This window comes from Heptranchias perlo, chromosome 10 (assembly GCF_035084215.1).
Source record: "Heptranchias perlo isolate sHepPer1 chromosome 10, sHepPer1.hap1, whole genome shotgun sequence".
Lineage (NCBI taxonomy): Eukaryota > Metazoa > Chordata > Chondrichthyes > Hexanchiformes > Hexanchidae > Heptranchias > Heptranchias perlo.
This window is the reverse complement of record NC_090334.1, coordinates 48690815-48758971: the sequence shown is the minus strand read 5'-3', so window position 1 is coordinate 48758971 and position 68157 is coordinate 48690815. Positions and strand designations below refer to the sequence as shown.

At 44.2% G+C, this 68157-nt stretch overlaps 1 protein-coding gene across 7 annotated transcripts; it reads left to right on the top strand.

Annotated features, from left to right (window-relative positions):
• The first annotated feature begins 8973 nt into the window (after nt 1-8973).
• Nucleotides 8974-66678, top strand: LOC137326512 (uncharacterized). 7 transcript variants are annotated; one of them, XM_067991663.1, is made up of 8 exons: nt 8974-9057; nt 15883-15944; nt 22112-22253; nt 22345-23539; nt 39403-39554; nt 44502-44628; nt 58177-58308; nt 65148-66678. In XM_067991663.1, exons 4-8 carry the CDS (start codon nt 22490-22492, stop codon nt 65283-65285), a joined length of 1599 nt encoding a protein of 532 aa, XP_067847764.1. In that variant the 5' UTR covers nt 8974-9057; nt 15883-15944; nt 22112-22253; nt 22345-22489; the 3' UTR covers nt 65286-66678. The 7 variants fall into 7 exon arrangements, with proteins under 7 accessions (XP_067847764.1, XP_067847761.1, XP_067847766.1 ...); XM_067991660.1 differs by adding an exon at nt 19654-19833 and having other exon boundaries at nt 22112-23539; XM_067991665.1 differs by having other exon boundaries at nt 22112-23539; nt 39439-39554.
• The last annotated feature ends 1479 nt before the right edge of the window (nt 66679-68157 follow it).

Sequence of the window (68157 nt, the reverse complement as noted above, 5' to 3'; positions counted from 1 at the left end):
GTCGCGGAAAGCCTCAAGCGTTCTGGCAGACACTGCGTGCTCCCTCTCCAGGGCCAGCAGGGCGCGGAGAATTCCGTGGAAGAGAGGCAGACAGTCGGAGTGACCGTCCCCACAGGCCACGTCTAACCTGGACCTGTGGCTAGCCACCTTGGACAGGCCCAGGAGCAGGCCTGTGGACATCCACCGACCTGCCCACCCCCCACCTCACCGGGTGGCCAAAGATCAGGAACGTGGGACTGAAGTGCAGCCAGAACTTGAGATGCAGCCCCCTTAAATAGTCGAACAGGGGCTGCAGCCTCCCACACCCTGTGAACAAATGAAACACGGACTCGTCTAGGCCGCAGAAATTACAGGCAGCCTGGGAGTCTGTGAAATGGCGTAACCGCCTGTTGATTGCGACTGCTCTGTGCAACACTCTCCACCCCAGATCCCCAATGGCCTTGATTTTAAAGTTCTCTTCCTTGTTTTCAAATCCCTCCATGACCTCACCTCTCCCTATCTCTATAACCTCCTCCAGCCCTACAACCCTCCGAGACCTTTGAGCTCCTCCAATTCTTGCTTCTTGCTTTAATTGCTCCACGGTTGGTGGCCGTGCCTTCAGCTGCCTAGACCCTAAGCTCTGGAATTCTTTCCCTAAATCTCTCCACCTCTCTCTCCTCCTTTAAGACACTCCTTATAGCCTACCTCTTTGACCAAGCTTTTGGTCACCTGTCCTAATATCTCCTTGTGTGGCTCAGTGTTGAATTTTGCTTGATAATTCTTCTGTGAAGCGCCTTGGGATGTTTTACTATGTTAAAGGCGTTATATAAATGCAAGTTGTTGTTGTTAGTGAAGACAGATGGAAAGTACCCATTTAGTCCCTCAACTATGCCCTCTGCCTCCAAAAGAATTCCTTTTTGGTCCCTAATTAGCCCTACCCTTCCTTTGACTACCCATTTACTATTTACATGTTTATATTTATAACATTCGGCTGTTATCTGGGATAAGCATTTCCGCTGTTATCTGGGATAAGCATTTCTGCTGGAAGTCATGCGGAAACTCCAAGCTACTGTGTATTTCCAGCATTTACAGTTATTTTTAATTTCTACAGACTTGTAGAATGCAGATGCAGAGCCAGGGGCGAGTTGCAGTGACTTCCCAGTCACCTCAGCAGGGCTATCAAGGCCTGGCCAGCCTATGCCTCACAGGATGAGCAGCAAAACAAAGGGGCAGTCAGTAAGCAAGCCGGTGTATCTATCGAAGTGTCTTTTATTCCGACAGATATTGACTCACTTTGGTATCAATATGCAACCCATTTCCGTGGAATTCTCCGCACCCGGGTGGCCCTGGAGATGGAGCATGCGGTGTCTGCCGGAACGCTTGAGGTTTTCTGCGACCGGTGGGCACCGCAGGGGCTGGAGTGCATCCTGGACAAAAATAATAAAATCTTAATTTGACACTGGTTTTTGGTTTTCTTTGGTTATACATAAACACATCATAAACCCCCCCTTCTTATAAAAGGGGGGCCTAAAAACACCAAAAAGAAAAAAAAATATGCAACCCATTCTAACATAACTCACTCAGAAAGTTAAACGTGACACTGTGTGGTTGTGGCGGGTTTGAGCTCGACCTATTTCCCGACATTGCTTGTACCAAACCCCAGTGGAACACTGGGACCTTACCATAGCTCCTGGCTCTAAGAACGTTGGGCTGGATGACGGCACGGTGTCATACGTCAAACTGTAACAAATGAATGTAAGGAATCTTACAACACCAGGTTATAGTCCAACAATTTTAATTTAAAATCACAAGCTTTCGGAGATTATCCCCTTCGTCAGGTGAGCGAGTGAATAAGAGGTTCTCAAATCGCATATCTTATATTAGGCTGGGACACCATCACACCAATCAAAAGGTGTCGTTGGTGTTCAGACAGGTTAGCCACGGAAAACAGTAGGTCCCAGTATACTGAATACACATTGGGCTCGATTTTAGCGTCGGGTTTCCTGCGGGTTTCCAATGGGGGGGGCCCCGAAAATCCCGATATCCAGTCACGTGACTGGATCGCGCCACGATCCCGACCACTTCCGGGTTCCCCGATGACATGCGGGGCTGCGTGCGCGGCCCCCGCTGGTGGGAATCCCGCAGGCAATTAAAGCCAGCGGGGTTCCACTTGAGTGTACTTACCTTGCTTGTTGAGGTCATTAAATGAGGTGAATCAGCTGTCAAAACAGGAAGTGTGGGATTTTACCTTCAACGTAGAGTGTTTCACACACTGGGGGAAACAGTCTCCCTTCAACCGGTCGTGTTCCAGCCAGCAGCCTGTGGCAGCTGCCAAGGTGCACTCCACAGCGGGTGGGAGAGCCCTCACCCACGCAGGAGGCCACCGCGTCACATAGGGCAACCCCTGCCCTCCACCACCCCCCGCCAAGCCAGAGGACAGACCGACGTGAAACCGCAGCCCCAGTGCGAGGAACCACCTACCTACCCTGCACAACCCCTCAGACCAACACCTGCCAGATGGGTGGTGCGTTGACATCCTCGGAGGACGAACAGCATGACCAGCCCCAGCAGCCTCGCAGTCCACGCCGTCCGCCTCAGAGACGTGGAGTCCCCCAACACAGTGCTGTGGCACGCCCACCTGCACAGCCGGAGGGAGGGCAACCACAGAGAGAGATGCGTCGCAGGAGGCACTACCCTCCGCACAGGGTGTACAGACCGAGGCTCAGCTTCATGGACCTCTCCGAGGAGCAGTGCATACGTCGGCTCAGAGTCAATCGCCAGGTAGTCGCCGACATCTGCAGCCTCCTTAACGACGAGCTGCTCCCTGATGGACCAAGCAGCATCTTCTTACCTGTCGCCGTCAAAGTCACCACTGCCCTCAACTTCTTCGCATCCGGATCCTTCCAGGGTGCCACCGGGGTCTGTCAGTCGTCTGCACACAAGTGCATAAGGCAGGTCACCGATGGGTTGTTCCGCAGGGCCTCGCACTACATCAACTTCGCCATGGACGAGCGCAGCCAGATGGAGAGGGCGGTTGGATTCCATGCCGTGGCTGGCTTCCCACGGGTACAGGGTGTAATCGACTGCACCCACATCGCAATACGGGCACCTCCGCATGAGCCAGGGCTGTTCATCAACAGGAAGGGGTATCACTCCATGAACGCCCAGCTCATCTGTGACCAGCGCCAGAGATTCCTACACGTGTGCGCCAGATACCCCGGCAGCTGCCACGATGCCTTCGTCCTCAGGGAGTCCACCGTCCCGCCCGTCCTCCACGCACCCAACGCCGGCAACAGCTGGCTCCTCGGCGACAAGGGGTATCCCCTACACACGTGGCTCATGACGCCTCTGAGGAACCCCATCACCGAGCCGGAGCGTCGGTACAATGACAGCCACACTGCTACCAGGTCTGCAATTGAGCAGACCATAGGGCTGCTCAAGATGCGCTTCAGGTGCCTTGATCGTTCTGGGGGAGCGCTCCAATACACACCATTCAGAGTGGGACGAATCATAGTTGTCTGCTGTGCCCTGCACAACATGGCCCAACAGAGAGGGGTGCCGCTGGAGGAGGCCCCATCCACACCCGCCACCCACATTGAGGACGGCGATGAGGACGAGGAGGAGGAGGTGGAGGAGGAGGAGGGCGCGCCAGAGGATGGTGGACGACCCATGCGCCGAACCACGACTCACCGGGATGCTCGCCGGGCCAGGGAGGCACTCATACGTCAACGGTTCTCCTAGAGTCAGACAGTGCGAGGTGGTCGCATCTCCTCACCTGCACATGCGAGGGGCCATACCAGCCCCCTCCACTGAAGAGTGTCGCCAGTACTCCCGCACCCACAGCAGTGTGCCCAATGGGCTGCAGCAGGTGTTCGCCGTCATGATGGGCTGCACGGAACGCACCTATTGCACAGGCCGCGGAAGAATGGACGAGAGGTGGCAGGAGTGGTGAGAACGATAGTGTTTAATATGTACAAGGTGAAATACTATAAACAAAAAGTGTACAAATTAACAGACACCCTGGTGCATTCCCTTTGTGCTTATAACGCCTTTGGATTTCTTTTCCGGGTACCCCTACGTGGTGCTACCCCTGTGGCTCCAGCAGAGGTAGTGGCAGGTTGCTCCTGTTCTCGCCCTGACCAGGTAGATGCTTTGGGCGGACGGCCCCTGGGTTTCGGTGCCCGTGAGGGCACCTCCACAGACTGCTCCTCCTGCACCTGTGCAGGGGCAGACTCGGCCACCTGGAGAGGAGGCACCATTGCGGGTACTGGTTGAGAGGGGGGCAACGGGTGGGACGTGGGGGCGCCTTGAGAAGCGTCCCCGCTTCCATGTCCCCGGTCACCATCATCCCTCTCATGGCCTCGGCCCACATCACCCCTTCCACCCTGCTGGACGACAGTTTGGATCGCATGTGTGAGGCCTTGCAAGGCCACCCCTAGTGTATCCGTCAGCCTGTTTATGGCGGCGGAATGTTGCTCACCCTGAATCCGTACAGCCGTTGCCAGGGCCTGCATGGACTCGATGTGGAGCTGTGCGTGATGCTCGAGGGAGGCCAGCCTGTCCTCCACCGCAGACGCTCCCGCACCTACCCGCGACACTATGTCGCCGGTACCCTCCTGTGCCTGCGCCACCAATGCCCGCATGCAGGAGTTGGACTCCTCCATCGCCTGTGCAATTGTGGACAATGCACGCGGCACCTCTCCCAGTACCTCAGCAATTAGCTGGTGCCCCTCGACGACTCTCCTTTTCACTGGTGGCCCCCTGGGTTCAGCATCTGGGTCCGGCTGAGCAGAGCCTGGAGATGAATGCTCCCACCGACGCGGACCCTCCGCGGCTGCCCCTGCCACCAGGGTCTGCTCGTGCTCACTCGTGCGCGGTGAATCACCAAGTGCTACCCGAACTAGTTGGCGAGGGGGACCCACCGAGGTGCGTGTCTCTGCGCTGGTGGATGGTTGGCTCAGATGTGACGATGCACCCTCAGAGACCGGCATGTCCTCTGAGGAATCGCCCTCCTCAATCACAGCGCTCGCAGACGGCCCTGCAAGCGAACAGAGGGCACTATGAGGCATGTGCACCAACGTTACGGTGCGCCTGATGGCAGGTGATGATACGGTCACTCGCGATCATGAGTTTTGAGTGTCAGCTTTCCCTTACTGGCCGTTTCTGCAGCGATAGACTGGCCATCTGCGACAGACAGGCAATGTGGCATGCGGGCGAGGTCGAGCGCCTCCACCTCTGCATCTGTCAGGTCGACCACGTGCGGCGGGCCACCTCCCGTGCGGGCCCTTTCCCTGTTGTTCTTGCTTCTCTTCTCCTGTCAAGGCAAAACACAGATGCGAGTGGGTGCGTATTGCATAGTGACACGCATCGAGCATCGGTGTGGGTGGGTTGAGCGTGGGGCAGATGGATGGGAGGATGCGTGTGCCACATGCCCATCCCATTGCATGGGGATTGGGGTGTGTGGTAGTGTTCGGGTGGGGACAGGGACGGTGGGTACTTGCGGGCACGGCGAGGATGGTGAGTGAGTGGCTGTGAGGATTGCTGCGGGAGCGCTGTGGTGGCTCTGCAGGAGGGGTTGTGATCTGTTTGGCGTGATGGTGGGGACGGGTTGTGGGAGGGTGCATTAGTGTACTCACCTTGCCGGACCTAGTGAGGTCATTGAACCGCTTGCGGCACTGCTCCCATGTCCTGGGGGTGTTGGCCCTGCTGCTGACCTCCGCCGCCACCTCTGCCCATGCCTTCCTGGTGGCGGCGGCAGGGCACTTGCGTCCGTCCGCAGGGAACAGCGTGTCCCTCCTCCTCCTCACGCCGTCCAGCATCAGCTGCAGTGCGAGGTCAGAAAAACGTGGCGCAGCCTTTCCCCTGGGTTGAGCCATCATGTCTTGCCTCCTGATGGCAGCAGGAGGGACTTTGGGGGACTGCCCCTTTAAGTGGAGCTCCTACATCGCGTCGACGGTAGTGCACATGCGCAGCCCGCCGGCACGCAGCTGGGGAGCGGAGAACCCGGAAGCAGGGCTTAATCTGTTCAATTATCCCGCGATCGCGCGGGGGGCGCACGCAATTAGCCGTCCGCGTTTTCCACGCTCCCGGAGGAACACCCGCTGGGAACCCGCAGGCCTGCTAAAATCGAGCCCATTGTGTCAAATTACACAGACAGAGAAAGAGACCCAAAAGGCAGAGAGAGAGAGAGAATATTAAAAACAGATAACTTTTTTTTCCTCTTGCTGGTGGGGTTACGTGTAGCGTGACATGAACCCAAGATCCCGGTTGAGGCCGTCCTCATGGGTGCGGAACTTGGCTATCAATTTCTGCTCAACGATTTTGCGTTGTCGTGTGTCTCGAAGGCCGCCTTGGAGAACGCTTACCCGAAGATCGGTGGCTGAATGTCCTTGACTGCTAAAGTGTTCCCCGACTGGGAGGGAACCCTCCTGTCTGGCGATTGTTGCGCAGTGTCCGTTTATCCGTTGTCGCAGTGTCTGCATGGTCTCGCCAATGTACCATGCTCCGGGGCATCCTTTCCTGCAACGTATGAGGTAGACAACGTTGGCCGAGTCACAGGAGTATGAACCATGTACCTGGTGGGTGGTGTCCTCTCGTGTGATGGTGGTATCCGTGTCGATGATCTGGCATGTCTTGCAGAGTTTGCCGTGGCAGGGTTGCGTGGTGTCGTGGACGCTGTTCTCCTGAAAGCTAGGTAATTTGCTGCGAACGATGGTCTGTTTGAGGTTGGGTGGCTGTTTGAAGGCGAGTATGGAGGTGTGGGGATGGCCTTAGCGAGGTGTTCATCGTCATCGATGACATGTTGAAGGCTGCGGAGAACATGGCGTGGTTTCTCCGCTCCAGGGAAGTACTGGACGACGAAGGGTACTCTGTTGGTTGCGTCCCATGTTTGTCTTCTGAGGAGGTCTATGCTATTCTTCGCTGTGGCCCGTCGGAACTATCGATCGACAAGTCGAGCGTCATATCCCGTTCTTACGAGGGCGTCTTTCAGCGTCTGTAGGTGTCCATCGCGTTCCTCCTCGTCTGAGCAGATCCTGTGTATTCGTAGGGCCTGTCCATAGGGGATGGCCTCTTTGACGTGGTTGGGGTGGAAGCTGGAAAAGTGGAGCATCGTGAGGTTGTCTGTGGGCTTGCGGTACAGTGAGGTGCTGAGGTTCCCGTCTTTGATGGAGATTTGTGTGTCCAAGAAAGAAACCGATTCTGAGGAGTAGTCCATGGTGAGTTTGATGGTGGGATGGAACTTGTTGATGTTATCGTGTAGTCTCTTCAGTGATTCTTCGCCGTGGGTCCATAGGAAGAAAATGTCGTCGATGTACCTGGTGTATAGCATTGGTTGGAGGTCCTGTGCAGTGAAGAAGTCGTGCTCGAACTTGTGCATGAAAATGTTGGCGTATTGGGGTGTGAATTTGGTCCCCATGGCTGTTCCGTGTGTTTGGGTAAAGAACTGGTTATCGAAGGTGAAGACATTGGACCCACAGCGATGAATCACTAAAGAGACTACACGATAACATCAACAAGTTCCATCCCACCATCAAACTCACCATGGACTACTCCTCAGAATCGGTTTCTTTCTTGGACACACAAATCTCCATCAAAGACGGGCACCTCAGCACCTCGAAGAATCGCATAGACCTCCTCAGAAGACAAACACGGGACGCAACCAACAGAGTACCCTTCGTCGTCCAGTACTTCCCCGGAGCGGAGAAACTACGCCATGTTCTCCGCAGCCTTCAACATGTCATCGATGACGACGAACACCTCGCTAAGGCCATCCCCACGCCTCCACTACTCACCTTCAAACAGCCACCCAACCTCAAACAGACCATCGTTCGCAGCAAATTACCCAGCTTTCAGGAGAACAGCGTCCACGACACCACACAACCCTGCCACGGCAACCTCTGCAAGACATGCCAGATCATCGACACGGATACCACCATCACACGAGAGGACACCACCCACCAGGTACATGATTCATACTCCTGTGACTCGGCCAACGTTGTCTACCTCATACGTTGCAGGAAAGGATGCCCCGGAGCACGGTACATTGGCGACACCATGCAGACACTGCGACAACGGATGAACGGACACCGCGCAACAATCGCCAGACAGGAGGGTTCCCTCCCAGTCGGGGAACACTTTAGCAGTCAAGGACATTCAGCCACCGATCTTCGGGTAAGCGTTCTCCAAGGCGGCCTTCGAGACACACGACAACGCAAAATCGTCGAGCAGAAATTGATAACCAAGTTCAGCACCCATGAGGACGGCCTCAACCGGGATCTTGGGTCCATGTCACGCTACACGTAACCCCACCAGCAAGAGGAAAAAAAAGTTATCTGTTTTTAATATTCTCTCTCTCTCTCTGCCTTTTGGGTCTCTTTCTCTCTGACTGTATAATTTGACACAATGTGTATTCAGTATACTGGGACCTACTGTTTTCCGTGGCTAACCTGTCTGAACACCAATGACACCTTTGATTGGTGTGATGGTGTCCCAGCCTAATATAAGATATGCGATTTGAGAACCTCTTATTCACTCACTCACCTGACGAAGGAGATAATCTCCAAAAGCTTGCGATTTTAAAATAAAATTGTTGGACTATAACCTGGTGTTGTAAGATTCCTTACATATGTCCACCCCAGTCCATCACCGGCATCTCCACATCGTGTAACAAATAAAGAATTGGAACGCGGGGGCGGGGCCGCGGCTGGTTGCTGCGGGTGACGCTGGGGGCGGGGCCGCGGCTGGTTGCTGCGGGTGACGCTGGGGGCGGGGAGGGGCCGCGGCTGGTTGCTGCGGGTGACGCTGGGGGCGGGGCCGCGGCTGGTTGCTGCGGGTCACGCTGGGGGCGGGGCGGGGCGGGGCCGGGCGGGGCCGCGGCTGGTTGCTGCGGGTGACGCTGGGGGCGGGGCCGCGGCTGGTTGCTGCGGGTGACGCTGGGGGCGGGGCCGCGGCTGGTTGCTGCGGGTGACGCTGGGGGCGGGGCCGCGGCTGGTTGCTGCGGGTGACGCTGGGGGGCCGCAGCTGTTTCCTCAGGAGCTGGGTCGGGGTGCGGCGGAGCTGCTGACAGACTGGCGACAGGTACGGTAGAGCCGGCGGACATCAGGACTCGGGCACGCTCGTTTCTCCGGGGGAGGGGTTTTGGTGACCGATTTTCAGGCTGCTGGATTTGACGGCTCCGCCCGTCCACAGTGCTTTGCTGGAGGGTAACTGGTCCAAGTCCAGGGATTAAAACAAGGGCTGTGCGGGTTAGTGAGCTCTCGCTGTATGTCTTATATTCGTAAATATTTGCACTGGCTTAAAAATGTCAGTGGGAAAGTTTCATTAGCAGAATCGCCAACACCGGGGAAGTGTCGAGGGTGAGTTCAATGATCAAACGAGCTAGATCATAAACCCATTTAAAGATATGGAGCTGCGTTTATTTTCAAGAGTGAGATACGTCCAAATAAGTTACATTTAAACCGAAATAAGTTGAGTTTCGCTCCAAATGAGTGACTTGCCAGGCCTGTTCAATTGGAGAGCACTGACTGGAAACGAAACGATTATACGTTAATAGGTGCTCGTTTTTAATATAGCTCTCGACATAGGTTGCAAAAAGATGCCCAAAGCATTAGAAGAGAGACTAGTCATCACTTTGGGTAATTTCTACTCGAGAGTAGATATATCGTTGACCTTCCATCGTTCCCACACGTCAGTATGAGCATGTTTTCTTCTTTGTAAAATAATCCACTGATCGTGAAATTGCATTGATAAGATGTCACTTCCGGGTGTGAAGTAATTTTAATACCGTGCACAAACATGTTTAGACTGATCAGTGCATTTATTTTTTCCGTGCTACTATAATAACAGTCCTAGACTTTCAAGGTCTGAGTTTTTTTTTAAGTCATCGCCTGGAATTCTATCTATTGTCAGTAGTGAATATCAATACAATGTTATTAGCTGTAAATGTATGATTTTAAGAGTATTATCGTTATAGTAAAATAAGCTGTATTTTTAATTAAGATTTTTGGTCTTTTTTTAAACGACAGGTGCATGTGAAGGGTTGAATGTGGCATTTTGCACATTAAAAATCAGCGCAGTTAAAAGCTCAACAAAAGCCGTTTGCAAATTTACGCACCTACTGGTTATCTAGTTTTGAAATTATCTTTAGGCTGTACAGTTATCGTTTTTAATAGTGTTGTGGAGAGACATGAAAATGGTGAACAAAGCTAAGCACTATTTTATGTGCTTGAAATATACACGCAACTAAATATAGAGAAACTCCCAAATCATGAGTGATAGCAGAAACTAAAAGTCTGTCCAATTTTTTTTTTGGGGGGGGGATAGGATAACTTTAAAATCTGGGAATTTATCTGTGAAGATTTGCTAAGCTGAAAACAAGAAACCTTAAGTATCTGATGAGATACTTTACCGTGTTTTATTTTTTTAAATGTTAGAACTGAGGTTAAAAAGGTAGAAAACTGCGTTGTCAAAGTTTGTATGACCAGATTTACCTGCTGCAGCGCTAACTTTATGCAGTTGGCAACAGGGTGTTGCAGCAGGGTGCTTTGAAAAGAGTCCGTCTAACATGAATATGAAATAACAATCGATATAGACTTTTTTCTTTGATTTTTTAAAATACAATTACATTATAAATGGCTCCTGCAGTCTTATAAGTAAAACGACATAATTGATCACTGTAGATGAGGTTAGTCAGAACAGGTCTTTTTATAATTAAAAAGTATATGCATTATTCCAATGTCAATGCATTAATTTTCAATGCTACTCATTTGGCCCGTTGGAAAATCTTTCTTAAATATACTTAAGTTGTAGGTTGCAAATGGGATGTATGTTTAGAGCTATACTATCTGTAAATATTTACAAAAATAAAGATTGGACAATTTTTTGTGAAGGCAAAATTACCCTCACTTGACGAAAGATGATTAAATCTAAACAATTCAAAAGATATTGTAATATGTTACCATAATAGGTAATGCACTGGAGGAGGCCATTTTGTCCATCGTGCCTGTACTGGCCCTTTGAAAGAGCTATACAATATCCCAAAGCCTTGTAATTTTTTCCTTCAAGTATTTATCCAGTTCCCCTTTGAAAGTTACTATTGAACCTGTTTCCACCCCGGTTTCAAGCAGTGCATTCCAGATCATTACATCTCGCTGCGTAAAAATGTTTCCTCATGTCGCCTCTGGCTCTTTTGCCGATCACCTTAAATCTGCGTCCTCTGGTTACTGACACTTCTGCCACTGGAACACCCCTATCAAATCTCCCCTTAACCATCTCTGTTCCAAGAACAATCCAGCTTCTCCAGTCTCTCCGCAAAATGAAGTCCCTCACCCTGGTACCATTCTAGTAAATCTCTTCTGCACCCTCTCTAAAGCTTTGACATCCTCCCTAAACTGTGGTGCCCAGAATTGAACACAATACTCCAGCTGAGGCCTAACCAGTATTTTATAAAGGTTTAGCATAACTTTCTTGCTTTTGTACTCTATGCCTCTATTAATAAAGCCTAGGATCCCATATGCTTTTTTAACAGCTTTCTTAACTTGTCCTGCCACCTTCAAAGATATGTGTATGTGCACCCCCCAGGTGTTTCTGTTCCTACACCCCCATTAAAATTGTACCATTTTGTTTATATTGCCTTTCTTCATTCTTCCTACCAAAATGTATCACTTCACACTTCTCTGTGTTAAGTTTCATCTGCCATGTGTCTGCCCATTTCACCAGTCTGTTACTATCCTCCACATTGCTTACTATATTTCTGAGTTTCGTGTCATCTGCAAACTGTGAAATTATACCTTCTATACCCAAGTCCAGGTCATTAATATATATCAAAAGGAGCAGAGGTCCGAATACTGACCCCTGGGAAACATCACTGTATACTTCCCTCCAATCTGAAAAACAACTTTTCACCACTACTGTCTGCTTTCTGTCCTTTAGCCAATTTTGTATCCACGCTGCCACTGTCCCTTTAATTCCATGGACTTCAATTTTGCTAACAAGTCCATTATGTGGTACTTTATCAAATGCCTTTTGAAAGTCCATATATACAACATCAACCACACTACCCTCATCAATCCTTTCTGTTACTTCATCAAAGAATTCAATCAAGTTAGTCAAACATGATTTTCCTTTAACAAATCTGTGCTGGCTTTCATTTATTAACCCATTTTTATCCAAGTACCAATTAATTTTGTGCCAGATTATTGTCTCTAAAAGTTTCCCCACCACCAACATTAGACTGAATGGTCTATAATTGGGTTCATCCCTCTCCCCTTTTTTGAACAGGGGTGTAATATTTGCAATCCTCCAGTCCTCTAGCACCGCCCCATTTCTAAGGAGGATTGGAAGATTGTGGCCCGGGCCTATGCAATTTCCCCCTTGCTTCCCTCAGTAACCTAGGATGCATCCCATTTGGACCATGTGACTTTTGTACTTTGATTACTGCTGATCTTTTAAGTACCTCCTCTATCTATTTTTATCCTATCCAATATCACTGCAACCTCCTCCTTTACTGCTACAATGGCAGCATTCTCTTTAGTGAAGACAGATGCGAAGTATTCATTTAGTGCCTCAGCCATGCTCTCTGCCTTCACAAGAAGATCTCCTTTTTTATCCCTAATCAGTCCCACCCTTCCTTTGACTACCCTTTTACTATTTTTATGTTTATAAAAGACTTTTGGGTTCCCTTTTATGTTAGCCGCTAATCTATTCTCACACTCTCTCTTTGCCCCTCTTGTTCCCTTTTTGAGATCTCATCTGTATTTTCTGTATTCAGCCTGGTTTTCTACTGTATTACGAACCTCACATTCATCAAAAGCCTCTTTTTCCTGTTTAATTTTAATCTCTATATAATTAGTCATCCAGGGAGCTCTAGCTTTGGATGCCCTTCCTTTCCCCCTTGTAGGAATGCATCTACTCTGTACCGGAACCAACTCCTTCTTGAAGGCCTCCCATTGTTCAATTACTGTTTTGCCTGGCAATTTTTGATTCCAATCCACCTGGGCAAGATCCCTTTTTAACTCACTAGTAGGAATATATATGTATGGTAGGAATATAAAGCATTTGGGGTTACTGAAGAAGACTTTTAAATTTAATTTCTTAGGAACATAAGAAATAGGAGCAGGAGAAGGCCATATGACTCCTCGAGCCTGCTCCACCATTCAATCAGATCATGGCTGATCTTCAACCTCAACTCCACTTTCCTGCCCAATCCTCATATCCCTTGATTCCCCTAGAGTCCAAAAATCTATCTATCCTCAACCTTGAATATACTTAATGACTGAGCATCCATAGCCCTCTGGGGTAGTGAATTCCAAAGATTCACAGCCCTCTGAGTGAAGAAATTCCTCCTCATCTCAGTCTTAAATGGCAGACCCCTTATCCTGCGACTATGTCCTCTGGTTCTAGACTCTCCAGCCAGGGGAAACAACCTCTCAGCCTCTACCCTGTCAAGCCCCATCAGAATTTTATATGTTTCAATGAGATCACCTCACTCATTCTTCTGAACTCCAGAAAGTATGGGCCCGATATTAGGAGGGAGGCGGGTTGGCAGCGGGGGGGTCGACTGGGCGCGTGGGTAACCCACCGAGTAAAATCGGTGGGTTTGGGACGCAATCATAAGTAAATTGAAGCCACTTACCTTGGCTTCCGGGTTTTGCGCTGGAAAGCTGCGCAGCGGGTGGACTGCACACCTGCATCATAGGCTGTCAGCTGGAGGAGCCCTATTTAAAGGAGCCATCCTCCACTGACTCATGATGCAGAAAATAGGCAAAATTACAGCATGGAGCAGCCTGGGGAAAGGCTGTTCCCAGGTTTAATGATGCCTCACTCCAGGTCTTACTGGATGGGGTGAGGAGGAGGAGGAGGAGGGAGATCTTCCACCCGGCGGATGGGAGGAAGTGGCCTGCCTCTGCCACCACGAAGGCCTGGCTTGAGGTGGCAGAGGAGGTCACCAGCACCACCAACATATCATGCATCTGCATACAGTGCAGGAGGCGCTTCAATGACCTAACCAGGTCAGTCGAAGTGAGTACTCTTGCTCATTCCCCTACACTCCGTCTGCCACATCACCGCCCCCACCCCACATCTCCTTCTGCATTGCCAACACTACTCTATCACATCACTCCTCACACCTACTGAACCCTCATCCTCATCTTACCTGCACTTCCTCACCTCCCCAGTACTCATCCCACCACTACCACTCAACCCAGTTCTCATACAATCTCATGGCTCTGTCTCATACTCACCCTCTCAGGCATCTCTTTCACGGTCAGCCTCACTCAACCTGCCGCTACCTGTGCTGCAGCCACGGGGCGTGCATCACATATGTGTAGTAGGAAGCATAAGGCAAACGTGTCGTGAGCATGAAGGGGATGCACAAGGGTGTTTGAGGGTTTTTACTTTTATTTGATTTCTGATCAACTCACATTACATATATTGTCACCACTACTGCCACGTCTTGGCCATTCTTGACTGGCTTATGCAATAATGCCCTTTCATGAGGTTCTCCATGAACACCCTTGATGCCACCCATTTGGTCACCCTATAGTGGGTGTATGTGTAGTTGCACGACTACTTTGTGCAGGTGCCTGTTGCGCAGCACTGTGCTGTGTAGCTCCACGTGACGGAGATGGACGGCATGCCTGGCGAGGCTGGTGATGTTGCTCGTCCTTCATTGGAGTGATGAATGCAGCGATGGACCCTCCCTCCCCCCCCCCCCCCACCACATCCTGACGGTGTGAGTGTGAGGGGGTCCACAAAGTAGGTAAATGTGTTTGGACAGCAGAGTTTAGGGTATGATGTGATAATTTGGAGTGTGGAGACAACGGTGTGGCAGGCAAAACTTTGTCTGAGATGACAGCCCTGCTGCAAGGAATCCTCTGCGTCTCCCAATGGCTGCTGACTGAAACACGCCTGCAACAACAGGGAGTGTTTCCCAAAGCATGGGAAACACGCTGAGGAGGGTCCAAAATCACATCCCTGCTAAAATCTCTTCCCAATGAGGTCTGTCACGACCTCAAGTACCTCCCTAACTATCTAAACTGTCATCTCGCCGGCTTTAATTGCCGGTGGGGGTCCCGCATGCGGGGTCTGCGCGCGCACCGATTCACGTCATTGGATAACCCGGATGTGGGTGGGTTGGAGCCGGGCTCCGGACCTGCTCCGGAATTCCCCAATTTTAGGAACCCCCCACCATGAACGCACCCGCTCGGCCATCCTAAAATTGATCCCTCTAGGTCCATTCTACTTATCCTCTCCTCATAGGATATCCCTCTCATCTTTTAAAGAAAAATCTTGCACTAAGGTGAACTTTTTAGAAACTTCTAACTGAAAATTACACATCTTCAGAAAATTTACCATAAAATCCAGAGGTGTTTTTGTTTTACTGCATAATGTTTTACTTATTCAACAATTTGGCAAATGTTTAATTGTTTCATTCATCTTGTAAAGTCAACTTAGATGACTGAAACAAATGGACATCTGGTTTATTTTGCCTTTTGTGAAACTGTCCCACAGTGTCAATAAGGTATTTTCACAAACTGGTGTTGCTTCCAAAAATCCCCATATGTTTGAGGTTGCCACAAACTTCAGAATCAGAGACCACAGGCTCAAGTTTAGAAGAAATGAGGTTAACAGACCATTCATATTTAATTATTTTACACAGCGGGGATGAATGTGTGGAATGGAGACAGATAGTTTGAAAATTTTCAGGAGAATTAGATTGATGTTTGGCAGGAGTGGACAATCGAGAGTAGAAAATTTTGGGACCAGCCAGATGAGCTGCAATATTTTCTGACCCTGCATTTTCCTATGTAATGTATCAGATGCGTGGTTATTAAATTAATTATGTGAACTTATTTCATAGGGGGGAAAAATGTCTCAACTTTTTTTACTTTTTCATTTTTTTAGACTTCCTATTGGTCTTCACAGTCATGGGGAGAATCTCTGCCTTGCCTCTTGACATTTTTGGGGTGAGTTTGAGCCAGGATTAAATCATTGCCCTCTTGTCTGACAGCCAAACTATACACAATTGATACAAATCTCCATAAATTACAATGTACTTACCAATTAAAAAGTCTTTGCTTTGGAGTTTGGTGGCCAGTGTATTCCATATTGACAGCATGCATCCCCTGATCGTTGAGGGAGTAATAGCTGGTGGGTTCCCTTAAAATGCGTCTATGGCTGACTATGATGTATTTTAGGCCAAAGTAGTACCCTTGTGTACCACACACTTTACTGTTGCAACTTTGCTGCCATTGACCAGCTGGTCAGGTTCATTCCTTTGCCAACTCTGCAGTGTCATAGGGTCATAGAGTCATAGAGTTATACAGCACGGATAGAGGCCCTTCGGCCCATCGTGTCCGCGCCGGCCATCAAGCCCAGTCTAATCTAATCCCATATTCCAGCATTTGGTCCGTAGCCTTGTATGCTATGGCATTTCAAGTGCTCATCCAAATGCTTCTTGAATGTTGTGAGGGTTCCTGCCTCTACAACCCTCCCAGGCAGTGAGTTCCAGATTCCAACCACCCTCTGGGTGAAAAAGTTCTTTCTCAAATCCCCTCTAAACCTCCCGCCTTTTACCTTGAATCTATGTCCCCTTGTTATAGAACCCTCAACGAAGGGAAAAAGCTCCTTAGTATCCATCCTATCTATGCCCCTCATAATTTTGTACACCTCAATCATGTCCCCCCTCAGCCTCCTCTGCTCCAAGGAAAACAAACCCAATCTTCCCAGTCTCTCTTCATAGCTGAAGCGCTCCAGCCCTGGTAACATCCTGGTGAATCTCCTCTGCACCCTCTCCAAAGCGATCACATCCTTCCTGTAGTGCGGCGACCAGAACTGCACACAGTACTCCAGCTGTAGCCTAACCAGTGTTTTATACAGCTCCATCATAACCTCCTTGCTCTTATATTCTATGCCTCGGCTAATAAAGACAAGTATCCCATATGCCTTCTTTACCACCTTATCTACCTGTTCCGCCGCCTTCAGGGATCTGTGAACTTGCACACCAAGATCCCTCTGACCCTCTGTCTTGCCTAGGGTCTTCCCATTCATTGCGTATTCCCTTGCCTTGTTCGTCCCTCCAAAGTGCATCACCTCGCACTTTTCCGGGTTAAATTCCATTTGCCACTGTTCCGCCCATCTGACCAACCCATCTATATCGTCCTGCAGACTGAGGCTATCCTCCTCGCTATTTACCACCCTACCAAGTGAAGGAAAGGTATCCTTCTTCACCAGGAGCAATTGCTGCTGGCTAGCCTAAATTTGTTTAGTCCACCAGTCAAAGCGGTTTCTAGGCTGTGACTTTTGTCATGCATCAAGATTCTATTTGGCCAAAGGTGACAGTTGAGCATAATGTGGAGACCAATGTTCTGGGCAACTCAAGACACTGTCAGGGTGCAACTGCCTTAAGATCAGATATGCTGCTACTCAAATACCCCAATTAAAAATTGGGTAAATGAATTTTGAGATTTTCCAAGGTCTACCCTACTTAAAATGACTTGTTTTGCCCCTCTTTGAATGCAATCCTATGATGGATGAAATGCAATATTAACATGTTGACCTTAAGATATTGACTTTTTTTTCCAAATTCAAAAATAATTCAGTTAAATATATCAGTTTCACTCACTGGTAGCACTCTTGCCTCTGAGTCAGAAGATCATGGGTTCATGTGCCATTTCATTGGAATGCTGCGTTGTCAGAGGTGGTGCCTTTCAGATGAGATGTTAAACCAAGGCCTTATCTTCCTACATCAGTGGATGTAAAAGATCCCATGACATTATTGTTAAAGAAAAGCATGGAGTTTTCCGAGTGTCCTGGCCAGCATTACTCCCTCAACCAACACAAGTAAAAACAGATTATCTGGTTATTTGTTCATTTGCTAATTGTGCAACCTTGCTTTGCACAAATTGGCTGCCATGTTTGCCTGCATAACAACACTGACTGCACTTCAAAAAGTAATTCATTGGTTGTAAAATGCTTTGGGATGTCCTTTTAAATGTTTTCATAAGACTTCCTACTAAAGGCAGATTATTGGACTTACGCTGTCAGTGTAAGAAGGAAGACAATCGAAAATAACTCCTTTATGCTAAAATAGTAGGGAGGGGAGCATGTTGACCAGGAATGCCATGGGTTCAATCACTGGTAACTCACCTAGGGTAGTGCTGGGGCTATTACAATTGATCTCAGCACCCCAGGGTAGGGAAATCAGTGCTAGTTTGTATTCCTATTTGTTGCACAATGATTCCTGCTGGGACATGTTGTGGGTGGCCACTGAGGATGATTGGGCTTGGTTGTGATATGTCCTATGGTTGAATAGCCCACAGAGACTCGCTATTTTTATTCATACATGGAGGGGCATTTGGTGAGGTAATGAAAGACTGACCAAGCCCATTACTTCTATTTCCCCTTTCTTTCACTTTTTTTCTTCTTTTCTGTTTACCCCTCCTAGGCTCCTCTCTCCTGTCATCATGCTTCCTTTCATTTCTCCCCTCTTGGATGCTATGCCTCCCCCCACCTCAATCCCTATCCCAACCCTTCAGTACTCCTCCACCTTCCTAATCTCCTGCCACCGTTCCAGGCTTGACTCCTTCTTAGATTAGCCTATAGCTTCCCTCTGTGCCTGTCTTGGCAGCCTCCGAAGGGCCCATCAAGACACTCATCACTGCCTCCTTACGAGTAGCAACCCCAACTGCCCCATCCTACTCTCTCCGACTTTTGCACCCAGCGCGGCTGCTGGGAGCTAATCTTACCAATCTCCTTCCCGTCCCACTCGCCCCTCCCAGTGCTGACTGTTTGGACTCTGCCAGTGGATCAGCTATCACTGCCCCCCTCCACATCTCCCTCCAGAATGTCCGTTTGCTTGTGAACAAGGCCTTTGCGATCCATGAGCTTATTGTGGACGATTGCACCAACATCATGGCCTTAACGGAAGCCTTAGCTGATGGGTGATGACACCTTCACCCTTAGTGAAGCCTCCCCATTGGCTATATCTTCCACCACTTGCCCCGCCCAGACTGTCATGGTGGCAGTGTGGCCCTTATCACCAAATCATACCTTGCTCTGTCCCCCTATTCCTCTGGCACCTTCTCCTCTTTTGAGCATTTCACCTTGTTTCACTCCTCTCAAATCCTCATTCTCTATCACCCACCCAAGTACCGTGGCAAGTTTCTCACCAAGATATCTTCACTGCTTTCCTCCCTTAGACTGTGCGCTGAGCGACTTCTAATCCTCGGATTTCAACCTCCAACTCAACTCATCGTACCCTCTCTCCTCTGAGTTCTGAGTTCACTGTCTTCCTATCCTCCCTTAATCTCTCCTTCCATATAAACTCCCCTACCCATATTCACGGCCACCCCCCTTGACCTTGCCATCCCAGGTGGCCTCTCTATTCCCATTGTGTCAATCACGGATAAGGGTCATCTCTAATCACTTCCTTGTATCCCTTTCCACTCATATCCCGCCCCCCCAGCCCCCTACTCCCAAACGTCTGTGTCTACCCCTGGAAAAAACTCTCCCCAAGTCACATACAACGGCACTTTCAAATTCATAACTCTCTAGCTTTTGGCCCTCCATTCAAGACGACATTTCTGAAGCTACTAATCTGCTCAGTTACACCCTCACCTCCACCTTTGATGCCCTTGTCCCCATTAAAACCATTATTCTTTCTCTCTCACGCAGGTCGATCCCCCTGTAACCAGAGGTTATGGCCTTCATCTCCGCTCCCTTAAGTCCAAGGAACGCAGACTTGAACAACTGGTTTAGCCATTCGTCGCCAGATCTGGCTGGATCACATAAAGCACTATCGAGTCCTGCTCTCCTCTGCCAAAACTGTTCACTATTCCAGGATCATCCTGGAATGTAAAGATAACCCCCGGCTTCTCTTCGCCACTACAAAGCATCTTCTTAAACTCCTCGCCCCTACCTTCTCCACCCTCACCACTAACAACAAATACAAGGAGTTCATAGACTTCTTTGTCATTAAGATTGAGACCAACCGTTCAGCTGCCTCCACCGCCTCCCTCCCTTCCCCTAGCCCACCAAGCCAAACATCTCCTAAGGTTTCCCCCCCGCCCTAGCCCTGAACTCACATCTTTCCCTTGTTTCTCTCCTATCTCCCGTCGTGCCCTCTCCGAACTCATCTTGACCACAAGACCCACCTCCTGCTCCCTCAACCCTATTCCCACCAAACTGCTGACCACCCTACTTCCCTTCCTGACTCCCATGTTAGCTGATATTGTTAATGGACCCCTCTCCTCAGGGTATTGTCCCCCTCCCCATCAAATCTGCTGCCATCACCCCCTCCTCAAAAAAAACCCTACCCTTGACCTTGCAAATTACTGCCCCATCTCTGAACATATTGTTCTGAACATGTTGTCGCCTCCCAAATCCATGCCCCTCTTTCCTGCAACTCCATGTTTGAATCCCTCCAATCAGGTTTCCGCCCTTGCCACAGCACTGAAACGGCCCTTATCAAAGTCACAAATGACATCCTATGTGACTGTGACCGTGGTAAACTATCCCTCCTCATCATTCTCAACCTATCTGCAGCCTTTGAAATGGTTGACCACACCATCCTCCTCCAACGCCTCTCCTCCATTGTCCAGCTGGGTGGGACTGCATTGCTTGGTTCCATTCTTATCTATCGTTGCCAGAGAATCACCTGCAATGGCTTCTCTTCTTGCTCCTGCGCTGTTACCTCTAGAGTCCCCCAAGGATCTATCCTTGGCACCCTCCTATTTCTCATGTGCGTGCTGCCTCTCGGTGACATCATCCGAAAACACGTCAGGTTCCACATGTGCGCTGACGACATCCAGCTCTACCTCACCAGCACCTCTCTCGGCCCCTCCGTTGTCTCTGATTTGTCACACTGCTTGTCCGACATCCAGCTCTAGATGAGCAAAAATTTCCTCCAACTAAATATTGGGAAGACCAAACCCATTGTCTTTGGTCCCCGCCACAAACTCCGTCCCCTAGCCACCGACTCTATCCCTCTCCCTGGCCAATGTCTGAGGTTGCACCAGACCATTCGCAACCTTGTCGTCCTATTTGATCCTGAGATGAGCTTCCGACCCCATATCTACTCCATTACCAAGACCATCTACTTCCACCTCCGTAACAATGCCCATCTGTGCCCCTGCCTCAGCTCATCTGTTGCTGAAACCCTCATCCATGCCTTTGTCACCTTCAGACTTGACTCTTCCAATGGTCTCCTGACCGGCCTCCGATCTTCCATCCTCCACAAATGTGAGTTCATCCAAAACTCTGCTGCCTGTATCCTAACTCGCAACAAATCCCGTTCACCCATCGCCCCTGTGCTTGCTGACCTACGTTGGCTCCCGGTCTGGCAATGCCTCAGTTTCAACATTCTCATCCTTGTTTTCAATCCCTTCATGGCCTTGCCCCTCCCTATCTCTGTACACTTGTCCAGCCCTACAACCCTCCGAGATCCCCGCATTCCTCCAATTCTTGCCTCTTGTGCGTCCCCGATTTTAATCGCTCCACCATTGGCGGCCGTGCTTTCAGCTGCCTAGGCCCTAAGGTCTGCAATTCCCTCCTTAAACCTCTCTGCCTCTCTACCTCTCTCCTTCTTTAAGACGTACCTTAAAACCTACCTCTGTGACCAACCTAATATCTCCTTGTGTGGCTCGGTGTCAAGCTGTGTTCGATAACGTTCCTGTGAAGTGCCTTGGGATATTTTGCTGCATTAAAGGCACGATGTAAATGCTTGTTGTTGTTGTGGTGGTGGTGATGACGATGATGACAACATTGCCCTTGGAAATGTACCACAGCCTGATTCATCACCTCTTGGAGAGGAGACATAACAAGACTGAAGAGTGTTTACTTGTTGGCAAAATGCAAAGTCATCCTATAAATCTAGTTTTCTAATTCTTTATTTTTAATTCATTTTCGGGTGTCACTGGCAAAGCCGGCATATATTGCCCATCCCTAGTTGCCCTTGCGAAGAACAAGGGCAACTTCTTCTTGAACTGCTGCAAGATGTGTCCAATAAGCCAGAATTGACGTTGGTCTGGGTACAATAGCCTTTTGTTTTCTTGCATAAATACTATGCTCTATCTAACATATGCTAAGAATGTTTCACTTCATTATCTTTTATAGATTTCATTTCTTTTTACAGACTGAAGGAGACTATTGACACAGATGCTGAAGGTCATATGAGAACAAAACAATTAGTTAACTATCCATGATGGGAAAACAGCCTATTCTATAAAAATATAAACTGCAAAATAACATCAAGCATACGTCTGTGTCTTGCAAATGTAACTCTCAAATTAATACCAATCTTTCCATAATATGTAAAACTGAAACACCGTAAACTAAGACTGGTGGCCTGTTTATTTTCCTTTTTAGGCTGTTTCATCAGTAACTTTAAACTGGGATATGAAGGTTATTGAGTTACACAAAAGCTAGAAGCATAACAACGAAGTACCGAGAGTAATTTTCAATCTTTACTTCATAACCTATCAGTCCTTTGTGAACTACTTCCGAATTATCTATGTATAATAACTCCATAGTAATACCTTCATCAACCAAGTGCCATCGACATGATAACTGGTGTTATACAGAGTACCAGGAAAGGTCACCAACAGCACTTTTGAAACAGGATGAAGAAAATCAAAATGCAGATAATTTTCCCCAGAACAAGACAGAATGCTCCATGAAACTAAATCGGAATGAAATAAATGGAAATGTGGAAATCGCTGATTGTGGATTAGATGTCAGAAGTGCATCTGTAAACCAAAATTGTACAGAGGATCAAGATCTTGGAAAAATGATCAAAATCCAAAGAGAGACAACTGTATTAGAAACTAATAAATCTTTAGGTTCAGAAGAATTAGGTCCCAGTGAGTCAAATATTGCCCGCCTAGTAGACTATGTGGAGGATCCTGATAGCAACATGAAGCATATCTTAAATGGAGCTGATTTAGCAGGTATTGGAGGGGATATGCAACATAATGCTTCACCAAGTGAAAAATCTTGTGCATCAAGGGATGAAGGCAGCAATGAGTTATGGAGTGACTTTGCAGGTTACTGTAAAACGTCTCTAGTACAACAACAGTTTTTTGGTACTTATTGTGAATTGCCTTTGAGGGAAAAAGGTGATTCTGCAGAAAGAAGTTCCCTGCAACAGAGTTCCAAAGTTCCTAATAGTAGCTTCAAGAATCACCGTTTTCCAGTCCAGCACCACAAATCTTCTACAAATCGTGAATATGGCAATGAACCAAAACCCTCCATTTTAATTACCAATGCTTGTGCTCCGGAGTTCAGCACTTTAAAATTAATTGATTCTGTGAATACTGAGGAGGAACTACTTAGTGGCAATAATCCAGGCCAATCTACAGCTTTTGCTGATAACAACTTAGCTGATTCTCCAGTAAAATGGACATCATTTGAAGGTAATGGCCAATTAGTGAATGGCACATTTCAGACTGTTGACTGTAATGAATCTGAATTTTCAGGCTTTGGTACAAATGGAGGACTCTGCCCTACTAGCACTCTATTCTCACAAAACCAGGAGATCCTCTCTGCAAGTTCAGCTCTTAAGGTTAGTATTACAAGTTCTTTTATAAACAATGATCATCAAGATAATTGCTTGGGAGAGTTGCTTGGTAGAAAGTAAACACAGAAAATGCTGGAAACACTCAGCAAGTCAGGCAGAATCGCTAAAGGAAGGAAAATAGCCTGATTTTCTTAGTGTTACCAGCATTTTCTGTCTTTTTCAGATTTTCAACATGTGCAGAATTTTGTTTTTTGATTATTAGTAGAGATAGTGATAAGCCCAGGAATGACTCAGCATTAACTGTTAATTTAGCTCCCTCGTATGATCTGGCTCAAAAAAATCTTTCAGCCTGTACTGATATCAGAATTTGCTATTTTTAATCAATATTCAAATAAAAATCTACTGAAATGAACAAAACTAAAATATTTCAAAGAATTTTATAATTAGTTTTAAGAGGTGCTGATGGTGAAACTCCTCCTTGAGTTTTTGTAACATGCTGAACAAAAAGTATCAGGGAGTGAGTTACAAGGCTGTAATGTCTGGTTTATCTGGGAAAATCAAGTTAAGTTACAAATCAGTATCCGTTAAATGACAACCTGTACTGTTGCGAGCTGGATTTTCTGATGGATCTGCTGCAATATTGCCAAAAATATGTAGTGTAGTAGAGGAACAATTAGGTTCCTTTTTTTATCCTCTTTGTATGCCTTTTTTTAGGATATCCATCTTGGTAAAATCAGAGCAAGTGCTATTTAGGAGTTTAGTACCCTCTGAGCCCATCCTGAACCTTTGCCCACAGATTAACCATGGTAAAAGCTGGATCTGGAAAGGAACTGGTTAAATGAGAGGGAGCATGAACACTGGCATGGATCAGTTGGGCCGAATGGGCTGTTTCTGTGTTGTAAATTCTAAGAAATTTTATATGTATGTAATATCAATGACACAAAAACAGAAAACACTGGAACACTCAACAGGTCAGGCAGCATCTGTCGCGAGAATACAAGTTGACATTTTGAATAGTGAACCCTTCCTTAGAACTGAGTGTGTGAGTAGCTAAAGGGGGAATAAGAATGGAAAGCATGAAAAATGGCAAAGTGTACCAGGCTCCACTTGGACAGGAGTCTGGTGAAAGAAGAAAGCAGTTCTACACCAAAGTTGCAAACCACCCCACCAACATAGTGTTCCAAAGGGGGAAGAGGGTTCCCACGTCAAGCACCAGCCCACTCCCCCTCTCCGATCCCCAAAAATGCTGGTAAGAGGGGAACAATGTTGGTCTGGGGCTCCTATTTTTTTCTGATCTACATAAACTACTTGTATTGAGAAACTTCCATGCAATTTAGTCAAATTTGCAGATGATAAGCTGGATGGGGGAGGGCATTTAAGTAAGGCAATACAAACTGATACGGTGGAGCGGACAGTCAAGACTGTCGAGGCGACCACTGAATTACCGAAGGGCCTAGACAACATTTTGGGCAGAGCTATGGCAGATGAATTTAGACACCAATAAGAGTACATTGGTAGAAAGAATAGAAGAGACATTTGATAAATGGTGTTGGACTAGATAGGAAAGAAAGGTCTGGGAGTGATAGCTTAGAATATCTAGTCATTGTAGAGTGGCAATCAACACAGTTAACAGAATGCGAAGCTAGATCTTCAAATTGTTACAAGTAAAAGTCTGACGTTCATGCTGAAACTCTATAATGGTCTGGTTGAGTACTTTATTCAGTTCTGGTCACAAAGGTGCAAATCCCGAGACATTAATCAGTTGAGGAGAAGGCAGTTCAGAGAGATCGCTGGAGTAATAAAGAAAGCATGAGGATCATCGGAGAGAATTACAGAGAAGCATGGAGAAAGGGTAACACAGAGCGATGCATCTATTCACCTAATAAAACCATGATTGAGAAGTGGCCCATTTGGGCGTCAGTAAGATCAATGAATGAGGTATGTGGACCTTGTTTTAATACAATTAGGAATTGTGGTATTCTGCCCCTGGAAAAAAAATCAATATATACAATAGAAACATGCACCAGATTTCAAATTTGCATATGAGTTTCTAAATTTTCCACGGGTATGCATTCCCATCACCCACCTAGAATAACAGTCCACTCATTCAATGCTTCACTATCCTCTGAGGGGTAAGCAAACCTTGACCCAATGAGAAAACAAGCAGATACTGTGATGGGGACCCATAGTTTTTTATGGAAGGATGATGAGCCTTATCTACTTATCTTTGATCTTTTTCTTTCTCCTGATGTCAGTAACACTGGTTACAATTCTGACTATCTCCCTACACTTTCTATTCATGCTCACCTCCTCTAGTACAGCTACATTCTCACTTCCACCATTTGTAAAAACTGATACAAAATATTTATTTAACATCTCTGCCTTACCTACATTCTCCATAATTACATAGAATTTTAGGAGAGACTTAAACACAAGGGTGAGCCAATGTAGGTCAGCGACCACAGGGATGATGGGTGAATAGGACTTGATGCAAGATAGGATACAGGCAGCAGAGTTTTGGATGAGCTGCAGTTTATGAAGAGTTCCCGGCCGAGGCCTCCTGCCACTGGATTTCCCTCCTGGCCGCCGGCCAGCCTGTCAATTTGTCCCGCTACCGGGTGGGAAACGGGTCCAAAAAATGATAATGAGGTCCTGCCATTAAGTTCGGCAGGATCTCTGCGTTCCTGGCCTTGCTGGGTTCTTTGGCTTTCCCCGCACCCTCCCTGCCTCCCCGTAAATATCAGGGCTTATGTCTGTGGATGATGTCACCAAGGGGCAGCATGTAGATGAGCAAGAGGAGCGGCCAAGGGTTGATCCTTGGGGGATTCCAGAGGTAACGGTGCGGTGGCGAGATGTGAAGCCATTGCTGGTCATGCTCTGGTTACGATTGGATAGTTAAGGATAGCACCAAGCAAAGGCAGTCCCATGGAGCTAGACAATGGAAGAGAGGTGTCCGAGGAGGATGATGTGACCAACCATGTCAAAGGTTTCCGGAAGATCGAGAATGAGGAGGAGAGATAGTGCACTTTGGTCACAATCACAGGATGTTATTGGTGACTTTGATTAGAGTCGTTTCAGTGCTGTGGCACCTAATTTGCAAGATTCAAGCATGGAGTTGCGGGATAGGGAAGTTGGAGATGGGGCAGTAATTTGGAAGGATAGAGGGGTCGAGGGTGTTTTTTTTTTATGGAAGCATGATCACGACTATTTTGAGAGGGTTGGGTTGGCACCTGAACAGAGGTAACCATTTACAATATAAGCTAACATGGGGGACCAGGAAAGGATGTTGGTCGGTCAGCAGTTTAGTGGGAATGGGGCCGTGGGAACTAGAGGTGGGTCACATGCATAAGATGAACTCGGAGAGGGTGTGAAGGGAGATGGGAGCGAAATTACAGAAAGATACAGGTTTGGAACTAGGGAAGGAGGTTGGGAGAGGTGTGGCTAGGGGTAGGGGGAGAGTCAGCTGAATGGATGGTCTCAATCTTAGTGACAAAGAAGTCCATGAGTATTTGTTCGAGGTGAGTGTTGAGGGGAACTGAGTTTAAGGATACAGTTGATAGTGGAGAAAAGAAACATGGGATTATCTTTGCTTTCCAGAATGATCCTGGAGTAGTGAGCGATTTTGGCTGAGGAGAGTGAGGCTTGATGGTGCTTTGTGTCCAGCTAGATCTTGCGATGGATGGCCAAATCAGTTGTGCACCAGGTGCACTCAAGTCTATGCCATAGATTTGAAGGAATGAGTTTGGACGCTATACCAGGGGGAACGGCCAGGGTGGGAGAGAGTAAACGTTTTACTGGGATAAGGGCATCAACGGTGGAGGAGAGGGAGTGGATGAGCGGATAGACAGCTGCAGAGGTATCGTAGTGAATGGAGGGCCAAAGGCTAGACAGTTTGGAGTTTGAAAGTGCAGCTGTAAGTGACTTGCAAGAGGGTTTATTCCAGGGATGGATGCAGAAGGAAACTAGATTTCAAGGGTGTAGGGGTATATGGGTGTTGAGGTATACAGTGAAGTGATTGTAATGTTTTTATTCTACTCTGCTCAGGAATGTACTGACTGCCAGTCGAAGAATTTTGTCCCATTTTATATACTACTTCCCTCACTGAAAGATGTTTGATTATAGTAAGAGTGGCGTGATATATGCCAATATCATGTTTAACTTCAAACTTTTTGTTTCCTGTTATGGGATTTCTCATCCTGCCCCACTCCCCCCTGCAAAGACAGGATGATGCCTCCATCTCATCTGAAATCAGACTGCAATTGGGTCTTTAGCCCAAACGTAAATAAAAAATACTTTAAATTCCAGACAGACAGATTCATCAATTAGACATCTCTACTTGGCTATGAGACTGAGCCATTTCAAGGGCACCATTTGAGGTGGGCTTTCTATCATTTCATGACTAGAGAGAAAGCATCGCAAACCAGGAACTTTTCCAGCTTAGTCTTAAAACTTCATCTGCAAGGGCTGAGGAAACTCTGTTGCCATTGCATATGCCTCAACGTTTTCTGGGGCAAAATTGCAGGTGTTACCTCAGGACTATGTACCATTTGGCATTAATAGTTTCAAACAAGTTAAAATAGTCAATTAATGGCTCCGCTCTAGCAGACATACATGGGTCAGAAGAATGTTAATAAACGGTATGGTTTTGAACTTTCTGTTGCTTGTCTCCAGAGTTAATATTTTGTATATACAGTCAGGCTCTTTTATACCTATAAGCTACTGATGAGATTTTAACAAGAATCACATGTTTCACAATGTTATGTTCCATACAGAGTTCAAGTTCTATACACTAAAATGCAGTTAAAACTTTCCCACTGTGCTTGTGTACCACAGTTTAAATTGTGCTTTCCTGCTGACAATTCAAATGCACATAGAAATCTATCTGTCATACCCATTATTAAATTTTGGAATCAGATTTTGATTTATTGAGTATCATTTTTCAGATCATAGGTTCAATTAACTTTTATCTTCATTCACCTGAACTGGATATGTCACAAATTGTCCAGCCAATGACCGTTCACACTGTTGTTGTTCTGCTTCATGCTTGTATAATGCTTCTATGTGATGATGATACTACTGCTCCTTTTCCTTGTTGTTTTGTCTACTCAAGCTGTGTCGTTCCTTTTTCTCTTTTTGAATGTCATGTTCTTTCTCCTCCTCAAGTCTGTATTGTTACTGTACAGCCTTTTTAATTGTCTTTCTCATCTGCTTGTTGAGCTAACTCTATCCCCTGATCTACATCTCTCACACTCACTCTAAGCACTGCTGTTGGCTACTGCTAAAATTACTTGAAATGTAAAAATTGGAATAGCTTATTTTTGGTCTATAGGTGATATTCTTATCCCAAGATTGCTGGCACTCACTAGATATTTCTCTCTCGCTCAGCGTCAAGTGAGACCTTGCTTCCTACAAACCGGAGTGTGACCTTAAATACACATTGCCCAGGGATTGAATAGTAACCCTCATTAATGTTTTTACCTCACTGGATATGACACAAGCTCTCATGATCTCCTAGACTTCAGATAGTGAAAGGATAAACACCATTTAGTGTGGTTAGGATAATAAACTATGGGATGGGTTTATTAAAAATAACACATAAGAAGTAGCATGGGACAATACAGCAGCTTGCACTATTTTTCTAGAACTTTTAACTCAAAATCCCTCCTTAGTACAAAAGTAATGGAAGGTGCAACACTTTTCTAATTTTACTGATAACACCAAACCTGGAATAGCCTCCATACTGTAACTCTTATAAGTGAGGATTTATAATGGCCCACAAAGCTCCATGAGACCACCTCCACACAAGCTGTGATGCAAGAGGAATTGAGTTGAGAGAGGTGCCCAAAATATACCCATGCTTGGGCATGAGGTTATCAATCAATCAACCTTCCTTCCTTTAGACCTTTTCCAGCTAGGATAACTGGGTTAGTTGAGTTCAAATCTCATGTATTCCCAGGACAGAGGAAATCGAAATAATGTTTAAACAAACATACAGATGTCACTTGCAGTCAGGTTCAAAGACATAAAGTTGACCTCCCAGACCCTTGTCTCCATGCAAACAGTGCGACAAGCTATCAACCTTCCAGAGGCATTGGACTGATAACTATACAGAAGGTTATCAGGAAGTATTTCTGGTGGGAACAACACTGGTGGCTTTACAATTAAAATATCTTCCTATATTAGTCTTCTAGATTTTATAAAGTGTAGGACCAAAGCAACTACTGTCTTGTAAATCTGTCAGCATTTTTATTCAGGAATTGTACCTATTGCTAAAGTTCAATTGGAGTTGGTCACTGATGGTGTGAGATGTTTTTGGCAGCATTGCTCAGCTATTGGGTTAAAGTTTGTAGGGTAATAAAGATAAGAATGTTATTTGACCTGAAGGCATACAGTATTGTGACTGCTACTAAATTAATACCAGTTTGTAATAGAATGTAGAAATGTATAGGTATTAGTATATTTTTGGAGGAATAACCACAATACAATTTATTGTCATGAGCAAGGAAACCTTTATAGTTTATGTTCACAGATTTTCCTGTTACTGTCGCTACAAAAGGGTTGTTAATCCTTCAACAATAACTGCCATGTGATACAAGCTCGGGTGGTCATAAAATACCAAGCTTTAATAGATTAACTCACAACAGTATTATAGTTATAGTGAGTCTTCAGATTACATTAACTGACAAGCAATCAATACAACGTGGTTTCCCACAAATTAGGATGATCAGACCTGATCTCCGCAGACTGCCTGTGGCAATGGACTTCCAACCGTTCCCTCTCAAGAGCTTTAACTTTTGGGAGGGAGTGTGCCCTATCTTCGGACTATTCGGCTGCGAAGTTCTGCACGTAAGCATCTCTGTCCTTAACTCCTGGTTGTAAAACGTCCCACTGTGCTGACTGTCAAAAACAACCCAGGATGGCCATACTATGTTAGTGTGGCTACCTTATCCCTTATCTCTGCTGCATAAACAGTTTGTTCCACCTCGGCCTTGCTGGGCACCTGCTATGTCTATTGTTTACGTAGCCTTTCACTGTTATCGGGTCTTGATATGTGGTTTCTTAGCAACTATCTGGTACGAACTGTTTCTTGACTTTTACTTGTTTTTCGCCTCAGCATTCTTTCAAGGACCTCTTGGGTTTCTGTAAGTTATCTTTATCACAGAGATGCTGAACTTCGCCCCCCTTTAACATCTGCCCTCCTGCTAAGATGCTTGTCGTCAAGCGAGCCAGTATTGTCTAGGCTTGTTTCAAACCATATTCTTACAGTTCATTTAAAAATACAGAACTTATTGGCATAGGGTCAAACAGATCTGAGAGTTAAATGTGTGGCTCAGAGTGGTGTGGGAGGCAGGGGTTTCGACTCATGGGGCATTGGCACCAGCACTGGGAAAAGAGGGAGCTGTTCCGTTGGGACGGGCTCCACTTAAACTGGGCTGGGACCAGTGTCCTGGCAAATTGAATATCTAGGGTGGTGGATAGGGCTTTAAACTAAAAAGGGGGAGGTGGAGAGAAATTCAGGTATGGGGAAATTTATAAATCTAAAGAGAAAAGTCAAGATCATAGAGCAGTGCAGCAATTTGAGTGAAGATAAGCAAAGTGTGACAAGAAGGGACAGAGAGTTTAATGGTAACAGTGCATCAGTGAATAGGGTCCAATCAGGGAAAAATAGTAAAAAGTTAAAATTAAAGCCACTTTATCTGAATGCACGAAGCATTCATAACAAGATAGGTGAATTAATGGCACAAATAGAGATAAATGGGTTTGATCTAGTAGCCATTACTGAGATGTGGTTGCAAGGTGACCAAGGTCGGGAACTAAATATTTGACTTTTCAAAAGGACGGACAAAATGGAAAAGGAAGGAGGGGGGGCGGGTGGGGAAGCCCTGATAATAAAGGATGAGATAAAGACAATAGAGAGAAAGGATCTTGGCTCGGAAGATCAGGAAGTAGAATCCGTATGGGTGGAGATAAGAAATAACAAGGAGCAGAAAACATTGGTGGGAGTAGTTTATAGGACTCGTAACAGTAGTTATGCTGTTGGACAGAGTATTAATCAAGAAATAAGAGGAGCTTGTAACAAAGGTAATGCAGTTATCGTGAGGAACTTTAATCTTCATATAGACTGGGCAAATCAAATTGGCAAAAGCAGTTTGGAGGACGAGTTCATGGAATGCATTCAAGATAGTTTCCTAGAACAATACGTCATGGAATCAACCGAAGGAACAGGTTATTTTAGATCTTATCTTGTCTAATGAGACAAGGTTAATTAGTAATCTCTTGGTAAGGGATCCTCTTGGAAAGAGTGATCATAATATGATAGAATTTCACATTTAGTTCGAGAGTGACGTACTTAAGTTCGAAACTAACATCTTAAACTTAAAGCCAATTACATAGGTATGAGGGGGTGAGTTGGTAAGGTTGATTGGGGAATTAGATTAAAAGATATGATGGTGGATAACCAATTGCAAACATTAAAAGAAATATTTAATAATTCTCAATGAATATACATTTCATTGAGAAATAAAAACTCCATGGGAAAAGTGATCTATCCGTGGCTAACTAAAGAAGTTAATGATAGTATTAGGTTAAAAGAAGAGGCTTATAATGTTGCAAGAAAAATAGTAAGCCTGAGGATTGGGAGAGTTTTAGATCCAGCAGCGGATGACCAAGAATTGATAGAGGGAGAAAATAGAATATGAGAGTAAACTAGCAAGAAATATAAAAAAGATTGTAAGAGCTTCTACAAGTATATAAAAAGGAAGAGAGTAGCAAAAGCAAACAGGGGAATAAGGAAATAGCAGAGACGTTGAACAGATATTTTGTGTCTGCCTTCAAAGTAGAAGACACAAAAAACATACCAAAAATAGCAGGGAACCAATGGTTTAATGAGAGTGAGGAATTTAAAGTAATTAATATTATTAGTAAAAAAAGAAGTACTGGAGAAATTAATAGGACTAAAAACTGACAAATCCCCAGACCTAATGGCCTACATCCTAGGGTTCTAAAAGAGGTGGCTGCAGAGATAGTGCATGCATTGGTTGTGAACTTCCAAAATTCCCTCGATTCCAGAACAGTCCCAGTGGATTGGAAGGTAGCAAATGTAACCCTGCTATTCAAGAAAGGAGAGAGAGACAAAACAGGGAACTACAGGCCAGTTAGCCTGACAACAGTCGTCGGGAAAATGCTGGGATCCATGATTAAGGATGTGGTAACAGGGCACTTAGAAAATAATAATATTATTAGGCAGAGTCAACATGATTTTATGAAGGGGAAATCATGTATGATAAACCTATTAGAATTGTTTGAGGATGTAACTAGCAGGGTAGTTAAAGGGGAACCAGTAGATGTAGTATATTTGGATTTTCAAAAGCCATTTGAAAAGGTTGTTACACAAGATAAGGGTTCATGGGGTTGGGGGTAATATATTAGCATGGATAGAGGATTGGTTAATGGAGAGAAAACGCAGAGTTGGAATAAACAGGTCATTTTCAGGTTGGCAGGCTGTAACCAGTGGGGTGCAGCAAGGATCGGTGCTGGAGCCTCAGCTACTTACAATCTATATTAATGATTTAGATGAAGGGACCAAGTGTATGTATCCATGTTTGCTGACAATACAAAGCTAGGTGGGAAAGTAAGCTGTGAGAAGGACACAGAGTCTGGAAAGGGATATCGACAGTTAAGTGAGTGGGCAAAAAGGTGGCAGATGGAGTATAATGTGGGGAAATGTGAGGTTATTCACTTTGGTAGGAAGAATAGAAAATCAGAATATTTTTCAAATGGTGAGAAACTATTAAATGTTGGTGTTCAGAGGGATTTGGGTGTCCTTGTACATGAAACATAGAAAGTTAACATACAGATACAGCAAGCAATCAGGAAGGCAAATGGTATGTTGGCCTTTATTGCAAGGGGGTTGGAGTATAAGAATAAGGAAGTCTTGCTGCAATTGTACAGGGCTTTGGTGAGATCACACCTGGAGTACTTTGTGCAATTTTGGTCTCCTTATCCAAGAAAGGATATACTTGCCTTAGAGGCGGTACAACGAAGGTTCACTAGATTAATTCCTGGGATGTGAGGGTTGTCCTATGAGGAAATATTAAGTAGAATGGGTCTATACTCTCTGGAGTTTAGAAGAATAAGAGTTGATCTTATTGAAATGTATAAGATTCTGAGAGGCTGTTTCCCCTGGCTGGAGAGGGGGGCATAGTCTCAGGATAAGGGGTCAGTCATTTAGGACTGAGATGAGAAATTTCTTACTCAGGGTTGTGAATCTTTGGAATTCTCTACCCCAGAGGGCTGTGGATGCTGAGTCGTTGAATATGTTCAAGGCTGAGGTCGATAGATTTTTTAACTCTAGGGGAATCAAGGGATATGGGGATTGGGCGGGAAAGTGGAGTTGAGGTCAAAGATCAGCCATGATCTTATTGACTGGGGGAGCAGGCTCGAGGGGCCTTATGGCCTACTCCTGCTCCTATTTCTTATGTTCTTTATCATTTTGCTATAAATACACAGGACTCAATACTCTATGTGACACCTTTCAATTTATTCAATTCTCCTAAGTATTCTTTTTATAGCAGTTCACAGAAAATATTTAACTATGCAACTGATCAGTGATTCACGGTCGATAGCTTTCATTTTATTTTGAGCAGTGTCATGTTTTGAGCTTTTGTGCTAGACATTTTGTCATCAGCCACACCTGTCAGCAGACCTCACATTCCTTATGATCCAGAGCATGTCGTAATCTGCCTAATATCTAGGTCAATGATACAAATTCCCAAGGATTGTAATCGAGAACCCTTGCTCTATAACCACCTACTGGATTTACCTCTTTTCGACAGGCAAACTGAATATACACTGTTACCAGAACGGGACTCTAGCTGTGAAGAAACAAGTGTTTTATGTACATAAGATGCCCTTTACTTTCTCTCTAAACATAGACTCTAAGTCATAAACTATATTCTTACACTGTAGAACAGATTAACACTTGAAAACTAGCACTGGTTGGCACAGAACTTAAACATCAAGCTCTCTGGCATCTGACTGCAAAACTGAAACACTGACTGCTTTTTCTAGCAAACTTACATATAAATATGATCTAAAACCCTTTGAAGTTATAAAGAAATATCACTGGCTATGACTACATTCTCATAATTTAAATTAGATAAATAGCCATCCATCAATATTGAATAGTCAATTTTTGACAATGGCAAAGAAGTCTGTTATTGAATGTGATGGCTGCAACCAAACAATACCCTGGACCTCCTATTGTGTGACTGGTACAGGAGAGATGGGATGCACTTAAATCAATTAAGAAGAAAAAGAGACTCGCAAGGAACGTTGATGCAGCAATTGAGAAACATTTGAACTAGATAGGTGGACAGAAACGAAACCAGTTGAGACTGATCATTGAGGAGAAGGTAGTCAAAGGGTAGATATGGACAGAGAAACCCAGAGAGGCATGCATGAACCTAAGATTAAGAAAAAGCGGACACTGAGAGACGTATAACGAGGCAAATCTACAATAAGATGTATATACATAAATGCTAGAAGCATTAGAAATAAAATGCCAGAACTGGAGACTGTTGTGGCAGAAGGGAACTACAATGATATGCAAATATCAGAAATCTGGCTAGATCTAGAGGATAGAAAATAATTTAATATTCAGAGTATAATTTTTTTAAAATTCATTTTTGGGAATGGGCATCACAGACAAGGCCAGAACTTGTTGACCTTGAAAAGGTGGTGGTGGGCTTTCTTCTTGAACCATGGCAGTCCATGTGGTGAAAGTACTCACCACAAAGCTGTTGGGTAGGGAGTTCTAGGATTTTGACCCAGCAATGATGAAGGAACGGTGATGTATGTCCATGTTGGGATAGTGTGTGACTTGGAGGGGAACTTGGAGGTGATGGTGTTCCCATGCACCTGCTGCCCTTGTCCTTTTAGGTGGTGTATGTTCTAGTTGTAGATAGTAAACACAATAGCCACGGTATGCCGGTGGAGTGGGTGTTTAAGCTGGTGGATGGGGTGCTGATCAAGCGGAATGCTTTGTCCTGGATGGTGTTGAGCTTCTTTAGTGTTGCAGCTGCACCCATCCAGGAAAGTGGAGAGTATTCCATCACGCTCTTGTAGTTGAAGATGGTCGTTGCCTGGCACTTGTGTGGCATGAATGTTACTTGCCACTTATCAGCCCAAGCCTGGATGTTGTCAAGGTCTTGCTGCATGTGGGCACAGACTGCATCTTTATCTGAGGAAATGCAAATGGAACTGAACACTGCAATCCTCAGCGAACAGCCCCATTTCTGACCTTATGCTGGAGGGAGGGTCGTTCACAAAGCAGCTGAAGATAGTTGGGCCTAGGACACTGCCCGAATGAACTTCTACAGCAATGTCCTGGGACTGAGATGTTGGCCTCTAACAGCCACAACCATCTTCCTTTGTGCCAGGTATGACTCCAGCCTCTGGAGAGTTTTCCCTCTGATCCCCACTGACTTCAGTTATATTAAGGCTCCTTAATGCTACACTCTGTCGAATGCTGCCTTGATGTCAAGGGCAGTCACTCTCGCCTCACCTATGGAATTCAGCTGTTGTGTTCAAATTTAGATCAAGACTGTTAGGAGGTCTGGAGTTGAGTGGTCCTCGCGAAACAGAATCTGAGCATTGGTGAGTAAGTGCCACTTGATAGGAGGAGTCATCAATAGTGCTGTCGCTTTGCTGATGAATGAGAGTATAGAATCATACTGCACAGAAAGAGGCCCATCTTGCCTCTGCTGGTTCTTTGAAAGAGCTATCCAATTAGTCCCACTCCCCTGCTCTTTCCCCGTGGCTCTGCAAATTTTTCCTTTTCAGAGAAGGCTGATATGTTCATAAGACAGAATAGACAAATGGAGGAATGCAGTCCTGTATGTCGGAGATACCAGGTTGGTAAATGAAGTTGATCTTGTGGAAGTTGAAATATACAAAATGGTTAGAAATCTATAATGTAGAAAAAATCCAGGTTAATGCTAGGGGTATGATGGAGACCAATAGATCATAAGAAGAAAAACAGTTTGCTAAATGAAATGATAGGAAGGGTACCCGAGAACATAAAGGTTATTTTCTATGGGCAACTTTAATCTACTAAGTATAAATTGAAAATCCAAGTGGTTTGGGATCCCGAGTTGGTAAATGTAATGCATGACTGCTTCTACAAGAGCAGTGCTCCATCTTGATCTGATATTTGTTTGTAACCCAAACAACGTGCAGGAAATGGAAAGTTATATCACCCCTGGGGAACAGCAACCACAGATTGATTAAGTTTAATGTGATCTTTGAGTCAGAAATACCATATACCGGCAAATAGCTTGGGAGAGGTTCTTCAACAGCACTTCTGTAGAGGACAAGTAGAATACTGATACAAATTTTGGGTCTGCATCAGATATACTCTGGCGTTCAGCAGACTGGTCACTCCCATGAGCTGACCCAGCGTCTCTCGTAGTTCAGGAGTTCACCTGGTAAACTCTCTTGATACAATCTGCCTGAGCCTTCCGGTCTCCCTCCCAGTAAACCACACCAATTGACTTCCCACATTGGTTCTTTTGTTTCCTGTCCCACAGGAATTTGGGAACTTGGCTCCTGATCCCTCCCCTTGTCCAGGGGTTGACCAGAAGAGCTGCCAATCCTCCCCCTTTGAAACTAATTTCTTGGAGGACTCAACAGTATGGGTCATTCCAGTCCCTAAGTGTGAATGTTTTGGGAGCATCTGAGATGAGGTAATAACTCCCCTATTGTCTTAAGTAACAATTTCAATGCCTGGTTCAATAACATAACAATCCCCTCTTTGTCCCAGCAGCTCCATCATGTATCTGTGAGGAGAAATTCTAACCTTTGTCATCTCCCTTTTAATTTAAAATTAGCACCTTAACGTTAATCACATCCAAGTCCTTTCAATGAAAACATTGACAGAAATCCCGAAAAGTGACAAATGCAACAACTTGCATTTATATAGTGTCATCAATGTAGAAAAACATTTCAAGGCACTTCAGGGGCATAATTTAAAAAAAGATGCTGAGCCATAGAAGGAGATTTTAGGAGGCATGACCAAAATCTTGGTAAAAGAAATTGGTTTTAAGGTGGAGAGGGAAACAGAAAGGCATTGGGGAAGAGAATTCCAGGGCATACTGTCTAGGCGCTGAAGGTATAACCACCAATGGTAGGACGAAGAGGTGGGGATTTCAAGAGGAGGAGAGGGTGAGGGGTTGTCGAACTGAAGGAGGTTAGAGATGGGAAAAAATGATGCCATGAAGTGATTTAAACACTGGATGAGAATTTTAGATTGGAGGCTTTGGGGGACAAGGAGCAAATGTAGCTCAGTGAAGACAGGGATGATGACGAGTGGCATTTGGTGCAGAATAGAAAATGGGCAGCAGAGTTATGGACAAGCTGAAGTTTATGGAGGATGGAAAGTTGGCCAGAAGAGATTTGAAATAGTTGAATCTGGAGGTGACTATGGCAAGGATGATGGCTTCAGTGGCAAGTAGGCTGATGTAGGGATGAAGGCAGACAACGTTATGGAGTGGAAGTAGGCAGCCTTTATGATGGAGAGGACGTGGGTCAGAAGTTCAGCTTGATGTCGAATAAGATGCCACGGTTGAAAAAAATCTGGTTCAGCCTGACCGTGGCAGGAAAGGAGCCTTCCTAATGTGCATTGAGAACAAACTGTGACTCATTCCAGACTCAATGTTAGACAAGCAGGCTGATAGCACAAGGGCAGTGGAGGGGTTAAGAAAGGTGATGGAGAGGTGGAGCTAGATATCAGCATATGTTGTGGACATTGACCCCACATAATCAAGGGTCAACATATAGATGAGGAAGAGCCGAGGATAGATCCTTGGGGGATTCCAGCGGTAATAGTGCTGGAGAGGAAACCATTGCTAGAAATGTTCCGGTTACAATTGGATAGGTATGAATGGAACCAAGCGAGGGTAGTCCCAGCAAGCTGGACAATGGAGAAGATGCATTGGAGGTAACCGTAGAATATCCCTCCTTTTCCTTCTCGACTTCCTTGGCAGCCTTTGTCATGGTCAACTGTACCAACCTCCTCCAACACCTTTCTTCCACTGGCGGGCTCTGTGGGAGTGACCTTGGTTCCATTCTTAGCATCCCAGCAAAGCCAGAACATCTCCAACAATGGCTTCTCTTATAACCCATTCAAAGTTATCTCGAGTCCCGCAAGGATCTTTCCTAGGTCCCCTCCCCCTCCTCTTCTTCATCTACGTGCTGTCCCTTAGTGACATCAATGGAAGACATGGGGTCAGTATTGACAGGGGTGCTGTGACACCCAATTCTACCCCTCCACCACCTCTCTGAACCCTTCCACTGTCAGAATCAAACTGTATAGTTCTCCGACCAGGGCGCACCTTGACTATCGAGTCTAGTTCTGGTTGCTGAGATAAGAGATATTCAAGCGATGGAGGCAGTGCAGAGAAGAGCATTAGGCTACTCTCTAATATCAAATGTTCAATTTGTGAGGAAGGACTGGAGACACTTGATTTTTTTTTCAGCCTGCAAAGGAGGTGTCTGAGAGGCAATCTTCTAGAAGGATATAAGACCATTAATTGAATATTACTTCAAAATAAATTACTAGAGTAGGACAATGGGACAGAGGTTGAAACTAGTAAAGGTATTAGGATTGATAACAGGAAATTCTTTTTCACACAAGGAGTAATCAATACATGGAATGGATTTCCAGATAGAGTAGTAGAGGTGAAAACCCTGGAATAATTTAACAATTGGATCCTGCAATGTAGAAACTTCAGGATCTTAATGAATAAATTAAGATGGGCCAAATGGGCTTCCTCATCCATAATTATCTTATGATCTTGTAAAGTGAAACATCAAAGAATACGGATTATGAAATATCTTAATTCCTTTAGGCTGATACATGGAATCTCTTGGAAAACATTTTTCAGAACGCTTTTCCATCTGAACCTGTGAGGCATTCCTTTGAAGATATCACAACACTTGAGAAACTTCTTGAGATAAATGAAGAAGAAAATGATGCAAATAAAGCAAAAACATCAACCAGGTAATTTTTTTTTATTCATTTATAGGCTGTGGGTGTCGCTGGTAAGGCCAGCATTTATTGCCCATCCCTAATTGCCCTTGAGAAGGTGGTGGTGAGCCGCCGCCTTAAACCGCTGCAATCTGTGTGGTGAAGGTTCTCCCACAGTGCTGTTAGGAAGGGAGTTCCAGGATTTTGACCCAACGACGATGAAGGAACGGCAATATATTTTCAAGTTGGGATGGTGTGTGACTTGGAGGGGAACGTGCAGGTGGTGGTGTTCCCATGTGCCTGATGCCCTTGTCCTTCTAGGTGGTAGAGGTCGCAGGTTTGGGAGGTGCTGTCGAAGAATTGATAATATTAGAGTAAATGAGTTCTGTGAAAGTTGCTGTGAAACAAACTTTTTGTTTCATAAACTAGCCACTTCACCCTATACGAAATAGAAAACACAATAGCGTCAGCTAGGCTTAGTGTTAGTAGTACACTCACCACTGAAACAGAAGGCTGTGGGCCCAAACCCCACATAATTTAGCATGGATTAGCATCTTTCTTGGATAGCTAGACAAATCTGACAAATTTCAGACACACAATAACGGCTCAGCTAGACTGCAAAAACTAATCCAACAAGGTAGGAGACAACTTCTTTTCTCTAATAGTAAATTCCTATTCAACAAAGCCTCTCTCAAAAGTATTAATTAACTGAATGGGAGATGTATCTGTTGCCCTTTCTATAATTATCTGTCGCAAATCCCATTTGACTATTACAGATTTTGAAAGTTGGAGTTTCTTTCTCACAAACTGAAGACAAATCAGTGGCTAACCCTAAATAGTTTTCCGACCTGATCGGAAAGGTACGATACTGGAGTCATAACATAACTGAAATCAGAGCTGCCATCTGTGAAATTGATGAGAATGGAATCTATACAGAGTTGCTTGTGTAGATTGTTAAACTGCAGCACTTTAGTTACCTGTTGCTGACTCCTACAGAGGACCAGCAAAAGATCAATCATCTCACTGTAGGTTGTCATCAACAGATAATTAAAGAGCTGCAGTTTAGCAATCTAAAGAAATACCCCAATATAGATACCATTCTTGTCAATTAACAGACTTTCAGCTATACTGTCGGTCTGGAGTTGTCCATACTACAGCCTGTGAGCTTTTGTGATTGGTCCATAAAGCCCACTGGCAATTAATAGTTCCTTCATGTCAGATGGCTGTGAAGATTACTCTCTGAGACATCTGGGTGCCTAAAACTGCAACTGCGAGCCTGCCTTGGGGTCACACCTCTCCACTTTGATTAAAAGTAAAAATTATCTCAATTGGAATACATCTACGTCTTTATACTCTAAACTGTGTGGTTAGTGCCACTTTTTTAAAAAAAAATAGTATTTATTTTAAAAATGCAATAGCTGCCATCACTCAACGCCTTAAGAAAAGAAAGCAGATTTTGACTAGCATGGAGAACAACAACAACTTGCATTTATATAGCGCCTTTAACGTAGTAAAACGTCCCAAGGCACTTCACAGGAGCGTTATCAAAGAAAAGGAATAGATTTTGAGCAGTTATACAGGTGTTTGTGTGTGTGTGTGTGTGTGTGTGTGTGTGTGTGTGTGTGTGTGTGTACTGCAGGTTATTTTGGGGGAGGGGGTGAGGGACAGAATAGACACAATGTATGTAGGAAGTGAAGCTAGCACGTTTCTGTCGTGAGGTTTTTGTGGAAGTGTTGGAGGAAGAGGGAGAAGATAAGTTTATAGTGATTTGGAGATAGGGAAAATGGAATGTAGAGAATTTAAGAAGGAAAAGGGGAGTGAATTCTGACAGCAGCAGCTTCACCATCAGCAGTGGAGATTATAGTATCTCAGTGCAACAGAGGGAAAGAGTGAGCTCGTGTACAAGCCTTGGGTTTTGCTAATTGCTTCAGGCCAGGCTGTGCATCACTGTACCAGTACCCACTGCTTCAATATGTACAAAAGGATGTTGGGTAATGTACTTTGTGGTCATTATTATCTCCTGGAACTCATTTTTGATCACCTTTTGGGGGTCAGAGATAAATTGGCCGAGGAGTTTTTATCTTTTTTTGCTTCTCCCAGGAGACGGCATGTCTGTTGGTGTGTGGGGAGCATTGGGGGGTCATGTGGCCTAGTTGCAACACAGCTCATTGCGACGGACTCAAATGAACCAGCTTGTCTTTTTCTGTCCATCTTTTCGTATATACCTATGTAATTTCTGGTTTATTTTCAGGCCTTGGATTCTAGGAAATAGATGTTTCTAGAAAAGACCTCCACAGCTTCAGTACATAATAGACACATACAGACCAGCAATGTGATTGTATCAGAGGCATAGACTGATGGTGTTTCATTTCAAAATCTTTGTTATAAAGAGATTGCTCAGCAGGACCACCAGCTTTTAGATTCTGTTTAGCCAAGGCCTGAAAGGAGGGTGGAAAATGTAATGACCGAGTCCAGGAGAAAGTATAAGGAGAAATACCAAGCTGTACAGGAGAGGAAGAACCAGAAAGGGGGAGGTAGAGAGAGAGTGGAAGAAGTGAGAGGCAGAAATGGGACAGGTACACAGTAGGAAGAGAGTGCTTGTGAGAGCCCTGAGTACAGGCATGAGACCAAGGCAGAGATCCTTGAATGCCAGTGACCCTTAAACATAAGTTTGATGGAAACAGAGAAGCCCATGGAGGAAATAAAGCACACACACAAAGCCCTGAGTGTCTAGCAGCAGAAAGACTTGTAATAATACCAAGGAAACCAACGTGATCAGCTCTTTAGCACCAGGAGCCGTAAGAAAGAAAAGAAAAAGGAAAAATGAGGGAAATAAAAGTGATGGAAGAGAAAGGCGATAGTGTGAGAGAGAGAAACAAAAGTGGAGGAACAGAGTGAGAAACAAACAAAAGGATGAGCGAGAAACAAGTGAAAAGGGCAGAGAGAGTGCTTTTTTTTTCAGATTTACTACTGCCAGTATCCTTAGCTAAAGGAGCACGAGAGGCTGACAGTTTTTTTTGGTTGTAGCCCAGCCCAAAAAAGCTTGAAAACCACCAAATTAAATAACTTTTTCCAAATTTATTGTCAAGAATGACAATTGGATTGAGTGAGTCGTAAATTAAGGCATTTGGGTAGCATCTGACGTCCCTCCCATGATTTAGTGGGTGGCTGTTCCTGTGATTGTGACTTGCTGCGAAGCCTAGAAAGAATAAAAATTGGTGATCCCTGCCCAAATTTCCATCACCATCCTTCTGCCAGAAAGATCCTGAAGAATTGTTCTGTGACCTAAGTACTGTACAGTGAAACTCAATTCATCTGAGCTCCTATACATTGACTTATTTTCATGTTCCCTAAACAGTTTGAAGAAATGAGGTTTTACTGTAGCTGAAGAATATTGAAAATATTTCCCTCTGCTCACTTACCTTCTAATTTGAAAAAATTTGCTGTTAAATCCATGTATGTCTTTTCTCCTATAATTATAAATGCGTGCTGTATTCTCCCATGTGTTCTACTATCCGTGAAAGGGAAATAGAAGTTTGATATATCAGTCCTCTCTGGGTACGGCCAATTCATTATTAATCTGCTAATCGGAGGCATACTATTACTGAAGTTACGATTACTATTGAATGCTGTTACATGCTGTCTGTCTGAAGGACATGCCAGCTAACCACCCAGATGAGAACAAATGACGTGAAAAGCTGCCCTCGGCCTGAAATGCGCAATAAACTGGCAAGTCAGTGATGTGACAGCTGGGCCTGTAGTATTCTAAACTGTGCATCACACCTGGTGTGTGAAGTACCAGATCCATTGCTTATCAGCCCAGGTGCAACAAAAATAAATTGTCCACTGCAGAACTTTATATGACCACATTCTGTCACTGAACAACTCTGCTCCTATAGCTATAAGGCCAAACTCTGACTAATTATGTATAAATTATTCTGTGGAAGTTGTTCAGAAGCTAATTAGCTCAAATATACTTGGCTTTTTTATTTTTTGTTCTCATGTTATGGGCAATGCTGACAAGGCCGCATTCATTGCCCATCCTTGAGAAGGTGGCAATGGGCCTCCTACTTGAATCACTGCAGTGCTTGTGGTGATGGTGCTTCTGCAATGGCGTCAGGTAGGGAATTCCAGAATTTTGACCCAGTGCTGATGAAGGAACAGTGATATATGTCCAAAATAGGTTTAAGGATGGTGCTCAAAAATTTGAATTACCAACATGTGTAAGATTATCTCATTTATGACCATTCAACCTTCTGTGCTGCCTTCAGTTAGTAGTGAATGTAGATTTCTGCAGAAGCTGTGGTAACACAAAGTTCTGCTCAGCTCCTGGTCTGCTGACTTCTTTATGGTTCCTAGAGTCTCATCCCTGCTCTTTTTATGTTCCTAGTCTTTTCTCAGTGTCTCTCTGCCTGTTTTGTATGTCTTTCTGTCTCTGTCTCTGTGTCTTCCCTTTCCCCTCTGATATCTCTGTGTCTCCTACTCTTCCATTTTCTTGCTTTGCAATGTTGAGAATAAATCTTAATTTTATCTCTAACTCATGTCCTTTTCACAGACCCTGTGGAAGTTTTTACAGTAGCTCATTGCTACATCCAGCAATAATCTGTGAGATTCCCATTCAGCCCACAAAAGGAGACTGCCCACAGTTAAACACATTAGGGATTACTGACTGTTCAGTCCACAAGCCCATCGAGGATTGTGCAGCTTCCAGCTCACGAATCCACTGGGTATCGTGCACTGTCAAGCCACAAACCTCTCCATGCAATGTGATATTCTATCAATATTTGTCTAGAAAATTTAACTTAGGAGAACTGTTTGAACAACCCAGTGCCACCCACCCCCCATTCACTGTACAGGCTTAATGTTAAACACACACAATTTACTCTGCTATTACAAATGTTAAATGTGTGACTACTATGTACTATATTTAAGTGTACAAACTATTTTGTATATTTCTTAGAATTATTTGTTCTGTTTCAGTCATGAATTTTCAAGTGCATGGGAAGTCCTTCAAGATTTAAATAAAGTGGCCTTAAGATCTTGCTGGAATGTATCACACGCCCGAGAGAAGCTGTTATCTACACTGGGAATTGACCAAAATCAAAAGGCAAGGCCCATTCTGTGCAACTCATCTGTATATTGTACCGATATTTTATCCAATGAGGTTCACAACATTTCTTTCAATTTAGTCCTAATTTTAATATTTTCAGTGCATTCAGGAAGGGACTAGAGTTTGAATCATCATCTCCATGACTCACGATAGCAGTAGTATTTGGATTGAGAGTCGGTATGAATCATCCCAACAAAGAGATTTTTAGAATGCCAGCCAGTCAAATTTAGAGAAAAAATGGTGGTACCTGATTTGACTTAAGTGTATTAAGTTGACCTCTATGCTTGTAATAATCTTCTTTAAAACCAATAAGTGTGCATTAAACGGAATAAACACCAAGAAAGAAGATAGAACTTGCATTTATATAGCACCTTTCATGTCCTCAAGACATCCCAAAGTGTTTCATAACCAATTAAGTACTTTTAAAATGTAGTCACGATGGTAATGTAGGCAAACATAGCAGCCAATTTAATGTCTCATCCAAAACACGGCACATTTGACAGTGCAGATTGTGCGCTCAAGTCTCTGGAGTAAGGCTTGAACCCACAACTTTATGACTCCGAGGTAAGAGTGCTGCCATTGAGCCGAAGTCTACATGTAGGGTAACAACGACTTCCCACTTCATTTCGTTCATAAAGATAACCTTTATCATGCATTTGAGACCTCATCACTTGTGAAACTGCAGTATGTTTTTGCTTCTCAATTGCTAATTATTGAAGATACACATAAATTGCTGCAGTCAAGTTCTGCCATATCTAAAGCAGTAAACCCAATTACATACGAGAGATTAAAAAGTCATGCTGTAGTGCACAAACAGTAATGCTTACCTGAAGGTCAAAGCACACATATTGACAGTGCTAAGCTTGCTTATAGGTTTGATTGCCATAATTAGGGATGGGAGGGAGACAATTGTACAATCTAAAGCCAGTCTTGGAGATATAGACACCCTGGCTAAATGCGAAAATGTTGAGATGTTTAAAGTTTGAATATAGGAAGATTGGAGCTAATTTGAGATTTAACTTGGAACTGTAATTTTTTTGATGTGGGGGATTAGATCACTGATGAGTATAACTATAAATGAGCCTCACTGTACCATTCTGCAGGATTCAGGTACTATACAACAAATTTCATAAGACTTAAGCAATCTAGGCAAGCTTTTATTGTTCTTATTGATTCAGTTTGACACTTTAACTGTCCATTAAATATTTAATATCTGAGCCTGAAATAACCAAGGACATTTAATTAGTACATAATTTCTCCTAACTCTTAGTTCTAGGAATACAAATACACTTGTACACTTAAATCCAATGGATTGGTTTGTACCATGTCTACAGCAGTAACTGAAGGTCAAAGAGGCCTGAATTGAAGTTGCAGTTGCACGCATAAATGTTCTAAGTGTCTTAGAATAACGCAAATCCACCTTAGAGATGGGTTTCATACCAGAACTGATTTAAAGACAGTGAAACATAAGCAAACATTTACATTTAATGCCAAATGAACTCTATCTTCATAATTGTGTCAGTACACATACGGCTTTGCCATTTGTGCATACAAAGAAATATTTGGCCATCTGCATGTTCAACAGAGAGACTGCATGCAAAGGGGACACCTGCAGAATCCAATATCGTTGGTTTCAATACTGTGTGTGGATTAAGACACTAGGGGGCTGATTTTCATCTGCCAGTTGCCAATTTCCAGCCTGAAAAACAGGCTGACAGCAATTGAAAAACGGAGCAGGGAGGGCATCTTGGCTACCCCAGTGATGCCAAGGGCCCATCTGACTGCAATTTTCAGGCAGGCCTTTAAATGGGAGAGCACCCTTCCCACCTGTTTCTGGGCGGTATTCGGGTTGCCAACTCTGGTTGGAAGGGTTCCTGGAGATTTTAATCACATGACCTCCCATCTCCAACCGCCCGGCCCCCATGCTTCCGTCATTGGTCACCTGACACATCTATCCTCATGGCACACGCCTTGCCACACCAAATGGAAAGCGAACAGACTCTTCGTTACCCAATTAGATGTTTCTTGACTGTCAGTCAAGCAGACATTTTTTGTATCTCCAATATTTTTATAACTAACAAAAGTGTACAATCAAAATTAAAAAAAAAAAACATCCCAGGACAATTCTGGAGGGTTGGAAACCCTAGACGACATGTTAATGAGGCCCGGGCCTCAGAATGGCACAGGGCTCACATCAGCTCCAGTGGGTGGGTAGTGCTGCTGCTCCATCGACTTTGTGCCCATTGTGGACAGGATTCAGTACAAACAAAGCCATTAGTTTGTGTGAGGAACAAAGACTAAGTATGGAACAGCTGGATAGGACAGCAACAATTATTCTGTTCCTTAATTAACCTATACAAAGTTGAATTAATTTACAACAATTGTTATAACTATACATGTGCTTTGAAAATAATAAGTCTGATAATTTGAAGTTGCTTTTGCACTGAGGAAAATAAAATTATCCAATAATTTGAATTAAGGAACAAAAATAACAACTTGCATTTTTATGGTGCTTTTAACATAGAATAACATTCCAAGGGGCATAACAGAGGCGTAGGGAAAAAAATGGACACTGAGCCAAAGAAGAAATTAGGAGGGGTGACCAAAAGCTTGGGCAAAGAGGTGGGTTGTAAGGCGGGTCTTAAAGAAGGAGAGGGTATTGGAGAGGATGGGGGATTTAAGGAGGGAATTCCAGAACCTGGTGACAAGGCAGCCCAAGGCTCAGCTGCCAGTGGTGGGGTGAAGGGAGGATGCACAAGAGGCAGAGGAATGGTGAGGTTGTAGGGCTGGAGGAATTTGGAGATCAGGAAGGATGAGGCTATGGAGAAATTTAAATACAGGATTGAGAATTTTAAATTTGAGGTGCTAGAGGATTGGGAGGCAATGTAGGTGAGTGAGGACAGGGGTAATGGGCTTGTAGGTGGGATTTGTTGCAGGTTATAGATAGCAAAGTTTTGGATGAGGTTTACAGAGGGTGGAGGATGGGAGGCCAGCCAGCGAGCATTGGAATAGTTAAGTATTGAGGTGACAAAGGCATGGATGAGAGTTTCATTGGAAGATGGGCGGAGAAAGTAATGGAAATGGGTGAAAGCAAGCAGCCTTCGTGATGAGAGAGGATATGGGTTCGGAAGCTTAGCTCAGGGTTGAATAGGACTCTGCAGTAGCAAACAGTCTGGTTTATCCTGAGACATAGCTGGGGAGGGAGATGGAGTTGATGACCAGAGTATGGGGTTTGTGGTAGGGGGCAAAGGCGATGGCTTCAGTCTTTCTAATGTTTAGCTGAAGGAAACCGCAGGTCACCCAAGATTTAATGTCGGATAAGCAGTCTGACAATGCAAAGGCAGTTGAAGGGTCGAGAGATTGATGGAGAGGTATAGCTGGGTGCTGACCCCATGTCTGCAGATGATATCGCCCTGGGTAGCATGTAGCTAAGGAAGAGGAGGGGGCCAAAGATGGACCCTTGGGAATCTCCCACAGTGGTGTGCAGGGACAAGAGGAGGGCAATATATATAAGGCAGCAAAGTAGAAAGTCTGTACTAAAAAAATTGAATTATCTGATGATTTGAATTAGACGACCTTGAATTAAGAGAAGTATACTGTACACTGTGTAGTCTGAGTGAAAAGTAGCTTTAATTTAACCTGACTGATTGAACTTTAGTTTAACAATTGACCTGCACATCCTATTTAATCTACAAATGGTCACTGATAAGTTGTTCCATGCCCTGAGGTTTCTTTCTGTTGTCATCTGGACAAAGCCTTAGTCATTATAGTAGACACATTGGTCTGGAAATTCCTGGGGCCCACTCCGCCGGCATAAGTGCAATGGAGCAGAAGCCCCACCAATGCTGGAGATCCTGCCCTAAATCCCAGAGACAATCATTTGAATATCTAGAGCAGGTCACCGACATCTGTAAGGGCACATTAGAGGCAACTTCCCCAGCCCAAGCTGACTTGCTCTTCTAAGGTGGAGTGGTCACTTGAAGTCATCCCAGAGGCCCAAATGGGCTGAAGAAAATTTTGTTTCAAAAATAAAGCCTTTGATTCCCACTGGAAGCGCTCTGATTTGAGAAGGTCTTTGATCATTTGGTGATCAATTACTTTGCTTTAATGGTTTGGGGCTTTCAGAAGGTTGCAAAGGGACTTTCACTACGTCTCAACTGGTATGAGTTCCACTTAAGCCCAAGAACTCCCCCTGACACCCCCATGACATGAGTTTGGTGGAAGATCCACTCATGGCCCACCTCCCCTTCCCAAGACGGAACTTAAAGGTCCATTCTATACAGGGTGGTATCCCAGCAGTCCAGGTCCCCGCCCAAATTTCAGTATTACTGTTTGCTACTGGTGCCTTCCTGAATTACACATGCTAGTTCCTTCAATAAATTGATGGAGCTATTTTCAAATGAATAATATGGTATATAGGAACTATAATTGATTTTTCATTGAACTGGGGTATCACATTGAATTTTAAAAATCACTCTATGCAATCTATTTTTCGCAATTGAAACTGTTCTAGTTAAGCATGTCTTTTTTTTTAGTTGAATATATTTGCTTTATTTTGAACTGCCATAGTTTTAATATATGGCATGATTCCAAAGTCAAAACCAGCATTGAAATACAGAATAGCTGTAATGCAATTTTTCCACTAGGTGGTGCTCTTCAGCACCAAAGCAATCGAGATTTATCACCTGAGGCTAACCAAGATGTTACTGTGAACACCTCTACAAATGGTCCTAATGAATTGTTGACTATTAAGAGTCAAAGGAAACATTTGAGATCTGCAAATGAAGTCGGGATTAAAATGTAGCAAATTCACCTTGCTAAAACAATGACAAATGGTATTATGTGATTTAATGGCCCAAACACTTTTAAGATTTGATTTAATAAATGTCGTCGCCACAAATGACTGAAATGTGTGTGATGCTGCATAGGGAATGGTGGGTTGAGTGTCTTGTGCTTCAAGCAGTTCTTTGTCCCTTATTCCAGAAAATAATGCATCAAAGGATTAATTGTAAGCATAATATAAAAAGGATTCCTTATGAAAAGGAACGTAACAAAGATGTGTTCCTTTTCATATCTTTACCATGTTTTACTGTTTTATCATACTTTAAATTTTCATGAGACTACCAGAGACCACTGAAAGGGTCCTGAGATCGACCAGAGAGGAACTAAACGATCTGTTATCAGGGACACTGAAAAGCTTCTTTGGTATACCAGAGCCAAATAATAAGAGTAGGGTAACAAACTGGGACAACATCTCATACACACCCAGCAAATGCAAAACGGAACTATTGGATAAAACAGGCAAACTGATGTAACCTCACTTCTGACCACACTGGGAACAGCAGTTTAGTTGTAAACTATTATGCCTCACTCTAAATATAAGTCCCAGGTCACGCAACAAGAAACTGTACAATACCTATGTAACCTGCCTCTCTTGGTTCCCAGGAAAGTGCATAGTTAGGAACATAGGAACAAATAGTCCCTTGAGTCTGTTCCGCCATTCAATGAGATCATGGCTGATCTGTGTCTTAACTGCTTACACCCACCTTAGCCCCATATCCCTTAATACCTTTGGTTAACAAAATTCTATTAATCTCAGATTTAAAATTAACAATTCAGCTAGCATCAACTGCCATTTGCAGAAGAGAGTTCCAAACTTGTACCACCCTTTTGTGTGTAGAAGTATTTCCTAACTTCACTCCTGAAAGTCCTGGCTCTAATTTTTAGGTTATGCCCCCAGTCCTAGATTCCCCAATCAGTGGAAATAGTTTCTCTCTATCTACCCTATCAGTTCCCCTTAATATCTTGAAAACTTTGATCAAATCACCCCTTAATCTTCCAAATTCCAGGGAATACAACCCTAGTTTGTGTAATCTCTCCTTATAATTTAACTCTTGCAGTCCAGGTATCATTCTAGAAAATCTATACAACATATACTTCCTAAGGTATGGTGCCCAGAACTGAACACAGTACTCCAGGTGTGGTCTAACCAGGGCTTTGTATAGCTGTAGCATAGCTTCTACCCCCTTGTATTCTAGTCCTCTAGATATAAAAGCCAGCATTCCATTAGCCTTTTGATTATTTTCTATCCCTGTCCATGACACTTTAATGATCTATGTAAATGCACCTCTAAGTCTCTTTGGGCCTCCATTTAGAAAGTACTCTGATTTATCCTTTTTAGGTCCAAAGTAGAAGACCTCACACTTGCCTATATTGAAATCCATTTTCCACAGTTTTGCCCATTCACTTAATCTATTAATACCTCTTTGTAATTTTATGCTTCCATCTACACTGCTTACAGTGCTGCCTATCTTTGTGTCATCGGCAAACTTGGATATATGGCTCTCTATCCCGTCATCTAAGTCATTAATAAATACAGTGAATAGTTGAGGCTCCAACACAGAATCCTGTGGGACACCACTTGTCACATCTTGCCAATTTGAGTACTTGCCCATTATCCATACTCTGTCTCCTGCCATTCAGCCAATTTCCTAACCAGGTCAATTTGCCCTCAATTCCATAAGCTTTAACTTTAGCTGACAGTCTCTTATGAGGGACTTTATCGAATGCCTTCTGGAAGTCCATATAAACAACATCCATAGACGTTCCCCTGTCCGCTACTTTAGTCATCTCTTCAAAAAATTCAGTCCGGTTCATCAGACATGACTTACTCTTTACAAATCCATGCTGGCTCTCTCTGATCAGCTGAAAATTTTCAAGGTGTTCAGTCACTCAATCCTTAATTATAGACTCTAGTAATTTCCTAACAACAGATATTGGACTAACTGGTCTATAATTCTCTGGTTTCCCCCTCTCACCTTTCTTAAATAGCGGAATGACGTGCAATTTTCCAACCTAAAGGAACCTGAATTGAGAGAACTTTGGAAGATTATATGTGATGTGGAGATGCCGGTGATGGACTGGGGTGGACAAATGTAAGGAATCTTACAACACCAGGTTATAGTCCAACAATTTTATTTTAAAATCACAAGCTTTCGGAGATTATCTTCTTCGTCAGGTGAGTGAGTGAATAAGAGGTTCTCAAATCGCATATCTTATATTAGGCTGGGACACCATCACACCAATCAAAGGTGTCATTGGTGTTCAGACAGGTTAGCCACAGAAAACAGTAGGTCCCAGTATGCTGAATACACATTGTGTCAAATTACATAGACAGAGAGAAAGAGACCCGAAAGGCAGAGGGAGAGAGAATATTAAAAACAGATAACTTTTTTTTCCCCTTGCTGGTGGGGTTACGTGTAGCGTGACATGAACCCAAGATCCCGGTTGAGGCCGTCCTCATGGGTGCGGAACCCGGCCATCAATTTCTGCTCGACGATTTTGTGTTGTCGTGTGTCTCGAAGGCCGCCCCAGAGAACACCCACCCGAAGATCGGTGGCTGAATGTCTTTGACCGCTAAAGTGCTTCCCTCCCAGTCGGGGAGCACTTTAGCGGTCAAAGACATTCAGCCACCGATCTTCGGGTGGGCGTTCTCCGGGGCGGCCTTCGAGACACACGACAAAGCAAAATCGTTGAGCAGAAATTGATAGCCAAGTTCCGCACCCATGAGGATGGCCTCAACCGGGATCTTGGGTTCATATCACGCTACACGTAACCCCACCAGCAAGGGGAAAAAAAAGTTATCTGTTTTTAATATTCTCTCTCTGCCTTTCGGGCCTCTTTCTCTCTGTCTGTGTAATTTGACACAATGTGTATTCAGCATACTGGGACCTACTGTTTTCCGTGGCTAACCTATCTGAACACCAATGACACCTTTGATTGGTGTGATGGTGTCCCAGCCTAATATAAGATATGCGATTTGAGAACCTCTTATTCACTCACTCACCTGACGAAGGAGATAATCTCCGAAAGCTTGTGATTTTAAAATAAAATTGTTGGACTATAACCTGGTGTTATAAGATTCCTTACATTGGAAGATTATAGTTAGGGCATCTGCAATTTTTTCACTTACTTCCTTTAAAACCCTGGGATGGAAACCCTGTAGTCCTAGGGTTCTGTCACTCTTTAGTGCCATTATTTTCTTCATTACTGTTAATTTGCTTATGTTAATTATGATGAGTTCCTGCCCTGATTCAGAATTAGTTTCCTTGGGATGTCCAGCATGCTATCCTCTTCCTCTACTTTAAATACTGACGCAAGGTAATTATTTAACATGTTCGCCATTTCCTTATTTTCATTTACAATATCACCATTATCAGTTTTTAAGGGGCCCACATTGCTCTTGACCACCCTCTTTTTCCTCATATAATTGTAAAACATTTTTGTATTGATTCTGATATCCCTTGCATGTTTCTTTTCATACTCCCTTTTTGTAGCTCTTACTATCTCTTTTGTCACCCTTTGCTGTTCTTTGCATCTCTCCCAGTTGCCAGGATCTGTGCTATTTTTTGCATTTTTGTGTGCTTTTTCTTTTAGTTTTATGTTGTCTTTTAGCTCTTTTGCCATCCATGGAGTTTTTTTTGGCAAGTGGAGCTCTTGCCCCTTAGGGGTATAAACCGATTCTGTATCGCGTTAAATTCTTTTTTGAACAGCTCCTACTGACCTTCTGTTTTACCCATTAACAGTTTTGCCCAGTTTACTCTTTCCCACATCATTCCTTCAGTCACGTGTTCACCTCCCTAATCTGCTTATCCCTACGCCAATTTGCACGTGACTCTGGTAATAATCCGGAGATTATAACCCTTGAGGTCCTGTTTTTTAATTTAGCTCCTAGCTTCTGGTACTCTCTGAACCGGACCTCTTGCCTGCTCTTTCCTATGTTGCTGGTCCCAACGTGGACCACAACGGTTGGATCCTCTCCAATATCCTTTCAAGCTGGCTCAACATGCTCCTCACCCTGGCATCAGGTAGGCAACATACCATGTGGGATTCTCGATCCTGCTTACAAAAGATGCTATCTGTCCCCCTAATTATTGAATCCTCTACAACTACGATATCACGCTCCTCCTCCTCCCTTTGAACAGCCTTCTGCTCCAGGGTGCCATGGTCAGCATTCTGGCTGCCCTTCGGACAGTCTTTATCCTTATCCTCACAGGTAGAAAGTACATTGTACCTGTTGGATAGGATCAGTTTCTGTGGATCCTCGTTCTCTATCTGAATGAGTTCCCCTTACTCTGTACATTATCATACAATCATAGAAACAGCATAGAAGGAGGCCATTCGGCCCATCATGTCTGTGCCGGCCGAGAAAGGGCCATCCAGCCTAATCCCACTTTCCAGCTCTTGGTCCGTGGTCTTGTAAATTGTGGCATTTCAAGTGCACATCAAAGCACCTTTTAAATGCGATGAGGGTTTCTGCCTCTATCACCCTTTCAGGCAGTGAGTTCCAGACCCGCACCACCCTCTGGGTGAAAAAATGTTTCCTCTGCTCCCCTCTAATCCTTCTAACAATTATTTTAAATCTATGCCTCCTTATTGACCCTGCAGTTAGGGGAAATAGGCCCTTCCTATCCACTCTATCTAGGCCCCTCATAATTTTATATACCTCAATTAAATCTCTCCTCAGCTTCCTCTGTTCCAAAGAAAACAACCCCAGCGTATCCAGTCTTTCCCCATAGCTCAAATTCTCCAGTCCTGGCAACATCCTCGTAAATCTCCTTTGTACCCTCTCTAATGCAATCACATCTTTCCTGTAATGAGGTGACCAGAACTGTACGCAGTACTCGAGCTGTGGCCTAACTAGTGTTTTATAAAGTTCTAGCATAACCTCCTAGCTCTTTTATTCTATGCCTCGGCTAATAAAGGAAAGTACCCCGTATGCCGCCTTAACCACCTTATTTACCGTCCTGCTACCGTCAGGGATCTGTGGACATGCACTCCAAGGTCCCTTTGTTCCTCTACACCTTTCAGTATCCTCCCATTTATTGTGTTTTCCCTTGCCTTGTTTGCCCTCCCCAAATGCATTACCTCACACTTCTCCAGATTGAACTCCATTTGCTATTTTTCTGCCCACCTGACCAGCCCATTGATACCTTCCTGCAGTTTACAGCTTTCCTCCTCACTATCAACTACACGGCCAATTTTTGTATCATCTGCAAATTTCTTAATCATGCCCCCTTTTAAGTTTAAATCATTGATATATATACCACAAAAAGCAAGAGGCTTAGTACTGAGCCCTGTGGAACCCCACTGGAAACAGCCTTCTAGTCACAAAAACACCCATCGACCATTACCCTTTGCTTCCTGCCACTGAGCCAATTTTGGCTCCAACTTGCCGCGCTCCCTTGGATCCCATGGGCTTTTACTTTTCTGACCAGCCTGCCATGTGGGACCTTGTCAAAAGCCTTGGTAAAATCCATGTGGACTACATCAAAGGCACTACCGTCATCAACCCTCCTTGTCACATCCTCAAAAAATTCAATCAAGTTAGTCAGACACGACCTTCCCTTAACAAATCCATGCTGACGGCCCTTGATTAATCCATACCTTTCTAAATGACATTAGAATTGTTTTCAATAATTTGCCCACCACTGAGGTTAGACTGACTGGCCCATAATTACTCGGTCTATTCCTTTCTCCCTTTTTAAACAACGATACACCGTTAACAGTCCTCCAGTCCTCTGGCATCACGCCTGTAGCCAGGGAGGATTGGAAAATGATGGTCAGAGTCTCCTCTATTTCCTCCCTTGCTTCTCTCAACAGCCTGGGATACATTTCATCCAGGCCTGGCAATTTATCTACTTTCAAAGATGCTAAACCCTTTAATACTTCCTCTCTCACTATGTTTATCTCAGCCTATATTTCAAACTCCTCCTTAACTACAATGTCTGCATTGTCCCCCTCCTTTGTGAAGACAGACGTAAAGAATTCATTAAGAACCATACCGACGTCTTGCGTCTCCCCACGTAGGTTACCTTTTTGGACTCTAATAGGCCCTACTCTTTCCTTAGTTAGCCTCTTGCTCTTAATGTATTTCTAAAACATCTTTGGGTTTTCCTTGATTTTACTTGCCAATAATTTTTCATACCCTATCTTTGCTTTCCTAATTTCCTTTTTAATTTCACCCCTGCACTTTCTATACTCCTCTAGGCTTTCTGCAGTATTAGGCTCTCGGTATCTGATATAAGCTTCCCTTTTCTACCTTATCCTACCTTGTATGCTCCTTGACATCCATGGGGCTCTAGATTTGGGAGTCCCACCCTTTATCTTTGTGAGAACATATTTGCTCTGAACCCTCACTATCTCCTTCTTGAATGCCTCCCACTGCTCTGACACTGATTTACTTTCAAGTAGCTGTTTCCAGTCCACTTTTGCTAAATCACTTCTCCGCTTAGTAAAATTGGCCTTTCCCCAATTGAAAACTTTTACTCCTGTTCTATCTTTGTCCTTTTCCATTACTATGCTAAATCTAACTGAATTATGATCACTACCACCAAAATGCTCTCCCACTGATATTCCTTCCACCTGCCCAGCTTCATTCCCAAAAACAAAGTCCAGAACTTCCCCCTTTCTTGTTGGGCTTGCTACGTACTGGCTAAAAAAGTTCTCCTGAATGCATTTTAAGAATTCTGCACCCTCTATACCTTTTACACTGGTTCTATCCCAGTTAAGATTAGGGTAGTTGAAATCCCCTATTAGTGCCCTATTGTTTTTGAACTTCTCAGAAATTTGCCTACATATTTGTCCTTCTATCTCCCTCTGACTGTTTGGGGGTCTATAGTACACTCCCAGTTCTTCAGCTCAACCCAATCGGTCACACCAACCCCGTTCTGATCTCGTACCTCTCTACAAGGTGTGACCGAGGTCTGGAGTGAACTGTCCAGATTCTCCTCCCCCTCCCTTACGTGTCAGTGTGTCCAACTCGCACTCTCGCTCAATGACTCTGAGCCGGAGAGATTCGAGGCGGAGACATCTACTGCAGATGTGTTTGCTTGGGACATTCACGAAGTCCACAAACTCCCACATACTACAGTCCAGACACACAACCTGCTCTGCCATATCTTAGTCTATATTTATTGATAGATAATTACATTTTAGTCTGTTTTTTGTTTTTTTTTGCTTTTTTTTTCAAATTTAGCACCTCTTTCCCCCTCACCAAATTCTTAAGTTCCCACTTGGTTCATGATCCACTCTCTACGCAAAGTATTGTTGCTCGATGCCCCAAACTCAGCCAGCGTGATCGAACAGACCGTGACAAGTCCCCATTCTGGGAAAGTCCCAGGACTTGAAAGCTACCTTGACAAATTTTACAAGGCTTTAATCTCCACGCTCACCCCTTTCCTGCTGAAACTCCTCCACCATGTGCTCGTCACAGACGCCTTCCCAGAAAGCATCCAGGCAATCACGCTAATATGTAACAAAGGTAAGCCCCCACCTAACCCTCTTCATACATACCAATATCAGTCCTCAATACTGACTACAAATTATTGTCCGAGATCTTGACTTCCAGTTTGAGTGCACTTGGTCCATGTAGATCAAATGGGCTTTATCCAAGATTTCTTTGAAGGGTTACACCAGCTAGTTATTCAGTGTAATTCACCACTGCAGTAGTACCAATATTCCTGCCCTGGTAGTCTTCCTGGACACCAAAAAGGAATTAAGCCAAGAGAAGTGGAAATTCCTCCACAAGACACTCTAGAGAATGTCCTTTAACAATATATTCAGGGGGTAAATTTAAAATCCTGTATTCACACTTGGCCTTGAGCCCCCAGAATTCCCCCTCCACCGAAAGACTATCCTGTCTTCTCATTGCTCTGGCTGCAGAGCCCCGGCAAACTTTATTAAGGCAAATCTGGATCTCCACGGACTACAAGCCAGAGGGACTGTGCAGAAAATCTCCCTGTATGCCGATGACATGTTACAGTATGTAACTAATTACCCAACATCTTTCAAAACATCAATGAATTTGGTACAAATTCAAGTACTCCAACAGAGGGCATGCCCCTCCTGCAGGATTTCCTCGTACACATATGTGAGTCCTACCTCTTTGCACGATCAGGAAATAGCTTTAGATTTCTGTGCATGTTACACCAAAACACACCATCCTGTAAAACAGAGATCCTATTCCCTACTCTTTTTCCCCCTCCTTCCAAGGTCCCACAAACAACAATCAGGTAATGACCAGATAATCTGTGTTTAGTGATGTGAATTTTTCGCTGGTTGTACGTAGTATCTTTTGCTGCTAAGGGACTCTAGGCAGTTGATTTTAGACATAATAAAATTTACTTTCCTTTATCTGACCATTGAGCCTCCAGTTGAACTTAGTATCATGTGACCAAAGGGTAGCATTATGAATCTCATCTGCATTCAACCAAGTCCGGTAGTTCAGGTTAATGGTCACAGTTAATGCTGTTTATTGTTCATTCATTTTAAAGGAATTTGTCAATAGCTTTATTTCTTTCTTCCAAAGTTGTGGAAAATCTTTATTTCTATGAAACAAAATTACTCTGTGGGCAAGTCACTATCAGAGAATTCTAATCCTGAAATCTGAGCTGTTACCTTACAACTAGTACTGATTTTAAATATTTGATTTATTTTGTACAGATTGACTGACGCACACTTTTTTCCCTCATGTCTGCTACATAGGACATTGTACAAGCTGACCTCCAGTTTCTGGACGACACTATGGCCTCCTGTTCAGACCTGGACACAATTAGAACACTGCCAGAAGTTACTGCTGTGCCTGAAAATGGCACCAAGACACTAATCCAGACCAGGGTACAAGAAAAATATATAGTAGTTACTAGATTTGAAAACTTATGTGCTTTTTATATATATTTTAAATTTAAGACTCTTGTGCCAAGCAATAATATTTTAAGTTGTGTTTTATTTGATGTATTTGATGTTTGCCCATGGAACATTGTTGCACAAGATTTTGAAATGTTTTATTTTAAATGTGATTCATTATAGTTCTCATCTAGGATGTAAGAATTTTGCCATCTATCTTGAGAGAGATCATGTGGTGGCTGTCAGAGTGCTCCTGTACTTGCAATCCCTGGTATTCATTCAAGTCTGCTATAGATTCTTTTACCGATTTCCCCTAGGATTTTTGCTTGTGCCTGGTGGGAGTAAATCCCTTATTGGGTAGTTGGGAGGGGCTGGGTGATGCTCTGTCTGTCCCTTTGTGCCCTGGTCTGCTCATCTGGCTGCAGGGTATGCAAGACTCTGGTTCATCAGGATGTCTACTGGGGTTAGCAGATCCCAGTTATCAACTCCCACTTGTGTCATAGGGTCTGGGACCCTTGCACATATTCCATTTATAGCCCTTGTCTTTCTCCACAGAGTAACATTGTGCATAGGTTTGTCTGCGATGGATCAAATCAAGCACATATGTAGATATATCAAGGTAACCACTGGAAGGGTCCACAGCAATAAGTTGCTTGTAGTGTGGCTTCCTATATTCAGTATCTCTATTACTAAAGTGTGACCTCTCCTCCCTCAATCTGAGTGAGATGTTATTTGTTGCTGTGGGTGGTGGTAAGTCCTCTGTCAGATGGGGCTTGTTGGAGCTTTAGGTTGCCAAGTAAGGGGGCAACAGTATAGAGATGTATACACCACTGGGGGGAGAGGTCAGGGGTAGGATGCCCTTTGCCTCTTATCAACTGGTAAATTGGTTGCTATTGTGCCCCCCCTCACTCATGACTATCTTTTACCCTTCTGATTGAGTTGTTGAGTGCTCTTCCCCTCCTTTTTCTCCCTGTTCCAACCTCCTTCTCCTCCTACCTGTGGACAACCAGTAACGTTATGTTCAATATAGGCCATCATCTATTAATTGACCTAGTGCTTCAGTGATGGTGTGATCTTTGCGTTGTTAACTCTTTGCTCTGGAATGTGGGAGCATTTATGAAGGTTTGAGGGTCTTTCCAGCACTTCACTGTTCGGGTCTTCAACTGATTCTGTTGTTTGTAGGTTACTGGAGGTGTCTTATATATAGATAGACTAGCATTATCATCTGGAAAGAAGGTGAGGGAGAGAGGAGTCTTTGGCCTGCGGTGGTGAGCGCGGGTATGTTTATCTTGTTTAGGAAGAACCTATCTATGCTTTCCCCTCTGTACTCTCTACTTTTTTTTTAATAAAGAGGGTAACTTATTTACCTGGTTATCCCATGGAATAACCTGCAATTTGCCATCATTAGGACCTGTTTTATTTTGTGCTTTGATATTCTAAGTGGAGAACTAAATGCCTAGACTATATCGGACTCGTACCTTAGTATACACTGGTTAGGCCACAGCTGGAGTACTGTGTGCAGTTCTGGTCGCCACACTACAGGAAGGATGTGATCGCTTCGGAGAGGGTGCAGAGGAGATTCACCAGGATGTTACCAGGGCTGGAGCGCTTCAGCTATGAAGAGAGACTGGGAAGATTGGGTTTGTTTTCCTTGGAGCAGAGGAGGCTGAGGGGGGACATGATTGAGGTGTACAAAATTATGAGGGGCACAGATAGGATGGATACTAAGGAGCTTTTTCCCTTCGTTGAGGGTTCTATAACAAGGGGACATAGATTCAAGGTAAAAGGCGGGAGGTTTAGAGGGGATTTGAGAAAGAACTTTTTCACCCAGAGGGTGGTTGGAGTCTGGAACTCACTGCCTGAAAGGGTTGTGGAGGCAGGAACCCTCACAACATTCAAGAAGCATTTGGATGAGCACTTGAAATGCCATAGCATACAAGGCTACGGACCAAATGCTGGAATATGGGATTAGAGTAGACAGGGCTTGATGGCCGGCGCGGACACGATGGGCCGAAGGGCCTCTATCCGTGCTGTATAATTCTATGACTCTATGACTCTAATATAATTGCCATCAATCAAGACATGATAATTAAATATTCAAACATAAATACTCTATATACCCCCAACATGGAAAATCAGTGAAAGCTAACAACTTTTTTTTAAAAAGCTGACAACTCAAAAGCAGTCTTCGGTATAAGCTGATTATACTTAAAAGTGCAGTGAGACATGAGCTTGTAACTTGAGCTGTAGGTATATAGAATATTATTTCACTCATATTGGAGAGAAAAAAAAACTGAAATACAAGAAATCTTGAAGGATAGGCAAATGCTGAAGGCACAAAATTTCTTTTCTGGAGGTGAGGGAGCGGGAGGCACACCAGAGAAAACAGCCCAGCCTCTTCAGTCTTTCCTGATAGTTGTACCTTCTCAGTTCTGGTATCATCCTTGTAAATGTCTTTTGCACTTTCTCCAGTGCTTCTATATCTTTTTTGTAATATGGAGACCAGAACCAGAATATGATGTCAAGATTGCAAACAGTCTGGCTCAACCTGATACAGTGGCCGGGGAGGGGGATGGAATCTGTGGCAGTGAAACAGAGTTTGTGGCAGGGCTGAAGACAATGGCTTCGGACTTCCCAATATTTAACTGGAAGAAATTGCGGCTCATCCAAGACTGGATCTTGGACAAGCAATCTGACAACAGAGACAGTGGAGGGGTCAAGAAAGGTTTAAAAAAAAGAACTTGGATTTCTATAGCAACTTTCACAAGCTCAGGACACCCCAAGGTGCTTCACAGCCAATTAAGTACGATTAAAGTGAAGTAACTCTTATAATGTTAAGAAACGCAACAGCTAATTTGCTCACAGCCAGGTTCCATAAAGATCATTGAAATAAATGACCAGATAATCTGCTTTAGTGATGATGGTTGAGGGATAAATGGTGGCCAGATCACCAGAACACCCCTGCTCTCTTGCAAACAGTTTTCTTACATCCACCTAAAAGGGCAGATGGGGCCTCTGTCGAATGTCTTATCCAAAAGATAGCACCTCCAACAGTGCAGCACTGACGAGGGATATGGAGCAAAGGCGGGTGGATGGAGTTGAGGTACAGATCAGCCATGATCTAAATGAATGTCAGAATATGCTCGAGGGGCTGAATGGCCTACTTTTGTTCCTGTGTCAGATGGAGTGTCAACCTAGATTTTGTGTTCAGGTCTCTGAAAAGGGTTTGAACCCACAACCTGCTGACTGAGGTAAGAATGCTACAACTGAGCTAAGGCTGACACCTAGTGGAGAGGTAGAGCTGTGTGTCTTTAGCGTACTTGTGGAAGCTGACCTCTTGTCTGTGGATGATGTCACCAAGGGGCAAAATGTAGATGCAGAAGAGGAGGGGGCCAGGGATAAATAGGGACTTTAATGGTTGGCGCAGGAGAGAAGCCATTGTTGGAGATGCTGCGAGTACGATTGGACAGGTATTTTTAAAAACTCATTCTTGTGATGTGGGCAACGTTGACTAGCCAACATTTATTACCCATTCTCTACTTGCCCTGAGAAGGTGGTGGTGGGCCTTCTTGTACCACTGCAGTTCATGTGGGCAACCGAGTTGCTTGCTAGGCCACTTCAAAGCGTAGCTAAGAGTCAGCCATGTTGAAACTGAAGTCACATATAGACTAGACCTGGTAAGGATGGTAGGTTTCCTTCCCTAAAGGATATTAGTGAACCAGTTGCATTTTTACAGTGTCATGGTCACTTTAATGGTACCAGTTTTTGTTTTTATTTCCAGATTTAAAAAAAAACTGAATTCAAATTCTCAAAATGCCATGGTGGTATCTGAACTTGTGTTCTTTAGATTACTATTACTGGTCCAGAAATATAATCACTGCACAACCGTACCCTATGGTGTGAGAGGAACCAAGTGACGGTAGTCCCACTGAGCTGGACAGTAGTTTAATAAGATTGGGGTCAAGGGAGCGGGAGATGGGACTCATAGAAAAGATGAGCTCGGAGAGGACATGACTGAGGGAGAAAGCTTAAAAAAAATGCAGGGTTCAGGGCTAGGGCCAGGGAAAGCCTGAGAGAGAGAGAGAGAGAGAGATGTTGGCTTGCTGGGCAAATGGGAGGGAAGAGGAAAAGCAGTAGAGGCAGATGAGCAAATGGGCTCAATCTTGGTGACAAAGAAATCCATGCACTTGGAGATAAGAGTGGAGTGGGCAGCGGAGAGGGTTTTAAGGAGACGGTTGGTACTGGAGAAAAGAATCCAGGGGTGACTTTGGCTTTGCAAGATGATCCTGGAGTAGTGAACAGTTTTGGCAGAAGAGACTGAGACCCGATAGTACTTGATGTGGTCCAGCCAGATCTGGTGATGGATGGCTGAACCAGATATGCTCAAGTCTGTGCCCCTTAGAATAGAGGGAATGAAAATGAAGGCCATTCCAGGGAACAACTGGGTTGATGGAGAGATTAAAGGTTTAGCTGGGGATAAGTGCATCAAAGATGGAGGTGAGGCAGATCAGCAGCAGCACCAGTATTGTGATGATTGGAAGGTCAGAGGCTCGGCAGTTGGAAATTTAAAAATGTAGTTGTTAGAGACTTGGAAGGGGGCGGATACAGAAGGAAGTGGGGTTGGAACAGGATAGGGGGATGTGGGTGGTGGCCGATACAAGAAAATGATCGGAAATAGTTTCATCTTTATAAAGACCACTGGATCAGAGAGGCCACATGAGATAGCAAGGGGCTGCTATGAGTATGGGTAGGAGAATTTATATGGAGGGAGCAGTTTAGAGAGGACAAAATAACAGTGAATTCAGATGATAACGCAAGGGGAGCAGGGATAGAGATTGAAATCACCATTGCTCAGTGCTAAGGGAGGAAAGAAGGGAGGATTCTCAGAGAAACTTGGGGTAGGACTGGGGGGTTAATAGAGAACAAGGCTTTTAAAGGAGAGGCAAGAGATGGAACAACGTAAGGTGCTTGAAGGAGAAGAAGGTACCAGAGAAGTAGGAGGAGAGATCAAGGTGTGATTTTAGTGACGAGGGCTACACCGCCACTGTGGTGGTTTGGACAGGGCAGGTGTGGGAAAGTATAGCAGGTAGGGAAGCTTCAGTAAGGGGTCAAATGCCACCACCTGTGAGCCAAGTTTCAGGGAAAGCCATGATGTCAATGCAATTGTCCAGAATAAGGTTGTGCATAAAGAACTCTAGGTCAGCTAATGCATTTCTCACTGCTTAAGCTGCCAGCATGGGTTTTCAGACAGACTAGCTACAGGAACATCTAACTGTCTCCCTATCACTTAGTCAGTGCACTCAAGATAGATTTTGGATGACTATAATAACTAAAGAAGTGGATGTGCTGCTTACCCAATTTAAAGTGCTTTGTTCTGTGAACTTCCATCAAGAATATACTAAGTTTTCCGGAATTTAAGATATTCAAGACAGGCAGGCTGGAAATGCTTAGTTTTGGCAAGAATTATCTGAACATTCCTTCAATTTTGCTACCTCCAGAGAGGATATTATTTTTCATTTGAATTCTGTGGGATGACTTTACCCAAGCCCTCAAAGACTGACTATTCAGGCACTTTATTATCTGTTCCATTTTGATCCTTGGAGTTGGACTATTTGTGCTGTAGGACAACTCATGAATCATGGCTTCCATTGCCTCTAACTAATTTTAGCCACGGCAGAGGAGATTGAATCATGTTCTTTCCGGCTGCCTAAGAATTTAACACTTTCACCACGTTGTCAGGTCCACGTTATCCTGCGGAAACTTTTATTTCCTTTACTTTGAAATTTAAAGTTGACCGTTCAGGTTGTATGTTTCTGCCCTTTACAGGGAAGACATTAAAATATTTGTATGGGTTTAAACATGTATTAAACCAAAGGGTTTAAAGGTGGGTTTTAGGGGGAGCTGTTTAAAATTCTGTACTCATTGCAGAACATGCATCAAATTGCCTCCCAATAAGTGATTATATTAATTTAATTGACTGAAAATGTTGGTTCTGGTCATCACCTGAACCATTTAAATATGTATAACTTTAATTTAAAAAAAAATGTTGGTCTGTATTGGGAGAGGTGGTGGTAGCAATGGTAACACATTCAATCCCCAGACCACGCTTGGCTCTACTGGAGATAGCAAAAGGAAGTTCGGAACATTCCCCATTCAGTGGTGGTGGGGGGCGGAGGGAGGGGGCGAGAAGGGGAAATAGGGGAATTCAGCCATCTCCTGTTCTTTCATTCCACTCAACAGACATCCCTGAGCAATTTTAATAGAGACCTGGGAGTACATTGCCTGGTCATTTGCAGGTAGTGCATGAAATGGGGAGAAAATAAGAAGGGATTTATACCCTCGTATAGAGAAGAAACCACCTTATTCAGTTGATTTTCCCATCAATTATTTCACTGCTATATTGAACGTTCAGTGACCTGCATATCTTTTGCTAATCCATTTAAATGGACTAGGAACTGCATTCCTATAACATTGAACATGTCAGTTTGATTTCCTGTCCATCAATGTAGTATTTGGAGCACTAGGTGGTTGCACAACATGCTTCCTTTCCAGGTGGTAAGTTCTTGACTTTGGTATGTTGTATCAATGAGATGAGGCATCTCCCGGGAGGGAGGGAAGAAATTCCTGAACGAAGAAATCAATGAATGATTATTTTTTGGGGGGGGGGGCGCGAGAGGGAGAATTATCTCAATGAACATTTGTTTGAAGAATGAATTGTCATATCCAAAAGAGGTTAAAGTTCAACTTATAGTAAATGACAACATTTCAGTCCTGTATATTAAAGCTTCTGCTAAATTGTATCCATCTGCTTTTATTTTGTTTGATTACAGATCTCAGTAACCCCATCCCAAAGAATTAGTCGGAGTTTTACTCATCGACTGGAGACCGCATTTGTACAATGGCTACAGATGAATGGAAATAGAGTGCAAGCAGCCCCAAGGATAAAGAGGAACTCATTGTTTTTGTGATCCAAAAGTTAAAACATTCATATTTTGTATTTTTCCTCTAGTTCTTCACTAACACAGATTTTTTTCATAATGTTTATCTAAATTTTTAGCTTTTTATATGGTGAGATCGTTCTGCTTCGCATTTAAATTCGTTACACTGAGCATTTCAAATTTTATTTTGGAATTTAGTTACAGCTCAAATTTTAAAGCAAGTATAATTTAACAGATTGCCGATAATTTATATTTTTTTTTTAAATTTTGTTTTCATTCTCTTATGTGGGTGTCACTAGCAAAGCTATCTTTTATTGCCCATCCCCAGTTGCTCGGAGATGGTGGTGGTGGGCCGCCTTTTTGAACTGCAGAAGCAGTTTTATACTAGTAACTGGCTTACTAGGCCACATATGAGGGCAGCTAAGAGTCAGCCACGTTGGTGTGGGACTGGAGTCACAAATAGGCCAGTTTTCCTTTCCCTAAAGGACCAGTTGGGTTTTTATAACAATCCGACATCTTATGGTCACTTTTACTGATATTTATTTCCAGATTTTTTAAAAACTGAATTCAAATTCTCAAAACTGCCATGGTGGGATTTGAACTCTTGTTTGCAGAGTGATTAGTTCAGCCTCTGTATTCCTAGTCCAGTAACGTAACCAATATGCTACTGTACCCTGTTATGTTTTGGGGCTTCATTAAATATGTGACTACTCCACTGCAATTTTAATATGGAGATTGTAGATAATGTACTGCTACTTTGTTATCGATGCAAAGTGATTTTAGGTGCACATCAATGCAAAATTGACAGTATAACTCAGGAGAATACCCAGCACAATAAAGCTATGAGGTATGGGGCTCCCTCCGGGGAGAGGGGCGTCTCACGGGTTTGAGTTTGCACAGTGTGTGGTATAACTCCAGCCTTAATGGACCAAAGTGAGTTTCATTCTTTTATCGATGTCAACTTTTTGTAGCTGCTTCAAAATAGAGTACTTGCAGTTATTTGCTACATTTTGGTTTTTACTGCTATGTTAATAAAACTTTGTAATCATAATGATTACCATGTAAAGTCACTTGGTGCAATAGAAATAAAATCAAGAATGTTGATCTAGTGTGTTTCTATGTGTGATATATAAGTTCCTCAACTATAGCTATTGTTGGATTACACATAATTTCTTGCCGATATGATAAACATCTCAATTTTGATGTAATAGTTACACAATGCATACAGTTACTTTTCTGAGATTATATTGTTTATGTAGGTCGCTGGATTAGTTTTGAGTCTACCAATATTGATTTAAATTCTGCTTCTACTTAAACACATCAGCAGTACTCAGACATCATGCTGTCCTCAGATTTGTAAACATTGACTGATTGATTTCTATGCTAGGATTTGAAATAAAAACTTGAATTTTTTGTATAAACACCTTGAATCATTTCTACACTTGCCGTTTCCATGTGTGTAATCTATCCATTTTGCTATAATATTTGTACTTTTCAAATTTCCAGGATAATGCTTGACACGTGCACATAATTTACAAGTTGTGAACAGGTGGCAACACTATAGCTTTGAGTAGGTAAAACAGCTCTGCACATCTGTACTAAAATACTTAAATAAAGTCCTCCTCACTAACATCTGGGTACTTGTGCCAAAAGTGGGAGAGCTGTCCTACAGACTAGTCAAGCAACAGCCTGACATAGCCACACTCTCAGAATCATACCTTTCAGAAAACGTCCCAGACTCTTCCATCACCATCCCTGGGTATGTCCTGTCCCACCGGCAGGACAGACCCACCAGAGGTGGCGGTACAGTGATATACAGTCAGGAGGGAGTGGCCCCAGGAGTCCTCAACATTGACTCTGGCCCCCTTGAAATCTCATGGCATCAGGTCAAACATGGGCAAGGAAACCTTCTGCTGATTACCACCCAGCGCCCTCCCTCAGCTGATGAATCAATCCTCCTCCTACATGTTGAACGCCACTTGGAGGAAGCACTGAGGGTAGCAAGGGCACAGAATGTACTCTGGGTGGGGGACTTCAATGTCCATCACCAAAAGTGGCTTGGTAGCACCGCTACTGACCGAGCTGGCCGAGTCCTGAAGGACATAGAGGCCAGACTGGGCCTGCGGCAGGTGGTGAGCGAACCAACACGAGGGGAAAAACTTACTTGACCTCGTCTTCACCAATCTACCTGTCTCAAATGCATCTGTCCATGACAGTATTGGTAGGAGTGACCACCGCACAGTCCTCGTGGAGATGAAGTCCCGCCTTCGCACTGAGGACACCATCCAAGGTGTTGTGTGGCACTACCACCATGCTAAATGGGATAGATTCAGAACAGATCTAGCAGCTCAAAACTGGGCATCCATGAGGTGCTGTGGGCCATCAGCAGCATCAGAATTGTATTCCAGCACAAGCTGTAACCTCATGGCCCGACATATTCCTCACTACCATTACCAACAAGCCAGGGGATCAACCCTCGTTCAATGAGGATTGTAGAAGAGCATGCCAGGAGCAGCACCAGGTGTACCGAAAAATGAGGGTGCCAACCTGGTGAAGCTACAACTCAGGACTACAGGCATGCTAAGCAGCGGAAGCAACATGCTATAGACAGGGCTAAGCGATTCCACAACCAACGGATCAGATCAAAGCTCTGCAGTCCTGCCACATCCAGTCGTGAATGGTGATGGACAATTAAACAACTAACGGGAGGAGGAGGCTCTGTAAACATCCACATCCTCAATAATGGCGGAGTCCAGCATGTGAGTGCAAAAGACAAGGCTGAAGCGTTTGCAACCATCTTCAGCCAGAAGTGCCGAGTGGATGATCCATCTCTGCCTCCTCCCGATATCCCCACCATCACAGAAGCCAGTCTTCAGCCAATTCGATTCACTCCACGTGATAT

Bases quoted from the DNA above. Each gene is read 5' to 3' on its own strand.
- LOC137326512 (XM_067991663.1), top strand. From the start codon at position 22,490: ATGTATAATAACTCCATAGTAATACCTTCATCAACCAAGTGCCATCGA. The intron at 23,540-39,402 runs GTTAGTATTACA...TAATTCCTTTAG, and splicing joins CTGCAAGTTCAGCTCTTAAG to GCTGATACATGGAATCTCTT. The intron at 44,629-58,176 runs GCAAGGCCCATT...TCTGCTACATAG, and splicing joins GAATTGACCAAAATCAAAAG to GACATTGTACAAGCTGACCT.